At 37.6% G+C, this 72089-nt stretch overlaps 2 protein-coding genes, 2 long non-coding RNA genes and 1 pseudogene across 8 annotated transcripts; 2 read left to right on the forward strand and 3 right to left on the reverse strand.

Moving 5' to 3' along the window:
• Positions 1-10292: 10292 nt before the first annotated feature.
• On the reverse strand, positions 10293-11188 carry LOC137007602 (uncharacterized; annotated as a pseudogene).
• A 5659-nt stretch (positions 11189-16847) lies between these two features.
• On the forward strand, positions 16848-24957 carry LOC137006814 (gastrula zinc finger protein XlCGF57.1-like). 2 transcript variants are annotated; one of them, XM_067367892.1, is made up of 4 exons: positions 16848-16884; positions 17305-17415; positions 21055-21247; positions 23665-24957. In XM_067367892.1, exons 2-4 carry the CDS (start codon positions 17398-17400, stop codon positions 24681-24683), a joined length of 1230 nt encoding a protein of 409 aa, XP_067223993.1. In that variant the 5' UTR covers positions 16848-16884; positions 17305-17397; the 3' UTR covers positions 24684-24957. The 2 variants fall into 2 exon arrangements, with proteins under 2 accessions (XP_067223993.1, XP_067224002.1); XM_067367901.1 differs by lacking the exon at positions 17305-17415.
• A 14-nt stretch (positions 24958-24971) lies between these two features.
• On the forward strand, positions 24972-36067 carry LOC137007796 (uncharacterized). 2 transcript variants are annotated; one of them, XR_010892664.1, is made up of 8 exons: positions 24972-25846; positions 33335-33524; positions 33611-33767; positions 33966-34067; positions 34342-34493; positions 34604-34810; positions 34937-35151; positions 35301-36067. It is a non-coding gene; the product is annotated as an uncharacterized lncRNA (long non-coding RNA). The 2 variants fall into 2 exon arrangements; XR_010892665.1 differs by having other exon boundaries at positions 34937-35090.
• LOC137007336 (gastrula zinc finger protein XlCGF7.1-like) lies at positions 32979-46847 on the reverse strand. 3 transcript variants are annotated; one of them, XR_010892600.1, is made up of 4 exons: positions 46789-46847; positions 46071-46263; positions 40592-42389; positions 32979-33058 (listed from the first exon to the last, which is right to left on the reverse strand). XR_010892600.1 is itself a non-coding variant. In XM_067368680.1 (3 exons), exons 2-3 carry the CDS (start codon positions 46261-46263, stop codon positions 41797-41799), a joined length of 786 nt encoding a protein of 261 aa, XP_067224781.1. In that variant the 5' UTR covers positions 46789-46847; the 3' UTR covers positions 40418-41796. The 3 variants fall into 3 exon arrangements, 2 of the variants coding, with proteins under 2 accessions (XP_067224781.1, XP_067224795.1); XM_067368680.1 differs by lacking the exon at positions 32979-33058 and having other exon boundaries at positions 40418-42389; XM_067368694.1 differs by lacking the exons at positions 32979-33058; positions 46789-46847 and having other exon boundaries at positions 40418-42389; positions 46071-46369.
• A 15884-nt stretch (positions 46848-62731) lies between these two features.
• Positions 62732-63990, reverse strand: LOC137007783 (uncharacterized). The gene is made up of 3 exons (XR_010892661.1): positions 63955-63990; positions 63746-63886; positions 62732-63668 (listed from the first exon to the last, which is right to left on the reverse strand). It is a non-coding gene; the product is annotated as an uncharacterized lncRNA (long non-coding RNA).
• Positions 63991-72089: the final 8099 nt, after the last annotated feature.

Raw genomic sequence — 72089 nt, forward strand, 5'->3', positions numbered from 1 at the left:
CCAATAAGAAAATTATTTACATATGGGTACATCGATAGTTTTATTTCAGCCATTGTTTAAGGGTTTTTTAAAGGTTAAGTAATTGTCACAATTCCTAACTTGAGCTGGTAATGTATTTCATGACTGTGTGCCTCTGATAGACACCACCATTTGGCTAAATTTAGTTCTGCGCCATTGTACATTAAGTGAGTCGCCAAAAACCCTTGAGGGGTTTTAAGATGCTCTCAGTTGTATGAGACCAGGTTGTATAACAGTAAGTTATGTGAGTAAATATCATTGCATGCATATAAGCCTTTGCTGACTCAACAGTAAGAAAAGGCCTTATACGTTGGAAATTTGACAAGTTAAATTTTATAATATTTGTGATTTTTTTTACATGTTGCTTAAATGTCAGATGTAAATCAAAGACCACACCAAGATACTTAAATTGTTCTAACACATCTAGTCTATCTCCACTGACAAAGACAGATGGCTCTGGCCCCTCTGCTGGCTGTTGTGAGAAGAACATGCAGACAGTTTTTGTAGTATTCAGAGATAAACATGAGTTTCGGACACAATGGGACACTGGTATCATGGCCCCAGAAAGTATTGCAGCAGCTTCTTGTTTTGTTTTTGCATGAGTATACAATACTGTATCATCAGCGTATAATTGCATTTTTATATTTGAACAGACATTTGATAAGTTATTAACATGAAATCGGTCCCAGTATTGAGCCTTGTGGGACTCCAGCAGAACAAGTAAGATAAGATGACTGTGAATTTCCTATTTGTACAGCTTGTTTTCTGTCTGACAAATATGATTGCATCCAACAATGTGCTCTTTCAGAGAAATTAAAATAAGTCAATTTAGCAAGAAACACATTATGATTAATGGTATCAAAGGCTCGCTTCAAGTTCAGAAAAACAGCCCCTACAAAGCCGCCCTGGTCTAACAGGCTTTTTTAAATTCTCAAGAAAATAACAAGTGGCTGTTTCTGTAGAGTGATGTTTGCGAAATCCAAACTGAATTGGATGGAAAGGGGTATCACTACTGTTTAGGTGTTCAATTAACTGTGAGGCAACCCATTTTTCAGCTATTTTGAAATTATTGGTAGAATGCTTATTGGGCGAAAATTCTCTGGTTTTGACTTACCACCAGCCTTAAAGACTGGGATAACCCTAGCAGTCTTCCATGTTTAGGGCACTATTCCCTGTTTTATAGATAGATTTATCAGGTGTGCAATTGGGCTTGCAAGAGCCTCTTTATGGAGTTTTAAAAGATCATTAGTGAAACCAAAAGTATCTCTGGCTTTTGAACTTTTTAGAGATGAAATTATTTTTATAACGTCAGGAACAGATATATCCTGTATACTAAATATTGGTTTATTAGCATCTAGAGCAGGGATGGACAACTCCTGTCCTGGAGGGCCAGTGTCCTGCAGAGTTTATTTCCATCCCTGATAAAAACTCACTTGCCTATAACTTTCTACTAATCCTAAAGACCTTGATTAGCTGGTTCAGGTGTGTTTGATTAGGGTTGGAGCTAAACTCTGCTGAACACTGGCCCTCCAGGACCGGAGTTGTCCATCCCTGGTGTAGAGGCTTGTATGGGATGTCTGGGCATTTAAAATGCATCGTCAAATCCTCAACTGAGCTAATAAAGAATCTGTTAAAGATTATTATTGACGATAATGTCCAAATTATCAGTTAGCATACCTTTAAAGAAGAACTCAGTAAGATTTGCGAAACTCCCCCTACAGTTTCCTTCAGTGAATGACACTGTCATAAATACTCCAAGCGCAGCTCTGGACTACAACGACTACGACACTCGCCAGCGCAGTAGTTTTGCAAATATAGTACAAGAAAGAGGAGGTGGGTAATTTGCAAATACAGTACACTCGATGGAGGTGGGTAATTTTCAAAATTGTCTTATAAAGTCATAATATATGCATTATTTTTGAATTACCGTAAAGCATTTTGTCACTCTCGCGTGAACGTGAACATGAGGCGAGATTGTTTCGGGTCGGTGCAGCTCAAGTTGCAAGTGCTGTATTCTGGCGTAGACGTGCCAGAGGGGGTTAGTGCTCGCCTCAAACACACCACTACAAGTCAATTAACCATCGTAAGGACTTAGAAAACTATTTATGAAGGTAAAAAAAGTTACTTAGTTCTGCTTTAACTTGAAGTTGCAGATCTTTGAAATTTACATCTTTATTTCATCCTAACAGATCATTTAAATTTTCCCATATTAATTTTCCATTTCCATTTGTCTCTTTAATTATCTCAATAAAGAAATTTGCTTTAGCTTTACGGATCTGATTTACAACTTTATTTCTAAGTGATGTAAAAATCTGATGGTCACTTGTAATTAATTATATGATGCTGTTATGGTGCTTCCTTTCTGGGCATGTGACTTACCCAGAGGTGAACAACCTCACTCTATGCACCAATGACACATGACAAGACGTCATGGCCCATCCTCTGTGCCATTCACCTGTCACCCATCAGTGTCTTCCCTGTAACACTGACAATTGGTCCCACCAAACCAGGATTTTACAGAAGAAGCCATAAAAGACATTCAGGAACTTCTTGAAAATGGTTTGGATGGAAAAGACATAAAAATCAGATGTGTTGTGTGTGACGCACCTGCAAGAGCCATGGTAAAAAAAGTCTACGGACCAATGCCACATACTGTGCTGAAATGACAAGACGTCAGGAGAACGAAAACATTCCAATGTCTCCATTTTTGAACCTCCCACTGGACATGGTAGAGCAATTTCCAATCGACTACATGCACCAAGCCTGCCTGGGTGTAATGAAAAAGCTCATCACAGAGTGGGTTAGAGGAGACAGAAAGGTGACAATGTCTTCTGGGCAAATAAATGAAGTGACTCAAAGGCTGCTGTCACTTAGGGAGGTCATTCCAAGCTGTTTTGCCCGAAACCAAGGAATCTAGAAGACATCGACAGGTGGAAGGCAACAGAACTGCGTCAGTTTGCTGTATACACTGGCAAGATCGTGCTGAAGGGAATTCTGGCAGACCAGTTGTATGAACATTTCATGGTGTTCAGTGTTGCCTTGGGTCTTCTGCTCTGCCCTACTCTGGCAGTGGACCACAACAGCTACTGTAAAGAGCTGATGACATACTTTGTTGGAGAAACAAAAGAACTCTATGGAAGTCACTTCATGGTGTACAATATACATTCAATGGTACATCTACCGGAACAGGCAATGGCTTTTGGCAGTCTTGATGCATGCAGCACATTTGAGAACTATCTTGGGAAACTAAAAACATCTCGTAAGATCAGGAAAGCAGCCACTTACTGAAGTGGTCAAACGGCTGGGGGAAATGTCAAATTCCCCACTGTCTGTGGAGGCTTCTATGTCCAAAATCAAAAGGCCTAACAATGCCTTCATTCTTGCTGAAGGACATTGTTGCGAGGCCATCGAAGAGAGAGAAGAATTGGATGATTCAGGTTCCCAGATGCTGTTGTGCAAACTTTTTGAAAAAACTGAACCACTTTTCAGAGATCCGTGTGACTCAAGAATACTTGGCTGTTTCAAAGTGCAATCAAGACATTCAGTTATGAAGCTCATTCCAGAATGGCAGCTGACAAGAAATGCCATAATGGTAGAAAAGAGACAAGAGATGATTTTCTTAGCAATCCTGCATGAGCACTTTTCACACACTCTCTCTCTCGCTGTTGCATGCTGGGAGCGGAAGTGTGGTGTAGGGTGTGAGAGCGGCACGCTTGAATTGGTTTTCAAGGGTAATTTTTCTTTTTCTTTTTTTTCTCTGTTTGTTCTTTTTTTGGGAGAGTGTAATTATCACTTTTTGGTTTATTTATTTACTTTAAGAAAAACACCAGAGTGATTCCGTGGTAAGGGGAAAGCCATGGCGTCTCTCTCAGGTGAGGGAACGCCAGGTTTCTCTATTAAGAATGGATGCAAAGTGTTTTCGGATCAAGTGTTTACAGTTGAAGACGTGCTTTTAGCAATGGGTGAGATTGTTGGGCATGAAAATATAACATCGGCCTCTAGAATGACTAAGGCAGTGGTGGTGTTTCTTAAGGATGAAAAACTCGTAAATAGCCTTCTTGAAAATGGAATTGTTGTTTCCGATACCTTGGTGCAAGTAATGCCTTTGCGCGCACCTGCTACTAAGGTTACCATTTCAAACGCGCCTCCATTCATTTCTAATGAGCAAATTGTAAAGGAATTGAGTCGCTTTGGTAAGTTTGCTGGATCCATTAAAATGGTTCCGCTCGGCTGTAAAAACGCCGTTTTAAAACGTTCTGTTTTTTCGAAGACAAGTGTTCATGTTTTTAAATGCGCAATCTCAGTCTTTAGATATCTCGTTTCGCATTCAACATGGTGACAGTTTCTATATGATTTTTGCAACGACAGATAGTTTGCGTTGTTTTGAATGCGGTGATTTGGGACATAAGAAGCTCACATGTCCACATTAGAAACGTTCAGAAAATGAAAAGAACGATGGGAATAATGATGAGCAAATCGATCAAAGAAAAAAAGACGAAAATCCAGATAAAGAAAAACGGCCCATCGCTGTAAAGGAGGTAGTGATTCCAGAAAAACAAAACAAAAGACAAACGGGGTTAGCGAGAAGGATTCGGAGGTTTCAGTTTCGGCAGTTGAACCCAACGTTATTCCTCGGAACGGTTCTCCAGCTGAGCAGAGTGCTACTGATCCAGTTTCAAAGTCAGAGGTGAGGGAGTTTATTTCACTTATGTGAGCTGGTGATAATGTTGTAGGCCCGAATGTTTTAAAGGAGGATGTTGCTGTTAAGGATATTGATTGTGCTTATGGTGATGAGGTTTTGAGTGTTAGCGGCCAGTCTAGTACAATTGTGGAGAATGAAAATAGTGATGGAGAACTGATGGAGGATTGTGATGATTGTTCGGAGGTTTCGGAGATTGATTGCAGTCAGTCTTTGGATGACGTATTCTGTCGATGAATTAAACGAGTTTCTGGATTTAACTAAAGGGAAAAAGGTGGATGTTGTAAAATATTTCCCTGATGTTAATAAGTTTATTAAATCAGTGGTCAAAGCTCAGAAGACGGTTGGCTATGATGTTATTTCAAAACAAAAAAGATTTCGGCTGAAAAAGTTTCTTGCTACTGTACGTAAAGCTCAAAAAGATAACGTGCGATTGTCAAAGGTAAAAAAATAAAGCACATGGGTGTGGGATCTATCTTTATTTTTGTTTTGCTTTTCTGGCATGTTTTGTTTTTTTATCTCTCTACATGTAATGCAGATTCTTAGATTAGGATCTTTAAACATGAATGGTATGAGGGTTGGGGGGAAAAGAGCTTTACTCAATGAATTTCTTAGGCTTAAAGAAGCTGAAGTAAAAATTTTTACAAGAAACTTTACAAGCGGCATAAAAAATGAATCTGAGTTAAACCTGTGGTGGAGAGGAAAAATCTGTTTTAGCCATGGCACAAATGTCAGTGTAGGTGTAGCGATTTTGTTTTCAGCTCACCTTGATGTTAATATTTTATCAGAAATGGAAATAGAGAAAGGACGTATTATGATGGTGAACGCTATGATTAAAAATCAGTTATTTGTATTTATAAATATTTATGCTCCAAACAAAGGGTCAGATAGAATTATAATATTTAGAAAATTAGGAGAGTTTTTAAAAAGTTATACTTTGGATGGTGTATTAATCATTGGAGGGGACTGGAATTGTACTTTTAATTTTCTTTTAGATAGGAATAATGAGGAACCACATCCTGTATCAGCTTCTTTCTTAAAAAGTATTACAATTCAGAATGATTTGGTAGATGTATGGAGAGATAGGAATAAAGAGATTAAACAATATACATGGACAAAGGTTTCACAAGGAATGATAAGTGTAGCAAGACTTGACAGGTTTTATGTCAAACGTACACTGTAAAAAATTACCGTGATTTTAACAGTAAAAGACTGTAAAAATGCTGTGGTGAAAAACTGTTAATTGGTTTACAGAAAGTTTCCCTACTATATACGGTGAATAACTGTAATAGATCTAACGGTACATTTAATGTAATTTTACGGTAAAATACCGTTAAATTCACAGTTTTTGAAAGTGAAAAATAACAATTCATTGTAAAATTTACAGTGAAAAAACGTAAATTGACATTCCCACAATTCCCTGCGTGACACTTCACATTTGATATATTTTTGTTGAAATAACTCTGTTTCTTCTTGGTTTTTCTCATTTTTTCCTAATCAGTTATGTACATTAGGGTTTTATGTTACATCTTATATTGTTAAATTAATGTATATTGCATTTTTATAATTTCATGCATGTTACCATGATGGTGTTTAGTGTGTGTGTGAATGACACTGTGTGCTCCTTCTATATGTTAGTATTATCCTTCTCAGCTTGTGGAAAAGCTGCTTGCGATGAACTTTGATTCATCATGTGACTCTTATCACCACTGTGTTTGGTGACTGCCAGTGTATTATAAAGATACAAAACAGATATTAGTACTTCATTAGGTTGGTAAATTAACATTATATCAGTTAATGAAATATGTTATTTTACCATAAATTTTACTGGGATTATTTTTACAGTGTACTGAAATCCAATGTTAAATATACATATTTAAAATGTAAAATTCACATGTAACTTCATAAGTATGTTTACGGTTTGATGTCATTTTTACAGTATTGTTCTGGTAACCACAGCTGCCGGTATTTTTCCGTAGAAACAACAGGATTTTTTTTTACAGTGTACTGAAAATAATAGAATAATGGGGTATAATATTTTTCCATGTTGTTTATCAGATCATCATTTTATTAAAATAAATATAGTTTTGACACAATCTAAATTTAAAAGTCCTTATTTGAAATTTAATATTGCATTGTTGAAAGAAAAAGATTTTTATGAGAAATTTGAATTGTTTTGGAATGAATGGGGTTCTAAGAAAAATGAATTTGATAATTTGATACAGTGGTGGGAAATAGGAAAGACACAAATAAAAAAAAATTGTCAGCAGTATACATGTTTTGCAACAAGAAAAATAAAACAAAACATTTCTGAAATAGAACAAGAGATTTTACACATTACATCTGGTATGATTCAGAATTCTAAATCATCTTCAGCTGGCATTTTATGTGAAAAGAAGCAAGATCTAGAATATTTATTGCAAGTGCGGGCTAAAGGTGCCCTAATAAGATCTCGTTTTATGTCTGCACATGAGATGGATGCTCCCACTGCTTATTTTTTTAATTTAGAAAAAGTGTCAAAACAACAAAATGAAATGTATTGTTTAACAACACCTGATGGACATAAGACTTCTGATGTAAGACAAATGAGGAAGATTGCAGTGGACTTTTATTCAGATTTGTATAGAAAAGAAGAAACTGATACTGAATGTGCTTCACAGCTGTTGCAACAGCTGCCTACTCGTACTGAAACACAGAGTAAGAATTTGGACCGTTCTTTTTCATTTGAGGAGTTAACTGATGCTGTTAAACAGATGAAACCGGGTAGAGCCCCTGGAATTGATGGACTATCAGTGGACTTTTATAAAGCTGTGTGGAAATACATTGGAAAAGACTTTTATGAGGTGGTCCAAGAGTGTTTTAAAGAAAAATGCCTTCCCACAAGTTGCCAAAGGGCAGTTTTAACACTATTACCAAAAAAGGGTGACTTGAGTGTTCTTAAAAATTGGAGGCCTGTGTCAATTTTGACAACTGATCATAAGATAATAGCTAAAGTTTTGGCAAACAGGCTGAAAACTGTACTGGGCTGCGTTTCCCAAAAGCATCGTAAGCTTAAGTTGATCGTAGCTCCATTGAAACCAATGGAGCTAAGATCAACTTAGGCTTACGATGCTTTTGAGAAACGCTGCCCTGGGAGTTTTAATACATCATGACCAATCATACTGCATTCCAGATAGAACATTATATGATAATATTTTTATGATTAGAGATATTGTGGATTACTCTAAATTACATGAAGTTAATTTTGGTTTTCTGTTCCTGGATCAGGAAAAAACATTTGACCACGGTTTTCTGTTTGAAACAATGAGTGCTTTTGGGTTTGGAGATGTTTTTATTTCTTGGATCAAACTTTTATACATGAATGCCTCTTGTATTCTAAAAATAGGTGGTGGGTTAAGCAAACCAATAAGACTATGTAAAGGAGTATGTAAAATTTGTCATCTTAGGTCAATGGACCGATGGATTTCTGCAGAAAATCTGGCCATGAAGATTGGTATCCATTCTGTTCGGACTGTTGAAAAATTATTATCTGACATTCAGGAGTTTTTTCCTGCAATACCATTGCAAACAGAGATAAGAATGCATTCCCCAGCATCAGTGTGGATGTAAATGTAGGAGATTGGCAGGAGGTTGATGGAAGACTGCTTTCGTTTAGGACACCTGAACTTGGTCTCTTTGGTACTATATCTAAGAAGTCACTTTATCTGCCTCTTGTATTCTAAAAATAGGTGGTGGGTTAAGCAAACCAATAAGACTACTTAAAGGTATACGACAAGGATGCCCACTGTCTGGTCAGTTATATGCTTTAGCAGTGGAGCCACTCCTGTGTTTATTAAGAAAAGATCTGTCTGGTATAAAAATTGATGGTAATTGTAATGTTTTAAGTTAACAGCATATGCAGATGATATCACTGTAATTGTGAAAGATCAAAGAGATATTGATATTGTTAATTACAGTATTTCTTCATATGAGAGAGCGTCATCTGCAAAACTGAACTGGAGTAAAACAGAAGCTTTTTGGTGCAATGGTAAAAGAAAATACCTTTACCTGTTATACCTGAAAATGTAAAGTGGGAAAAAGATGGGTTTAAGTTTTTAGGAATTTTTTTAGGTTCAGAGGTGTATCAAATGAAAAACTGGGATAGTGTTAAAGATAAAATTTGCAATAGATTATCAAAATGGAACTGGATTTTACCTCAACTATCTTATAGAGGAAGAGTGCTGGTCATAAATAATCTTGCCGCTTCTGTCCTATGGCATAAATTAATTGTGTTGAACCCACCGGATGATTTTATTTTTCAAAAAGTGTTTGTTAATTTTTTGGGGATGAACAACATTGGCTAAGAGAGTCAGTATTGTATCTGCAGTTAAGTGAAGGAGGCCAAGGCCTTATGAACATTAAGTCCAAAGTAGCTGCTTTTAGACTGCAGACTGCACAAAGTTGCACAAAGCTGCACATTATTGAATAAAGTGGGGCGGATGAATTTGGATAGACACCTTTTTTTGATGAATTTGAAGGAAGTAGATTTGAATGGACTTTCTTCTTTTTATGCATCAGTATTAAATGCATGGCAAATATTTATTGTTAAACGAGAACAGTCTGAGATAACTCATGAGTGGGTTCTTGAAGAACCTTTACTTTTTAATCCACTTCTATCTAGTGTGATTTTAAATTCTAGAGGTGTCTGCACAAGCACGGTGAGAGCTGGAGTATGTAAAATTTGTCATCTTAGGTCAATGGACCGATGGATTTCTGCAGAAAATCTTGCCATGAAGATTGGTATCCATTCTGTTCGGACTGTTGAAAAATTATTATCTGAGATTCAGGAGTTTTTTCCTGCAATACCATTGCAAACAGAGATAGTTAAGAATGTATTCCCCAGCATCAGTGTGGATGTCAAGTCAAGTCAAGTCAAATTTATTTATATAGCGCTTTTACAATTGGTAATTGTTTCAAAGCAGCTTTACATATTAGAAGCACAGAAAAAAGGGAAGTGGTTAAAATAAGCTGTACAAACAAGCGTGGTAATATGTAACATATACAAGATGGTGCTACATTAAGCCAATGTTGGCTGACTTCCAGGGGTGGAAAAAAACACCTAGGAGAAAAACCCAGCGTGCTAGCACTGGGAAAAAAAGTCCTAGGAGGGAAAAAACCCTTGGAAGATATATATATAATATATGTAAATGGATATGGAGATCAAAATCTGAATTATACATTTTAATTATAGAGATTAAAAATAGATTATATATAAATATATGTAAGTGGATACGGGGATTAAAAATCTGAATTATAGATGCAGCCAGAACTGGATCTGTGGGCCCATTGTCTCCTGGGCTACATTGTAGTCAGGTCCAGACACTGGTTCTCCATCTGATCTGGATACGGCCTGGATCCAGCACCCGGCAAACCTCAGGATAAGCAGAGAGACAGATATTAGCGGAGATGCCATTCTTATTCTGATGTACAGGTATATCTAGTGCTATAGGAAATGTTCTCGGTTCCGGCCGACCTAATTATTGCAGCGTAACAATCCTTTAACGGATTTGAAAAATGTTAATGTATTGATAATGTGTTATGTGTATGCAAGAGCAAAGAGATGTGTTTTTAGTCTAGATTTAAACTGACAGAGTGTGTCTGCTTCCCGAACAATACTAGGAAGATTGTTCCAGAGTTTAGGTGCTAAATAGGAAAAGGATCTGCCGCCTTCAGTTGATTTTGATATTCTGGGTATTATCAACTGGCCTAAATTCTGAGATCGCAATAAACGTGAAGGACTATAATGCATAAAGAGCTCACTTAGGTACTTGGGAGCTAAACCATTTAGAGCTTTATAAGTAAGCAGCAAGATTTTATAATCTATACGATGTTTAATAGGGAGCCAATGTAATTTTGACAGAACTGGGCTAATATGGTCATACTTTCTGGTTCTAGTAAGAACTCTAGCTGCCGCATTTTGGACCAACTGTAGTCTGTTTAAAAGCCGAGCAGAACAACCACCCAGTAGAGCGTTACAATAATCTAGTCTTGAGGTCATGAATGCATGAACCAACTGTTCCGCATTTGTCATTGAGAGCATATGTCGTAATTTAGATATATTTTTTAGATGGAAGAAGGCGGTTTTACAGATACTAGAAACATGACTTTCAAATGAAAGATTGGTATCAAAGAGCACACCCAGGTTCCTAACTGAGGACGAAGGTTTAATGGAGACCCGTCAAGTGTTAGAGAGTATTCAAGGTTTTTTCGTGAGGAAGTTTTTGGTCCAAAGATTAGGATATCAGTTTTTTCTGAATTTAATAATAAGAAATTTCTTGTCATCCAGTTTTTAATGTCAGCTATGCATTCTGTTAGTTTTGTGAATTTGTAGGTTTCGTCAGGGCGCGTGGAAATATAGAGCTGAGTATCGTCAGCGTAGCAGTGAAAACTAACACCATGCTTCCTAATTATCTCTCCTAAGGGCAGCATGTACAGAGTGAAAAGCAACGGTCCTAGTACTGAGCCTTGTGGTACTCCATATTTAACCTGTGATCGATACGACATCTCTTCATTAACTACTACAGACTGATAACGGTCAGATAAGTACGATTTGAACCATGCCAAAGCAGTTCCACTAATGCCAATATAGTTTTCAAGTCTTTTTAAAAGAATGTTGTGATCGATAGTGTCAAAAGCAGCACTGAGATCTAATAACACTAATAGAGAAATACAGCCACGATCGGATGATAAGGGTAGATCGTTTGTAACTCTAACGAGAGCAGTCTCAGTACTATGGTATGGTCTAAATCCTGACTGGAAATCCTCACAGATTCCATTTCTTTCTAAAAAGGAACATAGTTGTGTTGGAACTGCCTTTTCTAGTATCTTTGACAGAAAAGGTAGATTCGAGATTGGCCTGTAATTTACTAAATCTCTCGGATCTAGTTGAGGTTTTTTAATAAGAGGTTTAATAATAGCCTGCTTAAAGGTTTTTGGCACGTGTCCTAATGTTAAAGATGAATTAATTATATCAAGAAGTGGACCTACGACCTCTGGAAGCATTTCTTTCAGTAGTTTAGTTGGCATTGGGTCTAACATACATGTCGTTGATTTTGATGATTTGATAAGTTTAGATAATTCTTCCTCTCCTATAGCGGCGAATGATTCTAGTTTTACCTCATGGACACTACAGTGCACTGTCTGAAGTGAAACTGTAGACGGTTACATGTTTTTAATTTTCTCTCTAATATTATCAATCTTGCAAGTAAAGAAGTTCATAAAGTCATTACTGCTGTGCTCTATGGAAACGTCAGCAGTTGAATCTCTGTTTCTAGTTAATTTAGCCACTGTGTCAAATAAATACCTAGGATTATGTTTGTTTTCTATTAAGAGATTTGAAAAATAAGTAGATCTAGCATTTCTTATAGCCGTTCTGTACTCAATCATTTTTTCTTTCCACGAAAGGCGAAAAACTTCTAGTTTTGTTTTCTTCCAACTACGTTCAGCTTTTCTAACAGCTTGTTTTAGAGCCCGAGTGTGCTCATCATACCACGGCGCTGGATTCGTTTCCTTAATCTTCTTTAGACGTAAAGGAGCGACTGCATCTAATGTGCTGGAAAAGAGAGAGCCAATAGTTTCTGTTGCAGCATCGAGTTCTTCTAAGTTGTCAGGTATACTAAGGCGATGAAACTGCTCGGGGAGATTATTTATAAAGCAATCTTTAGTGGTAGACGTGATGGTTCTACAATATTTATGGCTGGGTGGTGGTTTTGTAGCCTTGGCTAATTGTATTATACACGAGACTAAATAATGATCTGATATATCATCGCTCTGCTGTAGAATTTCAACAGCATCAATATCTATTCCATGCGACAGTATTAGATCTAGGGTATGATTACGACAATGAGTGGGTCCTGACACGTGTTGTCTAACTCCAATAGAGTTTAAAATGTCTGCAAATGCCAATCCAAATGCATCTTTATTATTATCTACATGGATATTAAAATCACCAACAACAAGGACTTTGTCCGCAGTCAGTACTAACTCTGATAGAAACGCAGCAAATTCTTTGATAAAGTCAGTGTGGTGCCCTGGTGGCCTGTATACAGTAGCCAGCACAAATGTCAACTTACATAATGTTACATAAAGCACCATCACTTCAAAGGAATTATATTTGAAATTCTTTTGAATGATTCTGAATATATTACTATAAATTACAGCAACACCTCCCCCTTTGCCTTTCTGTCGAGGATTGTGTCGATAATCATAACCTTGAGGACTAGATTCATTTAAAGTAATGTAATCGTCTGGTTTTAGCCAGGTTTCTGTCAAACACAGCAAGTCTAGTTTATTGTCTGTGATAATTTCATTTACAATAAGTGCTTTTGAAGAAATAGATCTAATATTCAGTAACCCAAGCTTTATCATTTGTTTATCTGATTTATCTGTGATTTTCATTTTTTGAACATCAATTAAATTTTTACCCTTAAAAGGTTTCGGAAGTTTTTTGTATTTACTAGTTCGAGGTACAGACACAGTCTCTATGTGATAATATCTAGGTGAAAGAGTTTCTATGTGCTGTGAATTATCTGAGTTCTGTGACGTGAGGCGGCTAGCAGACGGTCGGTTTAGCCAGTTTGTCTGTGTCCTGATCTGGGCCCTGGTTTGTCATGTTTCAGCTCTAAGACTATTTGCCAAATTTCTAGATAGAAGAGCAGCACCATCCCGGGAGGGATGAATACCATCTCTTTTCAACAGATCAGGTCTGCCCCAAAAGCTTTTCCAATTGTCTATGAAACCTATATTATTCTGCGCACACCACTTAGACAGCCAGCCATTGAGTGATGATAACTATCTCATCACTCCGACGAACAGGAAGAGGGCCAGAACAAATTACTTTTGCTGACATTGAATTTGCGAGTTCACACACCTCTTTAATGTTAATTTTAGTGATCTCCGACTGGCGAAGTCGAACATCATTTGTGCCGACGTGGATAATGATTTTAGAATATTTATGTTTAGCATTAGCCAGCACTTTTAAATTTGCTTTGATGTCAGGTGTAAATGTAGGAGATTGGCAGGAGGTTGATGGAAGACTGCTTTCGTTTAGGACACCTGAACTTGGTCTCTTTGTATCTCTTTGTATCTTTATATCTAAGAAGTCACTTTATCTGGTTTGTGTTAAATTTCTAAATTTAAGAGCATTGAAAGACCTTCCAGAGACCAAATGGTTGGAATTCTTGCTCTGTTAAAAGACTTGAGTCATAATTTTGGATTTATTTTCACAAATAGCTTTTTTATTTTTGGACCAAAATATAGTGCCTTAAATAAAAGCAAAATTGTTTTGATTAATGTTTTATTCAGTATGGCAAAAATGGCGATTTGGTTGACAAGAAAAAGAAAATTACTGTTTAACAGTGATGATACTGATCCTTTGAACATGTTTAGAGCTCTAGTAAAAAGTAGGCTGGTAATGGAGTATAAGTATTATGAATTGGTGAATGATACTGAAGCTTTCTTCTTGTTATGGGGTGTTGGAAATATTTTATGTCAACCCAATGAAGAGGGAGGTTGTGATATATTGTTGTAAAAGAAGTTTATTTATTTATTTTTTTAAAATATATGTATTTGTAAGAATATGTATTTTATGAAGTAATGTGGTGTTTTAAGGGTGTATGTTTTTGTGCTAATGGATTGTAATTAAAGAGATGTTAAAAGTCAAAAGTCTCTCACACTCACTCTCTCACTCTCTCACACACACACACAGTAACTTATTAATTATGAATTAATATATGAAATAGTGATCTGAAACAACATTACCTGAGGTGGAGAATTGTCAAATGTAAACAAAAATAGACTCAAACTAGTATACTAAAGTTTACTGATGCAAGTGGGTTTTTAAACTTTAACCCATCAATTATAGGTATAAATCTTTTAAAACGGCACATTTATTACATGTTTATTAGCCAAATTTATTTTTTACTCAAATCTAAGTAACGCTAATGACACTAGAGCTAACTTGGCCACAGTCATTTTTAAAAACATCAAACAAATTAGAATGATTTGATATGATTCGCAATGATATTACGCAGCGTCTCTCACAAACGTCTCCATGGTTGCAAGGCACGTTCCCTGTGCAAGCAGGGGCTCACAGGCGTGATATCATTGCACTGCTGCAGCTATGGTACGGCAGCAAAGTTCCTTGATTATTACGCCTGAATGAGAGTATAGTTCCTAGCCATATCAGCCTAGAAAATCGCAACTTTTCATTTTCCGCCGGTCTTAGTACACGATTTAACTACAGAAGAGTCAAGTTTTAAATAGGAAAAATATCAAAACTCTTTGGTCATTTTTAAGCGCAATGCTAACGGTCTAATCAGATTCAATGAACTATGCTAAGCTATGCTAAAAGTGGTACCGCCAGAACCGGAGATCGGCTGAATGGATTCAAAAACGCTAAAACTCAACTGTTTAACTCTAGGGGAGTTGGAAAATTAGCCTATTTTCAAAAAAAGTGGAGTGTTCCTTTAAGCTTGAGTGAAGAGGCAATATTCCTCTTGTGTTTGTGAGTTATGCTCTGTACACAGGGATTGGGGATCTGAATTTTAATCTTTTTATAACTCTGAGAAGAATCTGCTGAAACAGTGAATGTTAAGTACTGTACATTTAGATAAATAGGCATGCAGCGGTGGTTTGTGTGGAAATGGGAGGCTGATATGTAAATTAGTAATGATCAAAACAAAATTTATAACTTGATCATTTATGTTTCATTGACCAACCGAGTGCAGATCTGATGACACACTGAAGTGATAGTGAGAGCTGATTGACCTTAAAGGGTTAGTTCACCCAAAAATTCTGTCATTAATTACTCATTCTCATGTCGTTTCACACCCGAAATACCTTCGTAATTTTTCAGAACACAAATTAAGATATTTAGGTTGAAATCCAATGGCTCCATGAGGCCTTCATAAGGAGCAATGACATTTCCTGAAGCAGTGTTTTGAAATCGGCCATCACTAAATAAGTCGTTTTTTTGGTGCTCCAAAAATATTCTATGATGCACTTCTAGGGTTTTTGGCTTTCTGCAAGACAATCAATTACACAGGTTGTGTTTGAAAAGTGTCCTTTAAATGCTTGGGGCGACATCACTTTGATTGTTTCACGACCAAATATCATGCAGCCACATAACAAGATCCTTGGTGAGTTCAAGACATTATTATTCCAACAGTCCTGCTGACCTGACCTGATGTTTTAAATTGTCGTGCTAAATCAGCCATGACAAAGTTTTGCCTTAGTTGGTCCACAACCGACATGAATGGTGAAGTAGGGGCAAATACTTGCGAGCGGGATACAAGGGGTTTAAACTCAATGAGTGGAATCCCTGTAAACAAGAGAGAGTCTCCATCACTCTTCAAAACACTTTCCTCAACAGGGCCTGATAATGCTGGCAGTGGTGGAGCACTCATTCTGCAGGTGATGGAAGGCCCTCTTGAATAGGTGTGGTCCTCTATCTCTGGGTCTGACCACTGTGTTTGGACATCACAGAGCACGGCTCCTCATCCCAATCCATCTAGTCAAGCTCATCTGAGAGTACAAATACAGTTCACAATTATTAGGGCATTAGAGACATTATCACTTTACTTTTTTCGGGTGGTCTTTCATAGCCCAACCACAAAGTAGGATGCAGGTTTTCCTTTGTTAGATTTTTAGTTTTTTGTCGACAAAATTAAATGAGCACATGACAGTGTTTTGGGTGGTCTCTTCAAGTTTAGGTTTTTCAGCCACATTCTTCCGTATTCCTCGTCTGTTGGTAGGCGAAGGAACCTGTACCGTTTGTCATAAGAACAATCCCTCAAGGTTAAATCAGAAGATTTTTTGTAAAAATATTTCTGTAACAGCTGCCAAAAAATAGCTATATAGCTCCACTGTAGTTTTAAACAAATTTAAAAAAAAAAAAAAAAAAAAAACATCCCTTCTTCTGTTTTTTTCACAAATCACACCCTGTACATTGTTTGTACCATATTTGTCTCTATTTTAATTTTAATACATAAAAATTATCTGGTAAAGTAGTTGGATTTCTATGCACTTCTGTGATTGTAGACAAAGCATGACTTTTATTTTGGAGTGGCGACATGACGTCATAAGACTGCGCCGCGCTCCTGCATCTGTTGTGATTCTGCTGAATAAAGGTTTGTTTTAAGAATTTAAGCTGTTTTAATCGACAGAAACAGTTTTGTAGTTTTAATAGTTTTACCAGCGATGTTAAATGAGTTTATTTACTATTAAATGTAACATTGTGATCTAACTGTAATGAAGAATATTTGTGTGAGTAAAACTCATATCCACTGACGAGAAACAGTAAACCTGCGTCTCATTTCTCTCTCTCTATATATATCATAAATCAGTTTATCATCACAGTGGTGTAGTCTACGAGCGCGAGGATACGTAACCATGCAATAAATCACAAAATATGATTTGTGGTTTGTTGCTTTTGACATGAAACAAAGTCTCATATTTCTCAAAGTCTCAAGTTTCATATTTTGAGCATTTTACTTCGGAATAATAATAAAAAAACATATACAGTTTTGGCGCTCTTTAATGTGTAACAGATCGCAGTATCAGTTCAAGAAAAGCGGCAGCCTGACGCGCCCGTGAACTGATCCTCTCCTCTGCTTTAATACCAGTTACAGCGCGAAATAAACATGAAGGAACATCTGAAGGTAAGATAAAAAAATACAGTTCAACTTAACGAAATCCATATCATGAGATATAATCGCTTAATCAGTGTTTAAACTGCGGAAAGACGTTAATAACAGCTTGTAAACAATGTCACCCCACATGGAAAGAACCTATATGTGGATATATATGCGTACATATATGTACATATAATATAGGAAAACGGCCAATTTTATATATGTCACATATATTAAAAACCTATATCAAAACCTATATTGAAACATATATGTTTATATAGGTTTTTTCCATGTGGGACATAACATCACATTTACTTTAGAAAAACATATTCAGTGACCATAAACTCGTTAGTCAGCTAGAAAAATGAACTCTAGAAAGGAGCATTTAGCTAAATATATACACCATATTACCTATTAATTATAATTTTTTAATGTTCTTCAATAGCCTATATTATGCATGTTTGAATAAATCCGTCAAGTTGACAGCCACCATTTAAATGTATATTTCAAAACACGAACTGGAGTAGAAATAAATTTAAAGTTATTAGGCCTCAAATAACCTTATTAATATAAAAAATTCCTTAAGTGTAATTTAAGTTTGTAAACAAATCAGTTCATTTTAACCTTCAATATTAATGTAGTACCAACTGATTCCCGTTATACAGCATCAGATTTTTTTTCTTGAGAAAATTTGCCATGTACTGGACCTGATATACAGTATATCCAAAATAACTGATATCGAATTCAATTGCAAGTTAGTGAATTGAAATGCATAACTATGATGACAGACTGACATGGTGCAAAACAGAAAAAGTCCAAACAGGGTGATATTGTGACATACTGATAAGCCTCATCTTTCCATTATTGTTACACTCTAAAAATGCTGGGTTAAAGTTGGGTTGAAAATGGACAAACCTAGCGATTGGGTTGTTTTAACCCAGCAGTTGGGTTAAATGTTTGCCCAACCTGCTTGGTAGCTTTATTTAACTCAACTATTGCTTAAAAATGACTATATGGCTGGCTTAAAATGAACCCATAGGGTGGAAATTGAAAATCAGACACATAAGTACTAGAGGCAACAATAATAATCAAAAGGTGATAATTTATTAATAAACAATATTATGCATGTTTATTGCTTAACTATTATATTTAATATTAATAAATGTTAATTTCCAACATATTTTGGGTTCATTTTAAGCAAGCAATACAGCAATTTTTACACAATAGTTGAGTTAAATAAAACTCCCCAGGAGTTTGGGCAAACATTTAACCAAATGGCTGGGTTAAAACAACCCAATTGCTGGGTTTGTCCATTTTCAACCCATTTGGGTTGTTTTTAACCAAACAATTTTTAGAGAGTAATAACAGTTGCAACTTGCAGCCTTAAATGTGCATTGAAATTTTCTAGCTGATAAAACTTATGCTACAGGGACCTTATTCATATAACATCTAAGGCCATCTTAACTGGCTGAGTTAGATGGTGATTGATACTAAACAGTAGAAAATCAGTCCAGAGGCTCTTCAGCTGTAAATGTCACTGGCTGTTAAAGTCTTATGTTGATTATAATAAATTGACATGTAAATAACACACACATAAGCCGTCTTTCAGAATGCTCTCATGTAGCCTTGATCAGATGCATACTATATGCATTAGTGAGTGTGGCGGTGCTTATGGGGTGTCGCTCTGGGACGGGTAAGTATGAGGCCGGGAGGGAAAAATCACAGTATACTCACTACAAAAAACTAGACTACACCACTGGTTTATCATGAGCACGAGTTCAGTCTCTGGAGAGTAATGATGGAGAAACTGAACTTTTCAACTCCGAGTCAATTGAATCAAACACTTTGAGAAATGATTCAGTGAATCACGACTCGTGCTGCTCAAACAGTGAACATGAACGAGAACAACAAATACTAACAAACAAACTAATCATGTTTTCATCAAAGATTAATCAAATATAATATATAACTCATTAAATAGCAAATGTAGATAATAAATGCCTGAAATATTAAGTTTATTAATTTAAGCATTAATTTTGAGCAGGCACGTGCACACATAGACAAAAAAGGGGCTTGAGCCCCTGCACTTTTTCTTCCTCGAGAGAAAGTACCCTTTTTTCTGGGGTGCTTTTTTTTTTCTTTTTTTTATAAATCATATATATTCATGTTTACGCACAGCTTCGCTGTCAAAAATATATTTACTGAATAAAAAATGCTATAGGCTATATAAGGTCGGCTTTGTCGAGTTCAGCTGCCCTCCCTCCGCGACACACCATTCATTTCCGCATCTTCGCCCCGCCCCACCTCATGTTTGCTGCTGGCTGAAAACTTGTGACAACTATTCCCGGGAAAACACAACTGCTGTCTGGCGATGAGAAGCGAAAAAGAAAAAAGCCCTAGATGGATCCATCCCGTGCATTTCTTTTAGGTAGCCTATGTATGTTCACAAACATGTGAAATTTGTGAAACTATTTAGGGTGAGATTATTTATACGTTTAACGCCGCGTTAATAGTTTGACCACCAGCAATGCGTCTGCCTGATTTGATACTAATGTAGGCCTAATTTATGTCATATTATAATTTCAATTATTTTAATGCGTTGCGTTTTGAACCATTGTAAAGATATCTGTAGCGCTGTCAATACCAGAAGAGGAGAATCCATGAACCGCATTATTAGACAGTTTTCTAATGATGCACGATTTATTATAACTATTTAAAAATCATAATACAGCATTACATAATGCTATTCTTAAATCTACACTTACACAGGATAATACAAGTTTAAACCCTCTGTCTTTGCCTGTTTGATGTCCATATATTCTTGTTGAAGAAATTACAGTGGCTGTAGCATTTCTATCTTGCCTTGCCAGGCAAGTGCTGTGCTATACTGTGTAACAACAAAAATCAGCAGGCTTTTGGCGCCCTCTGCAGGCATTTGTTATAATATATAATGAATTTATAACATTTCAGTGGAAAAACTCTTGATGTGTTTAAATATGCAGATTAGCTTGTTTTGGTTAATTAGAAGAAATCTACAGATGCAAATAGACGGATGGTTGTAGGCTTAAAATAAACACCATCTAAATGTGTAGGGTTAGGGTTAAGTTTTCTTTCCATTAGAGTAAAAGACATGGAAGCAAAAATAGACCAAAATCTTAAAATTGTCCACTACAAGAAATAAGTCTTGCAATAACCAAAAGAATTAAAACAATTTATTGATTTGTGCAAAATAAACAAATTATTTGTGAAACTATGTCCCTCTCTTTGGTGCAGTCATTTATTCTAAATATATATAACTACTTGAAAATAGTAATGTGGAAAACATGCACATTGTGGCATAGTTTCCTTTGCTGTTGCCTTCTCTTGTGATAAACCTAGTGAACACTAAAGAAGACCATAGTCTCTGTGTGAACTGATTATTTTGTAGACATCTGTGGAGTATGAAACAATTGTGTCAGTGTGAGGGAATTAAAATAATTTGATAAGGAAGTCAGAGTTGTCTTAATATATTTAAGGGTTTATTATTTTTTAAATAAATAATTATGAGAAGTGTCCTTTTTTCACTTGAGCCCCTGCACCCAAAATGTCTGTGCACGTCTTTAGTTTTGAATGTTTTTTTGTTGTCTAAACAGGTCATTAACTTTGTTAATTATTCCCTTCTTAAAGATGGCGTTAATTAAAGAGGAGGAGAGTGAAGACATGAAGATGGAGTTTATTAAAGAAGAAAGTGAAGATATGAAGATAATTATTAAAGAGGAGTCTGAAGACATGAAGGTTGAGTTTATTAAAGAGGAAAGTGAAGACATGAAGATTGAAGAAACATTCAGTGTGAAACATGAAGATACTGAGGAACAAACAGGTTGGTTTTATTCTCACAGCTGAACTCGGTTATTTGATCATTATTAAAAAATAATGATCAAATATCATTTGAAATCATCTCTGTCTCTCTCCCGCTCTCTCTCTCGACGCACTGATCACATGTTGTATTTCCGCACAGGCACATTTTAGTACGTACACATTGTTTTCACACACATTCAGGATAATGTTTGGATTTGTCCTGTGTATGTTTCTGTGTACTTCAGTATATATGCAGGTCAAGGCAGTTGATTTAGGGTTTGTGTTATCTCCATGTGGTTCTGTTCAGTATCGTAACTGGACTGGTCTAAAGTGTAAACAAGCTCTTTTCTGTTGCCACACTTCACACTGTGAATCCTCAAACTAGTTGTGCTGTGTTTATTGTGTGTGTGCTTTAGTGTACATAAATGTATGAATTATTTGGACTCATAGCATTTGGTGATTTGGTGTCCTTTTGGACTTGGATAAAGTTGTTTTTATATTCGCACATTCGGACATCTGTATTCAATAGCCTTGTTAATCACACTACATTGGACATTCAGTGGACATTCACAAGTAAATTTGCCATTAAAACAATACTTGCCTATTTTGATCGACTGTGAAAAATGTTGTAAGTTGACAATCGTTGGTTGTCAATATCATGCCGCTGCTAAAAATTCGCAAACATTCATTTACTGCACATTTATTGGAAAGTTTGAATTTATCAGAAGTCCGAATGTGCGAATATAAAACCAACTTTACCCAAGTGTCCTTTTGGAGTCCGCAAGTGTCCTCTTTTTGAAAAGACACCTAAATTTACCTTAAAAACCTGGAAAATACAGTTTTGTGAGAATCACACTTCAATCTGATGTATGCTTAATTTTACGATAAGTGTGAGATTAATCGTGATTAATTGCGATTAAAATTTAATCTATTGACAGCTATAATTTTGATGTTAAATTCACTATTGTATTATATATAATTGTTCTAAACACAGTATTTAGTTCAATTACATCAGAAGTAACTGTAATTAAATTACAGAAAAAATAGGAGTAATGGATAATTTGACATGGTTTAGTGTAACTTTTACCAGGTTTGGTTAGTGGTGTCTAAAATGCATCTTTACGCACAACTACCAGCCTGCATGGAGAGTTTCTTGAGACTCCAGAGGCACCAGCAGCTTCAAATACCTGTTTGCTGCTCAACACTGGCTTTTTTATAGCTGCCCTTTTAATACAATTAATTTTTTAATTTTCGGTCTTTATCTGACCGAGTTCTGCTGTGCTCTAAATCACTCACAAATCTTATGATAATTCGATAATCTCCATTCAGTTTTCACACAATATTAGTTGTTTTCATGCCTTTTGCACAACATTGCACCATTTCATGCTTTTCATCTTCAGAAAGATCTTTCTTCCTCCCCATATTGCATGAAAACTGTGACTTGCTTAATAATGTGGAACAACCTCTAAGTAGGGTTTCCATAGACCTGGCAAATTATTTTGTCTGAGATTGATACCAGTTATCTAAAAAGACTTGGATAAATAAACAAACACACATTTTCTTAGAAAAACTCAAATCTGAATGTTTATTGTACTGAAATCTTACTGATATGTCATTTGCATAATAATTTGGAACGCAGTGTATGTACATTTGCCGACTCCATTTATTTATTTTTTCAAATAAATGACGGCTGTTAACAGCGACGCAAAGAATTGTGGGCTATCTGCAGCAGCGAAGGATACACCTCATGCATCCTCCGAATTCCTGTGAAAGAAGGACGCATTCCAAGGTCACGTTCGGAGAGTCCTACTTACTTTTCTGAAATGATACTGCCTCAATGACGTATGCGACCTTCAAATGCGACCTCTGGAGGATGCACAGCTTCTCTCTCAGCCACTTCCTTTTTCCTGGTGGCTTTATCTGGTCTCCCCATGTCAATTACTGCAATGAGACACGGGTGTTTATCATTTGCACTTGACCTGCACCGCTCGTCTCCTGCGTCTCTCCCGCTGCTGAACCACGCCCCCCCCTTGCCACACACTCGCACTTCTCCTATTGCTCCACACCAATCTTTTGACCCGAGGGAGGGGCTCTAACAGACCAATCACAGCGCTTGCGGTCTGTGTACGATTGATGCGTTACATTACATGCGTCACAGAGATGTTGCACATCAGGCTACATGTGGTACTCACAGCCTATGCCATGCCTACAGCGTACACGTGACGCAGAAATAAATCGGCCTTAAGTCTTCAGGAATGCTTGAAAATTACAGGCAGGTGTATTTGATTAGGGATAAAAAAAGACAGTGGTCCTCCACTACCAAACCTGCCCATTCCTGATCCATAGGATTGGATAGGATAGGATAGGGTATAGAACATACATGTTGTTGGTTTTGATGCTTTAAATGTCTAAATTGTTTTGTGTCTATTTTTGTCCTAGACCTAATGGCACTGAAAGAAGAGAGTCATGAACCTAATGAAAGGGAAGAAGAGAAAGAACATTATGATAAACATCATGATTTCATGAATGGGGAAAGATCAACACAGGTTTCCTCACAAAAAGGAGTTCAAAAGACAGGACCTAAGAGTTTCACACACAAAAAACACAAAGTCCACATGAGAATTCACACTGGAGAGAAACCTTTCACCTGTCAACAGTGTGGAAAGAGATTCAGTGAGAAAGGAAACCTTAAAGCCCACATGAGAATTCACACTGGAGAAAAGCCTTACACCTGCCAACAGTGTGGACAGAGTTTCAGTGAGAAAGGAGGCCTTAAAATCCACATGAGAATTCACACTGGAGAAAAGCCTTACACCTGCCAACAGTGTGGAAAGCGTTTCAATGAGAAAGGAAGCCTTAAAGTCCACATGAGAATTCACACTGGAGAAAAGCCTCACACCTGCCAACAGTGTGGACAGAGTTTCAGTGAGAAAGGAAACCTTACAGTCCACATGAGAACTCACACTGGAGAAAAGCCTTACACCTGTCAACAGTGTGGAAAGAGTTTCAGTCGAAAAGGAAGCCTTATAGACCACATGAGCACTCACACTGGAGAAAAGCCTTACACCTGCCAAGAGTGTGGAAAGAGTTTCAGTGAGAAAGGAAACCTTACAGTCCACATGAGAATTCACACTGGCGAAAAGCCTTACACCTGCCAACAGTGTGGAAAGAGTTTCAGTGAGAAAGGAAACCTTACAGCACACATGAGAATTCACACTGGCGAAAAGCCTTACACCTGCCAACAGTGTGGAAAGAGTTTCAGTCGAAAAGGACATCTTATAGCCCACATAAGCACTCACACTGGAGAAAAGCCTCACACCTGCAGTCTGTGCGGGAATGGCTTCAGACGGGAACGAAGCCTTAGAGAACACATGAGAATTCACACTGAAGAGATGCCATTACATGTGATGAGTGTGGAAAGAGTTTCATATATAAAGATAACCTTAAGGTCCACATGAGGATTCACTTGAAAGAGAACTGAACTGAACTCTTTGAAGTCGTTGCTGTGGAAAGAGCAGAGGTGTAAAGAGTACCTGAAAACAATTCTTGAATAAAAGTACAGATACCATTACAATGAAAATTACTCCATTACAAGTCACCATTTCTAAGACAACTTGAGTAAAAGTCTTGGAGTATCTGAGACTTTAACAGTACTTAAGTGTTTTACTCATGCTGAATTTAGGCTCAAAGATGTACTAGTCCTCGACATTAGTCCAGAAATGCCACTGAAAAAATAAGAAAAAAAAATTTGATTGATGGAAATCATGTTTATTTTCTAAAATCTAAATAAAACGGAACTGCTCAATATTGCAATAAATCAAGGTTGACACAACATCCTCTTAAATGTTAAAAGTGTGGGGGGTTCTAAGATGGCGGCCAGGGAGTAACAGCGATTTTCACTAGCTCCCGCACCACTCGGCTAATTACCTGTATTTTATAAGTTAATTCAGACACAACTCGGTGGCTTTGGTTATGTCAGTGTTGTAGTATGTCTTTGGAATCTTTTTGGCCACAATCTTTTTTGAAAATGCCTCGTTCTACCAAAAAAACAGAGAAAAAGTAATCTTCCTCGGCCGCGTTGGATATTTCGCTGGAACAAGGTGATGGTGAAGAGAACGACGAGTTTGAGCTAAGCCCAGCCATGGCCAAGGCGTTTCAACACATGATGGAGACTATTTCCAAGACAATAGACGTCAAACTTGATCCCTTAGTGGAGATTATACATACTCATTCCCAGGAATTGGAAAACTGCAAATCTCGACTGGATGAAGCCGAGCGAAGAATCGTTTCGGCGGAGGAATTAGCTGATAGCATGAAGGCTCGTGTTTCGACTTTGGAAAATCGAGTTGCGTCGCTTACTGAGCACGTTGATGATCTACAAAACAGAGGATGGCGCAAAAATATTCGTATTGTCGGCTTACCAGAAGGGGCAGAGGGCTCAAATGCGGTGGCTTTCATCCAAAAATGGATCCAAGAATTTCTTCAGCTGCAGACCGAGGGAGCTTACATCAAGATCAAAAGGGCTCATCGTACTCTAGCTCCCAGACCAGGTGCCAAGGAGAGACCTAGGCCACTAGTGTTGCGTATGCACCACTTCGGAGACAGACAGAGGATTCTTGAGGCAAGTAGAAAGTTTTCTATGGATGGAAACTTGCAGTTTGAGAACTGCAAAATCTCCTTTTTTCAAGATTTCTCCGCCGCATTGCTATGAAAGCATAGAGAGTTTGATTCGGTTAAACGCCACTTGCAGGAGATCGGTCCCTGCTATGCAATGTTATATCCAGCTAAACTGCGAGTAACCATTGGGAATACCACTTACATCCTCGGCTCGCCGACAGCAGTCTCTGGGTTTATTGCGGAGATTGGTCAGGATGTTCGACCTGAGGCAGCTGACAGTCCACCTGTGATGGACGAATGACTGACCTGATTACGTTTCTTTTTCCTCTTTTTTTTTTCCTTTTTTTTTTTTTCTCTGTGTTGCGTTTGGTATCCACTGCTGTTATTGTGGGATGGTGCGGACGATGTGATTACGCAAGTTTACTTCTTGAGTAAGTTTGGTGAAAGTTTTTTGTTTCGGACTGAACAGTAGGGATGTTCTCTTGTGTATTGAGTTCCCTTTTTGAGAAGGGAAAACGCCTCCTTTTTCTTATTTTATTGTTTTGTTTCTTTTTGTTTTTCGAGTTCTATCGAATGTTCCATTGCCCAGAAACGGCTGTACTTTTGTTATTATGTTTGTGTCTTTTCGTTGTATGCACAACTTATGTACAGGAGACTGTATAAAGGTAAAGTTTCAGCTTGTTTATTTTATTTTTCTATTTGATATATTTACGATATTAAAACGTATTATGTATAGATGGTAATCAATAATTTAAGAATTTCTACATCTAATGTAAGGGGTCTACATGGTAAAATTAAAATTCAAAAGGTTTTTGATTGGTTAAATAAGGAGCATGTTGATCTGGCAATGTTGCAGGAGACCCACTTGAATGATAAAGAACACGCTGGCCTCAGACATAGGTGGATTGGGCAAATTAATTTTTCTTCATTTACAACGAGTAGCAAGGGGGGTAGCTATTGTTGTTAACAGAAATTTGCCCCTTAAGATTTAATGAATAAATAAATAAATAAATTCCTTGCTACGAGCACGTTACTGTCATAACTGACTTACGTACTGTTGTTCTCATGTTGTTTCGATTGATTCTACTATTCTCATTTGTAAGTCGTTTTGGATAACAGCGTCTGCTAAATGACTAAATGTAAATGACTAAATGTAAGTTTTTATATATATCCATATATATATATATATATATCCATATTCCTATACTTCAACCATTTTGACCAATACTTGTAAAATGTATCCATGTTTAATCTTAGAGAGAAGGTGAGTTTCTTCATATCATACATATCTTTTACAATCATTATCCATTCTTCTTTTGTTGGTGGATTCTCATGCAACCAATAATAGTTTAAGTATGTACTTATCTTGAGTATTACAATCAGTTGGTATGTTTCCTAAATATATAGTACCAAAGCTGTTTGATTAAATTGCTGGACATTTCCAAAATATGTGAAAGTAATCAGCCATAGAATTATTACATTGTCTCCAACAGAGTGCAGTTTCCAGATTACCATCCTGTAAATATTTTCTTTTTGGAGTAATAAAAAATTGTATTATATTCTTCCACGAGAATTCTCTCCACTGACATGAGCTGGAGGTAGTATACTGTGTTTTACAAATGTTTAGCCATTCTTCATCAGATAAATTTATGTTTGCTTCATTCTCCCATTTATCTTTCACATATAATGTAGAGTGATTTTTAGAAGATTGTATACTTGAATATATTCTTGATATCATTCTTTTGAGTCCCACTCTTATACGCATCAATAAAAACATTGATGATATTCATTTCAATTTTTTCATTATTTTTAATATTTTTGTTATAATGGTTCCTAAGTTGTAAATATCTAAAGAAATCTTGTTTTTCTAATATATAGGTGTCAGTAAGATGTTGGAAGCTCTTTAAACCTGTATTGGATGAGATTGTACAATATGATGTAATGCCTTTCAACGTCCATTGTTTAAACCTTGAGTCCAACTGAGCAGGTTTAAAATCTTTGTCATAGGCCACCCATCTTAACAACCATGTTTGTTTCTTGAGCTTAAAATTTTTACATTCCTTGAACCAAATATTGAGAGGAACCATCGTCCAATGGCTCAGTTTATTAGAGTACTTAATCTTAATGGTTTTATCCCCTAATAAGGAGGGGAGGGGAATTGTCCAGCTGGCTGAATTCTAATTCTTTCCATCTTGCATCATACTCATTAGTACACCAACAAACTAAATATTTCAATTGTGCTGCTTTATAATAATCTTCCAAACAGGGAAGGGACAGTCCTCCTCTTTCCTTTGATAATTGTAGTGTTTTAAGTCTGACCCTATGCTTCTGATTTTTCCATATGAATCGTATGAACCATATGAAAACGTTCATTCTAATAATTTCAATTTGATTATACAAACCAAGGGTTAAGGGCATCCACCTGTCCAAATCTACTTTTAATTCTTTTGTTATGGATTCATAATTTATATTATATGTTTTTGTCACATTCTTTGGTATGATAACTCCTAAATATTTAATATTATTAGTTTTCCACTTAAAATTATATTTAATACGCATGTTCTCCTGTGGTGAATAATTAAATGAGAGTGTCTGAGTTTTGTCTAAATTTAACCTGTATCCTGAGTACCACCCAAACTGTTCAAGGCATGACATAAGTTTAAGTAAACTGGAGTCCGGATCAGTGATTGTCATAAGAATATCATCCGCATATAAACATATTTTGTGTTAATTTCCTTTAAATTGGAATCCTGATATATCTACATCTTCCCTAATCGCTTGAGCAAGTGGCTCTATGAACAGTGCAAAAAGTGTGGGACTTAAGGGGCATCCCTGGCGACATCCCCGTTCCAATGTAATTGATCTAGAAACATTATCATTTATTTTAACCTGGGCTGTCGGTAAATGATATAGTGGTTTAAGACATCCTATAACCTCTTTATTGAAACCAAAACGTTGCAATACTAGATACAAAAACTCCCATCGCACAGAGTCAAAAGCCTTTTCAGCATCGAGGCTAATTACCAAAGATTTAGAATTATTTTTGCTCATGCTATCAATCAGAAATAATGTTTGTCTTACATTATCTTGTGTCTGTCTGGTCAGTATCAATCAATTCAGGAATTATATTTTCAAATGTTTTTGCAATTATGGAAGCATATAATCTATATTTAAAACAGAAATGGGTCTATATGACCCACACTCTGTCTTATCTTTTCCAGCTTTTGGTATTACCGATATGACAGCTTGTTTCCAAGATATTGGGGTTTCTCCCCCCTTAAGAACATGGTTAAAACATTTTAAGAGCATAGGTTTTAATAATTCCCTAAATGTTTTGTACCACTCTGCTGGATACCCATCCCCTGTAGGGGGGGATTTTAATTGTTTGTTGAATCCTTTACTGGATAGACTACTTTCAAGGAACTGCCCTCCATCTAAACAATCTAAAACGTTATCAGCTTTATATAAGGAGTTAGGTTATTCTGATGTTTGGCGTGCCCTTAACCCTCTGCGCACAGAATTTACCTTTTATTCCCCTCCCCATAAGTGTTATTCTAGAATTTATAATTAATACTGTTGTTTACGATCATGCTATGGTGCTATTGGATTTGTTAGTGGAAGGTGCTCCAAAACGTACTAAGCACTGGAGATTTAATACGTTATTGCTTAAAGACAACAAGTTTATTTCATACTTTAATTCTGAATTTAAGATTTTTTTGGTGGATCAATTCAGAGTCTATTGATGATCCATCTCTGTTATGGGAGACTTACAAAGCCTATATAAGGGGTCTAGCTATATCTTATTCCATTTCTAAAAAAGGAAACAAGTAGAGAAGCAGGAATGCTTAGAGCTAGAATTTGAAAGGGCTACCGAAGATCATGTGAATGATGCTTCATCTGCTTATTTGGAGAAGTTGACCATAATACGTGCTTTCCTGCTTTGTTGTCGCAACAGGCCAAAGTTAAAATACTTTTTTCAAAGCAAAGACTGTATGAGCATGGCAATAAACCTAATAAGTATTCGTCTTATTTATTGAAAAACAAATCAGGCCCACAATTTATCACCTCTATTATGGATTCTTATGGTAAGCAATCATTTGATTCTGGGGTAATAAATGCTACATTTAAGCAGTTTTATTCTGACCTATATCATACTGAATATTCAACAGATTTCTTTGATCACTTAACGCTTCCTAGTATATCTGATGAACAGAGAATAGCTTTGAATGCCCCCATCTCAAGGGAGGAAGCCTTATTGGCTCTACGTAGTCTACAGCCAGGCAAATTCCCAGGCCCGGACGGTCTGGTGTGTGAAATATATATCAAAGAATTTGAGCATCTGCTCATAGATCCCCTGTTATCTATGTATGATCATTCATTTATGACAAATAGATTGCCATAATCGCTTAGAGAGGCCAACATTTCCCTCATTTAAAAAAAAAAGAAAAAGATCCAGAGCTCTGTGGGTCATATAGGCCGATATCTCTTCTAAACGTGGATTTTAAATTGCTTTCGAAGATCCTTGCATTACGGTTGGAGAAAATACTTCCTTCTTTCATTGATAAAGACCAAACTGGTTTCATTAAGGGCAGAAATTCAAGTAACAATATTAGAAGGCTTCTAAATGTCATTGAGCTTTCTCACAAAAGTAACATTGACACCCTTAATTTATCATTAGATGCGGAGAAGTCCTTTGACCATGTGGAGTGGCCTTATTTATTTTATACCTTGGAGAGGTTTGGTCTCTGTGATAATTTTATCAGATGGGTGCACATACTTTATTCTGCTCCACTTGCGGCAGTTGTCACTAGCAGTCATAGGTCGGACAACTTTCCTCTGTCACGTGGCACTAGACAGGGCTGTCCCCTCTCCCCGTTGCTCTTCACGATAGCAATAGAACCATTAGCTCAGGCGATTAGGGAGGGGGCGGCCGTCTCTGGTGTTTCGGTTGGTCTTAAACAACACAAGAAATCCCTCTACGCAGATGATATCTTGCTCTTTTTGTCTAACCTTGATTCATCTGTGCCTGCTTTAATAGATATTAATTCATTTGGGAAGTTATCAGGGTATAAAATAAATTTTTCCAAATCTGTTGCTTTGTTACCCTAGTGCTTTATGATAATTCGATAATGTCCATTCAGTTTCACACAATATTAGTTGTTTTCATGCCTTTTGCACAACATTGCACCATTTCATGCTTTTCATCTTCAGAAAGATCTTTCTTCCTCCCCATATTGCATGAGAACTGTGACTTGCTTAATAATGTGGAACAACCTCTAAGTAGGGTTTCCATAGACCTGGCAAATTATTTTGTCTGAGATTGATACCAGTTATCTAAAAAGAAATGGATAAATAAACAAACAAACATTTTCTTAGAAATTCTAAAATCTGAATGTTTATTGTACTGAAATCTTACTGATATGTCAATTGCATAATAATTTGGAACGCAGTGTAATCTGTTTAAACATAAACACATACTTTAATCTGATTATGGAAGACCAAACATGAACTGTGTTCCTTGTGAACAGGATTGGTTCAGTATAATTATAGTCTAAACAGACTATTTAATCATTTCATAGCCACGTTGAATAAAAAAAAAAAAAACATGAAACAGGAGGGCAGTTAAGAACAGGAAATAACACAGTCATATTACATACCCCAAACAACTAGAATCTAATCTGATACACGGACGAATTGTCTTACTTAAACTTTTTGTTCAACAATTGCTTAAAAAATGAAACACCACAAACATGTCATTGATACCAAATCTTCCACAAAACAGACAAAAACTCATCAAACTTCCATCCTCTCATCCATCATGGGCGATACTTTATTCCAGACAGAGACATCAAGCATCATATGCCTCTTGGTGACTGGTTTTGGCTCTGGCACAAGCCCCAGGAAATCTTCATGACTGTACCACAGGATGTCGTCTTTCAGAGGCCAAAAAAAACACTGTTAACTCCAATGATAGACATTGTTTTCACCTGGACAAACTCTTCATCGACATCCTGAACAACACCTGGGTATGCCTCCCCATCATAACAGACCACACACCATTCTCCCACCAAAGACATGGTTATTTCAGGCATTGTATTGAGCATCCCTTGGCATGGCTCTGTCTTCATAGTGGTTTTCTGTGCTTTGTTGAGGACCACAGACTCAGGTTCCTTGGATTTGCTCCTTTACTGTTAAGTGAGCAGTGAATGTCACCTTATCACCACCTTTCTTTTTCTCCCTGATTTCAGTTTTGCTCCGCCATTCCATCCACTCTAGGAATGACAGCAAGCATGAAGTAATTAGAGGCTAGTGTATTGTTTAGGTTCCATTAAACACTAAATCATACTTTCTCTTCCGCTGATGCAACTCTGACTCTGTTTCAGTGCTGGAGCCCTTTTCAGCCCAAATCAGGCATTCGTTGGCCTTGTCCTATGTATCTGAAAACATCACAAAAACAGATTTTCAGTTCATTGGCTTACATTTACAAATTATACATCTAGTATATTGATATTCATTTAAAACCCTCACCTTTGGTCCTCAGTAAATCAAATGTGTGTATCTCCCATGTGTCTCTGTTTGGCTTTTCATGCAGCATCACTGCCCTCTTGATCCTCTCATGGATCTTATATGGAGGCCAACAGCATCCCTCCTTGCTGCACCAGATTTCAGAGATGACAGCTAAACTGTCCTCTTCATTTGGGAAATTGACCACAGCAAACATTGAACAAAAAGATGAAGTGGTTCACTCAATTTTCACAATCTCGATTTCAATGTATCTTATAACATACAAACCATTTTTTACAGATAACTGTAGGAGTTAAACTTTTTTTTTTTTACTTAATTTTTTTTTTACAGGAGCCTCACATCCTACAAATGGAGTGATGGCATGCCAGCAAAGTATTCTTTGCATGGTAGTAGCACTAACTTCCGTTGCACATTTGTGGCTTGGGTAAAAAGAAGTTCATCCTTCAATCCAGGGAGATGGGTAATGTCTAGCTGTGATGATGGCAAGGGATAGTCTTGTTCCTAAATCTTCCGAAATCTGTTCCTCGACCACCAGGTTTTGCACAACAACATCATTGTTCTTCACCTGGACACAGTTATTTCCAGTGCACATCTGAACAGAGAAGTGAGCAAACTGCATTTTTGCATACTGCTCTTTCACATTTAGACCATTTGGGACTGGGCCGTTGTCATGTGGTCTTTGTAGTGTCTTCTGTAACCAAGGTTACCAGATTAATATAGAAATAATGTTATCAATATTATAACATACTAATTTATAAACAAAATTATTGAGAACTACTTAAAATAAGTGCAATTATAAAAGAAAATATTAATTTTATTACACACATATATTTTTACTTGTTTATTAATGTGACCAATAGCAAGTAGTTTTGAACTTAGCTTGAGCCAATAAGAGCGCAGAATGTGACGCAGCGGAGAAATAGTTTTCCGGGTTTTGCACGAGGTTTGCATAGACATATATACGTAGACGCCTCATGATGTGCTGGAGCGTGATCCAGCGTCGCCGCCATATTGGTTGGGTCTCTCCACTCAACGCTAGAACCAGAGTCAATCGGAGTCAACGGATAGCGAGCAATTATGCCCGTATTTTGTGCAGCTTACAGTTGCAATAACCGACGCAGTATTGATACCAGATCGCATGGGATTACATTTCATAAGTAAGATTGAACAATGATTTAGGTTATTTTACCATTTAAAAAATTATGTCATCTCTTGCTGTTTTTTTTCTCTTCACACTTTGAAGGTTTCCCAGTGATACAGGCTTGAGGAGGCAATGGGAAGTTGCTATAAGACGGGAGGGTTTTGTTGTGACTAAGTTGTCAAAGCTCTGTAGTGAGCACTTGAAGCCTGATGATTTTGACAAGACATCTGTCTTCAACTTCCCATGTCATCTCCAAAGAGTAGGTGTATTTTACTCTACATGCTAACAGAGATGTCTATGATTCATATGTAAAACAAAAACGGTAAAACCGTTAGATATTTCTGCATGTATAGGAATTAGTGATGTATTGTGTATTAAAATACACTGTGGGATACTAAAACCTTTTCAAGTGTTTTTAATGAAGTTGTTTTTAAGTATTATGTTTATTATATTTTAGCCTGTAGTGACAAGGAACACAAAAACTTCAAGGAAAGCTGAAGAGAGCATATCAGTGGACCTTTCTCAGCATTTTCCTGAAAGTAAGCCTCAGCCCAATGATGTGAGTATTTGTAGGCTATTTGATATGTCCCATACAGCTATGAGCATCATGACTGTGGTCATATCGAAATCTCTCCCTTGCTTTCTGCAACTCTTTTCAGAAATACTCATACACTTATATGTGTATGAGTATATGTTATAAATAAATACACACCTTCTTTCACTGACATTTGTTGTGTGAAGCTAGATATGACATTTGTTTTATGAAGCTAGATAGCAATAATACAATGGAGGGCGAGTGCACTTACAACTCAACTTTTTACTTTTTTTATCAGGGAGGTCTACAGCATCACACAGCGCCATCTAAAGCATAAAACAACGATTGCAGGATAACCCAGTTTCTAAGACTAAATACATAACAACATTCTCTCATACATGCACCCTTTCTCTCTTTCCCATACTCATGGTGCTGGCAGTGATATTACGGGTAAGAAATTAAGAATGTGTGCCTACACATATGCAGTGCTATGCACCAAACAACTGTGAGTGGTATGATATAAACATCACTGAAAATATTTTCATCCTTCTTTCTACTAGGACTTTGCCCATTGCCCAATTCTCCTACTCATCTAAAGGCCAGACTCAGTGAAGCTTTGGCTAGAGTGGAGAGTCTATAGCGGGAGAAGCAAAATGCAAAGACCCGGGCATGGAGAGCAAAGAAAACCGTAAAGAGTCTTCTGGAAGATCTGAAGGAAAAGAACCTTATAAATGAAGAGTTGAATGAAAGGCTTGGCTTCCACTCTGGTAAAAATAAATTAATAATACAACCTTGAATTGTATGTTGTTTGCACTCTTTGTCAGACTTTATAAAGGTATTATTTCAAGGGAACTTTCTAAATAGTTTGTCTAACTAGTTTAACTGAATTTCAGATCTTCAAGTAGACCTCTTTTCAAAGCGGGGCCATGAATACACCAAGGACCAGAGAGAGTTTGCCCTCACACTGCACCTCCAAGGTCCGAAAGCCTACAGTTACCTGAGGGATTCTCTGCATCTTCCCCTGCCACATCCACATACATTGCAACGGTGTAGTACATCCCTACATAATGTACAACAAACAGGGAACTGATGTAGAAGTTTTGAGCATGTATGTGCTATTTTCACTATTTTTTTCTTGGAAAATGCCTTCCAAAGTATTGGAAAAAAGAACAATCATAGAAAAAAATGAAAAAGTGCCCAAAATAGGGATCCAAGGGTTGAAGCACTCAAATAGCTATTTATTTTCTTTTTGTAAAGGTGGATGCAATCAGTGGACACCAGGCCTGGGCTCAACACAATGATGTTGGACATGTTGAAGATGTGAAGAAGACCCTGCTAAATATGGCTCTGTGGCCCTCATGTTGGATGCCATGGCCATCAAAAAACATGCCCAGTACAATCCCCATACCCAGAAAATGTCTGGATATGTGGATATGGGGAATGGCATGGATGAGACTGATTTAGCCACCGAGGTGCTTGTTTTTATGGTGGTAGGAATACAGGGTCATTGGAAAGCTCCAATTGCCTACTACCTCACAAAGTATCTGTCTCCAGACACAAAGAAGGTCCTGGTTGTCCATGCTCTGGAGGAATTGCATGCACGTGGCATAAAAGTGGTCTGCATGACAATGGATGGACATGCCTCCAATGTCAACATGTGCAACCAGCTCGGGTGTCAGCTAAAGGGAAACCCCCATGAGCCGTTAAAAACCTTCTTTGAACATCCAGTGAATGCTGACAGGGTGTTTGTGGATATGCATGCGGCCCACAAGATAACAAACAAGCATGTTCAATTTGATGGCCAGAAGATGAAAGTGTCCTTGGCTGCTCAAACATTGAGTCACTCTGTAGTGGTAGCACTGCGCACACTGAGGGACCTTGGTTATTCACAGTTTAAAAACTGTGAATTTAAAAATTCATTGAGGTTGTTATATAACACTGCATATTCTGCATGAAAGCCATCTCTGTTTATACTTACCTGTAGAGGGAAATCCAAGCAGAGCTGTGTACTAGGGCTGGGCGATATATCGAATGCTTTTGTCAAGCGCATTTCGTCAGTAAAGCCGGTTCCCTGATTACCGCTAAATCGGCTTAAGCGGCAATCAGGGAACCGGCTTTACTGGCGAAATGCGCGTGACAAAAGCATTCGATATATCGCCCAGCCCTACTGTGTACTAAATAAAAGATTATAATTTGATTTCCATGATACGATACTACTGTTATGGGTGATATATCAGTTAACAGAGGCTTATGCTTTTTTTTAAGATGATTGACAGGTTGTTGGACCTGAACAGCCGCAATCCCCGTGCCAAGGGATACAAAGCTCCTCTGGGTGCTTTGAATTGGACAGAGAGAGTAGAGCTCTTGTTGAGAGGCAGGGAATACTTGCTCAGTTTGGTGATGAAAGATGGCACACCCCTCCACCAAACAAAGGTTTTTTTTTTTAAATATCGTATGGTTTCCACGAAAAGTTCACAACATCACAAGTTAATATGATGCTCTGTTCTCTTGTTACGCATCGAGTTCATAAGATGCTCTTTCTCTGGTTTGGATCGTTTTGCTGTCTGCAGTTTTGTTTCTGTTGACTCTTCTGTTCAGTATTTTTCAGGTCATCCAGGAAAGGTCTCAAATATGGTATGTATGTTAATATGATGTTGCTGTTTGCAAAACCAGAGGCAGGAGGTGATGTGAGTCCCTCCTGCTTTAAGGAGCATATCTTGTATTGCACTTTTTCTTCTTGTTTATGATTTTTGTCTCTGCATTTTAGAATCTTCTTGTGTTCAGTGTTTTTCAGGTTATAGAGGTGTCAAATGGTATGTATGACATGTTCTTGTTTTTAATCTATCCTTGTTCAGTTTTAATATAGTTCCTAGTTGTTCCTGACACGGACTTATACTCTCAAGAAGCACCCAGTAATTTTGCACCCAGTAGATTTGTACTGCACTTAAATCATTTACCATTCAGGGACTTTATTGGAGCAAAACATGTATTGCTGCCGCTATCTCTGTCACCATGTGTTGAGTTACATGTTATGAATATTTGTAGAAAAGTAAATTAATGTCTTTCAATAACTGCAATTACAAGGTGCTCTTGAGGTGTCTTGTTTTGCCATGATCTTACTGATGAGACGTTTTCTTTTGAAGGTATCTGTCAGTCATTGGCTTTGTCATCAACGTGGACACATTGTTGATGATGATTCCTGACCTGCTCCAAGTTCAGCGTTATGTCTGCACGTACCGCTTCAGTCAGGATCACTTGGAGCTTTTGTTCAATTCTGTCAGGGCTTCAGGTATAATTTTCATATTTATAATTAGTTTTTTTAGTCCATTGGCCAGACCGGATATTGGTACCTTCTGGGTGGGCAAATTGATTTATATATATATATATTAGTACCTATACATCCCTAGTTTACAGTATGTTTTGATGTGATAGATCTCTCAGGCTGGTCACTTATTGGTGGCTATCACTTCATGAAGTAATCCACCCCCTAAAGTAAACGGCACATCAGACACCAGTGTGTATTTTTTTTATAGCCTACCTTTGGAAGAAACATGGTTATACAGTTATTACCTTACTTACCTTTTATAGCCTACCTGTGGGCAAAAAATGGTTATACAGTTTCCTTACTTAACCTCAGAAAATATATCTATTATGACTCTGACTGTCCTCATTAAACATCTCTGTAATCTAAGGTAAAGGTTTGTAAAGGTAATCTAATGTAAAGGTTTTTTTTTTTTTTTTTTTAGGAGGCTGGAATAACAATCCAACTGCAGGGCACTTCCAAGGTATTTTCCGTCTGATGGTCCGTTGTGGTGTCTCACCAAGTGGGTCAGGCAACGTGGCAGCACAAGATGAAACCGTGTCCCTATCAGCTGCAGACATGCACTGTTTTAATGGCAGAGGAAGAGCTTCTGTCCCCATTTGCAAACATTCCTGCAGTCATATGTGACCACAGTTACCTGCCCACCCGCTTTGGTGGTCTTGTGGACAATGCCCTTGTCTACATTTCAGGGTTTGTTGTCAGAAAAATTCTGAAAAAACTGTCCTGTGAGGTGTGCCGTGCAAGCCTCGTCACAACTGCTGTACCCTCATCTTTTGACCAGAGCTACCACCTGCTTGAACTTAAAAACAATGGTGGGCTGATGATCCCCTCAGAGGGAACAGTGAAGGTGGTCAGAGCAGCAGAGCGTGTGATTCGACAAAACTCAAAGGAACAAGGTGTCCATGTGTCCTTTGTCAACCGTTTCATTCGGGCGGAGATTGGGTCAGAGGATGTGTTCTTACTCAGGGAGCACATTGCAGACACCCAATTCGGAATTGAGAACCATCATTTCATGCTTGTGTCATTTGTGGTGTCTGTATTTCACAAAGTAAGGCTGCACCACATCGCAAAATTAACTACCCTGGAGTTACAGAGTGCAAGTATACGAAAGAAGCTGTGCAAAACAGTTCTTTTTATAGGATTTTAGCTCCCCAGTCCCAGTTGCAAGCCTGACAGGGTAATGTAAGATGTTGGAATGACCTGGAATTATAACGTTTACTTTTCCAGGCCTTTTAAAAAAATTCTAAGCTGGTACAGTATATATGGGAGCTTGTGTGAGTGTGTGTGTTTGTTTTGTCTTCGCAAAGTTCAGTTTGATATCAAGTTGTAATTTTAAATTACTCTTTTGGAGTATAATTTGATTGTCTTGTTGATTGTGTTGAAATAAAAGTATTTCTAATGTAAATTTGTGCAAGTAATTGACTGAAATCATATATGATTTGTATATGCAGAGATATTGTAATATTGACTGAAATCATATAAGATAATTATATGTAGAGATACGAGGAATTAGGTGGAAACATAAAGTGTGAAGAACAGACACAATTTACCTATTAAAAACATATAATCTGTATAAAATTCATATGAGCAAATGATGCAAAATTTAAATGAATCCTATGTGACTTGCATATGATTCAATCAAGAATTTTAAATGATTTGTATAGGAAATTTACTGATATTCATACACATTTTCTACTAAAATCATATACTATTGCATACTGTTGTCGTAAAACTCGTATAAGAATTTTGCAGTATTCATATATGACCTAAAAATCCCATATAAGTTTTATGTGTGCTTTTTAGTTAGCCTGGTAATACCAGACTCTGCTACTTCACTTTGCTTCGTAGACAGAGTCTGGAATGGCATAATAGAGAAGTGTTTACTCTCTCGCTAGGGGGCGATTGTCTGAAGTTTAAAATCATTGGTTACCCGTAAGCCAATCAGATACGTTTAGTTATGACGTATGGTATGCGCCTTTACAGCCTCATCGAAGCACAGGCATCATGCATCGAGCTCAAATCTATGATTGAACTTCCATTGTAAACCTGTTGTAAACACATGATGATGCGAGCGAAATACCGGAGTGAACATGGCTGTAAACGACTTTTGCAGATTATGCGAAGTTAATCTACGCATACACGGTACAATCACGGGCTCTAAACTTATTTTTGACAGAGTGAAACAAGAAAATATTTGTAGCCAACTCTCAAACTTAGGATTATATCTTTTAAACACAGCTGGCTTCAGTTTGAGTTGAATGTTCTCCATAACCGAGCGAACTGCATCCCGTGTCTCAGCCATTTCCGCGTTCGGTTTTCGATTTCTCTAACCTACAATGTAAGACTCGGCGCTTAACATCTACGTCACGGCTCTCAGCCCGCCCTCTGTTCGTTGATTGGCCCGGCTGTTTCCAGACCGGTGGTAAACAGAAAGCTCTGACGCTGTCTCAGACTGAGTACAGAAGCGAAATGAAATTGAGCGGAAGTAGGAAGTCTGACGTAGTCAGGCTACTTTTTAGTATGAAATTGGCCATAATTGGTCTGATTTTGTATATGACATGTATTGGACTTACATGAAACACATAAGGAAATTCTGGCTGATTTGAGTAAAGAATATATATGGTTGCTGTATATGAAACATACAGGTTTTTTTCATATGGGTGATCACGTGTAGCGATCAGTTATTAATCAATTTATGGGTGAAATATGAATATAATAATTCATAATCTTTATGAATAATTATTATGAACATACCGACGCAAGGGGGGATTAAACATATATGGTGAATTAACTACAACGAATTATAATCAATCACATATATGATTAGTTCTGCTTTAATAATTATGTAGAGAAATTATCCGTTTGTCCAGCAAACCAGTAAGTTTTCCACAGACTATTATAACAGAAGTTATCCTCTGGCCACGAGGATAAATTCCTATGATAGCATCAAATATAGAGTGATTGTATTAGAATCGAAACGTTAAAGTGACCTGGTTTTTGTTGAATGAGCAAGAGAACAATCGAGTATGAATAATGTGTTTAATATATGAAAACTACCGAGGTTATACGTCTAAATATATACAGAAGATATACACATAAGTTACACAAGAGTGAAAATGAAGACAGGAAAAGAAAGATGATCAAAGAATGGCAAATTACAACAGTTAAACCTTTTGAAAGCCAGCACAGAAATCAGTTTAAACGAATTTCAAAGAAATCATAATACTTGCATATTGGTTCAAGTCAGTGTGCAGTAGAGTTTTAGTGCGCTTGGCTTGGTTGGTCCTTTCCGAGAGGGTTTCTCCGGCGGGGTTTTCAAACAAGGTTTACTGAAGAGTAACTCAACCGAAGAGAGAGAGAGTCCAAAGAAGTGGTGTTCCCGAAAGAGGAGCACGATGGAGGCGCGTGGTCACCGGAGAAGTCCGGGAGAGACGTGCACGAGGTGCTCGAGAGACAATCGGGAGAAACTGTGCGTCTTTGCTTTTATGGAAAACGAAACTAACCCACCTCCCGAGTTGGGTGGCCAATAGATGCAATGCAATCTTTGGCGGGCAAGGATTCCTTTGTCTTCTCTTGCGAACTCATTTGCATAATTTACGAGGTTGGATCAGTGTTCGTTTTTCTTCGAAGTACTATTAAAAATAGAACAATGCATTCTACAGGGATGTGAGATACATTATGGAATAAGAGAGATAAAGAGCTTTAAAAAGAATCTAAACTCATCACATCTAACACACCTACAATTATTTAACCTAAACACTGGGAAACATACATGCACGTGTATATATGATGGGTACTTTTGGCACAGTCATATTTTGAGAATAACTGTACATGCCATCTCTAGGCATGTCTATGTGTGTGATCTGGTACTGAGTCTCTGGGCCCACAACAGGGGGTTGGTCCTTTGAAGTCCCAAGAGCTGGCAGTATAGCCGCCTGGTCAGCTTCGGCCAGGTGGTAAAGTTGTCAAAAGGGCTGGTCTTTTGCAGACCGGCCGGAACCGAGGGGAGATTTTACTGAACAGTCCAGCCTGCTAAAAGCGCTCTGAACAATCCAAAGTTTATTGACTACGAACAGATCCATCCAGACGCTACACACCAAATTATCATTCAATGGGATAAATATCTTCTCTTCACTGCAAACGATACCATGAAGAATGTTAACATTTAGTTAAAAACAAATAAAGTAAGCTGGTTCCATATTCATTTTAATACCAGCAGACACAAAATGCTATAAAAGGTGACAACTTTTAAAGTTAAAAAAAAGATACAAGTTATGTAAATGATAAAAGCTCATTCTGGTTTCTCGGTTTGATTGATTTGATCAACCGTAAACAATGCAAAAAATAGGAATTTTGAGTTTGTGATAGTAGCGTAAGCTTTGTGAACTGTTGTGTCAACCTCGATTTATTGCAATATTGAGCTGTTCAATTTTATTTTGATATTACAAAATAATGAATCAAAGTTACAGGCTTTACTCCAGTGTGAGTTGACATGTGGACTTTAAGGTTTCCTTTTTGACTGAAACTCTGTCCACATTGTTGGCAGGTGTAAGGCTTTTCTCCAGTGTGAATTCTCATGTGTCTTTCAAGGCTTCCTTTGTCACTGAAACTCTTTCCACACTGTTGGCAGGTGAATGGGCTCTGTCCAGTGTGAATTCTCATGTGTTGCCTGAGGCTATGCTCCCGTTTGAAGACATTCCCGCACAGAGTGCAGGTGTGAGGCTTTTCTCTAGTGTGACTCATCATGTGGACTTTAAGGTTTCCTTTTCTTCTGAAACTCTGTCCACACTGTTGGCAGGTGAAAGGTTTCTCTCCAGTGTGAATGCTCATGTGGTCTATAAGGTGTTTTTTATGTTTGAAACTCTTTCCACACTGTTGGCAAGTGAAACAACTTTTAGTTCCTGTCTTTTGAACTCCTTTTTGTAAGGAAAACTCTGATTTTTCTTCACTCATTAAATTATAATGTTCTTTCTCTTCTTCCCTTTCATTAAGTTCATGACTTGCCTCTCTCAGTGCCATCAGGTCTAGGACAAAAAATAGACAAAACAAAAAACAATTCAGACATTTAAAGCATCAAAATCAACAACATGTATGATCTATACCCTATCCAATCGTATGGATCAGAAATAGGCAGCTTTGGTACTGGAGGACCACTGTTTTGCAGACTTAAGTTTCATCCCTAATCAAATACACCTGCCCTTAATTTTCAAGCATTCCTGAAGACTTAAGGCTGATTTATATTTTTGCGTCGTGTGTACCCTGTAGGTAAGCCTATCTATTCTAAAGTATTGTTTTGTGTAAAACATGCTGAACTCATGCTGAAGATTGGCAAACAGGCTATCCATTAATTAAAGGATTAACTATTTCCCCACAAAAGCTGTTTAATCAGCATAGTGAAGCCTCTCATCCATTCGAAAAACAGCCTCTGGTTTCATTCTCTGTGTACCGTTAGCATAGCATTAGTCGTTACGCTTTTTTGGCTAAAAGTTGCAGGCTTGCCTTCCAGTGGCTTTGGATCTACATTTCCTGCAGAGTTCAGCTCCAACCCTGATCAAACACACCTGAAGCAGTGAACTAAGATCTTCAGGGGCAGGTGTGTTCGATCAGGGTTGGATCTGAACTCTGCATGTATGTAGATCTCCAGGAACAGGATTGGACATTCCTGCTCTAGGTTACTGATTCTCTGATCTGAGACTGATGGATATTTCAAATAAATCTACAAAGTGTCCCATTGAGGTACTCCAGGGCTGTACTCAAGTTCAGATTTTTATGCCCTTCCCTTGCTAACTTCCCTCCATCTTAAGGACTCAGATGTACATCATTGTTTACTCTGAACTAACAGAATCTGTCTACTACTTTAACCCTTGTGTGGTCTTCGTTTGGAAAGTACACCCAGGGTCTTCGGGGTCTCCACAGACCCCAGGCAACAAAATGTAATTTTGTAACAATTTTTTGTTGTTGTTGTTTAAAAAAAAACAAACAAAAAACAAATGTAATTTTACTCTGTTTATATATTTTTTTATTCAACATTTGTGCAGTTTCTTGAGGATAGTGAAGCTCTGCAGCATCTACTGATTAAGGTGATCATTTTTTACTTTTAAAACTGCACTTTCCAAAAGATGGGCAAAAATCTTACACTAAACCATGTCAAATTATCCATGTGATCCCCATGAATGACATTTAGAAATTTGGGTCTTTTAGAAAGTGAATTGCACATAAAAAGCTGTTTTTGTATAAAAACCTACTCAAAAAAAATTTATTTATTTATTTAAAGATTTATTTATTTAAATAAATGTAAAAGAAATGATAAATCCTTTATAAAACTGCACAAATATGAAGTCAATACATTAATAAACAGAGTAAAATTACGTTTGTTTTTTAAAAAAACAATTATTTTGTTACAAAATTAGATACTCAATTTTTTTTTTTTTTTTTTTTTTTGTAGATCTAGAAAGTGTTAACCACTGTACAAAGTTTCATGTCATTTGGACAAAGACTAAAAAGACCCCAAAGACCCTATAAGGGTTAAATGTACCTCTCTAAGCTCTTGATTGCTTGGAATTTGCCATGGAGCTGATTTGTAGATGCACTTATGTTCCAGAAAATACTGTAACAATAAAAGGACTATTTTAAAAGGCTTGACTATGTGCCACACTTACTGCTGCCAGCTGGTGGTCCAATAACCATGAACAACAATTGATCAGCTCCCATGACCAAACATACAACCACAACATGAAATGTGATTTATACAAATCCATTTCCAGCTACATTCATATGTGGTCTGAAATCCTATTCAAAAATTGTATTTCTGGAAGTCTGTTTCAGTCCGAGCGCTCTGATCAGATTTAGCGTGGTTTATTTGACTTGCTCACGCCTCGTCAAACATAAACGTCAGACATTGTTTTCTCCTCGTCCGGCACCAACACAACCTTGTTTCTGCAGTGACTTTAAACATGTTTCCTATAACAGATATTTTGAAACCAGCGGAGATGATAGCACAGAATAAAGCTAGAACAAAAAATTATATATGATTCCACCAAATTAGCTTTTCTTTTTAATATGGCAAAGCTCTTAACATCAATCAATCAAGTATTATGTAATTAATAATATAACTTTATCAACAAGAATTAAAACTTGGTAACCATGAATGCATATTTGTCATTTTAACTAAGCAGAACTGGTGGTGGTGCTTAAGATACTGTTTCTCATTCAGTGTTTGTAAAAAAAAAAAAAAAATATTGATAATGGTAATTATTATTACAAGAAAATTATACTACTACTACTTCAGTCATTAGTATGAGCAAAGAATATACTCTTTAGTATGAGGTGACAGCTCTGTTTATCATATTAGATACATTTGAGAGTGTTGAAAATGATGTTATAACGTTACTCTGAGCGTTCGCTCGGCGGCTGCTGTGAGACACTGTTACACACTGCAGTAAGATAGATCGATTTTACAATATCATATTAAATGCTGGATGGCTTGTGTTGATAAATGACATGCGATTCATTTTAAAACATATTGTATGATGGAGAAAATGCTGTATTACTGTTACTAAAAATAATGCTGCATCTGATTATGTTATGTTAGCTACTTCACAAAATAGTGTTTTTCTCTGAGGCATGGTAAAACATGGTAATTGCAAGAAAATTAGATTTAAACAAGACTAAACGTGTTAAACTATATAACGATAATTTGTTTTCTGCCTATGAAAAAAAAAAGTTGTTCCCTTAAAACATGTGATTTATTAAAGCGTCTTTGGTGTTTCCATGGTTTCTACAAAATAAAACCGGTAACTGAGGGTAAAGCGGGTATGACGTGATTGACAGGCGACTCCTCACTCGTCCTGGAGCCTTGGTTAAGATTGCGATTTTCTCACGATTTACAAATTGTTGGAAACATTTGGGATATTGTAAGTTCTGAAGTGAACAACATTTTTTTGGTTTTTGGATATTTAACTGCAAAAAATATTACATATTGTACCTTTAACCCTTCACAGATTCGACATGTGACCATAAATGTCTGAGTAGCCTATTTTAGATTTGTTTCCACTTTTATAAGAAAATTCAAGTGATCGCGCCAGCGCCTCGCGTACGCACAACATATATCAGTTTTAGTAACTTGACATCGCAGCCTGTTAATTGTAAAAATAACATACATTCAACCAAATATACAAAAAGTTATAGTAGTCTGTGTACAATAAAAGTGTTTAAATAATATAGTTTAGCCTCCAAATCGTGAATATTAAAACATTTGGAATTATGCCAAATTATAGGTTATAACGCCGGTTTCTGTTTCAGTTTAGCTTTAAATGAATTTGTTTTGGCTTAATGTTTATATATTATTTTTTTCATAATTAAAATAGTAGTGGTGCCCACCAAATATACAAATATACCCGTGAGACTTAAGACTGATTTTGTGGTCCAGGATCAGATTTAATGGAAACACTGTACTTTAAAGTGATGTACACATTACAACATTTACTCACTATAGTAATGAGTTAATAATCCTTACTTACAAGTAGCCAAACCCTAACTCTAGCTCTACAGTAAGTGCACTTGAGTGAATGAACTGACTGAGTGAATTATGACACTTTCTGTAAGATTATACTTCAGTATATTCTCTATTTCTGTAGAGCTGGACATTTTAATAATGATCAAGTATAGATATTAATAATGAGTTCAGCTGTGAGAATAAAACCAACCTGTTTGTTCCTCAGTTTCTTCATGTTTCACACTGAATGTTTCTTCAATCTTCATGTCTTCAGTCTCATCCTTAATAAACTCAATCTTTATGTCTTCAGTCTCCTCTTTAATAATTATCTTCATGTTGTCAGTCTCGTCTTTAATAAACACCATCTTTATATCTTCATTTTCCTCCTCTTTTTTAAACTCCATCTTTAAGAAGAGAATAATTAACAGAGTTAATGGTCTTAAATGACCATGTTAGACAAAACAAATCTCTAAAAAATAAAACTGCAAATGAATAAACGTCATATTTAAGCATTTATGACTGATGAAAACACGATCAGTTAGTTTGTTAGTGTTTGTCGTTCATGTTCACTGTTTGAGCAGCACGTGTCGTGATTCACTGAATCATTTCTCAAAATGTTTAATTCAATTGACTCGGAGTTGAAAAGTTCAGTATCTCCATCATGACTCTCCAGAGACTGAACTCGTGTTCATGATAAACTGATTTATGATTTATATAGAGAGAAATGAGACGCAGGTTTACTGTTTCTCATCAGTGGATATGAGCTTTACTCACACAAATATCCTTCATTACAGTTAGATAAAGAATCACAATGTCACATTAAATAGTAAATAAACTCATTTCACATCGCTTGTTTAAAACAAAACACACAACTATAAATCATTGAACTGTTTCTATCGATTTAAACAGCTTAAATTCTTAAAACAAACCTTTCTTCAGCAGAATCAGATGCAGGAGCTCGGCGCAGTCTTATGACGTCATGTCGTCACTCCAAAATAAAAGTCCTGCTCAGACGCTGCATTGTCTACAATCACTTCTTCTTCTTCTTCTTCTTCTTGTTCTTCTTCTTCTTTTTTAACGGCTTTTGGCATCCAGCTTAATGGTGCATTAACGCCACCTTCTGTTCCGGAGTGTGGATCAGTCAGTAGGTTTACAGTATAATCTATAATATCCAGAAAAAAAAAAAGAAAAAAAAAAGAAAGGGGGGAAACCCTTTATATCCTATAATAAAGCCCAGCATCCTTTAAAAAAACCAACAATCCCTTCACCTGTGCTCTGTCATTCATACTAAGTACTGTTTTTAAAGTGAGTTTCTGCACCCCTTGTTCTTTAAATCTGTTATCCATTATCCCCCTCTCCCTCTGATATTTCCTACAATGTAGAATTACATGTTCCACCGATTCCTCTTCCTGACATTGCTCACACATACCCGTCTGATGTTTCCCCACCATTCTTAATGTTTTATTTAGAGCACAGTGTCCCAGCCTTAAGTACCGTTTCCTCTTTTCTATCTCCACCTCCTACCTTATTTAGTTTAATACTCTTTTGGATATAGTATAAATGTCTCCCTTTCTCCTCACTATCCCACATTTCTTGCCATTTTTGGTTAATTTTTTCCCAGATTATACATTTTACTTCTGCTTTACTGATTCTTATTTGCATTTCTACATGTTCCTTCTTTAATGCCTTCTTTGCAACCTTGTCCACTTTTTCATTGCCCTCCACTACTATGTGCGCCGGAACCCAAAAAAAAAAATAACCAGTCCACCTTGGTGTGTTATTCTTGTAACTGAATAGAGAATTTCAAATAAAATATCCTGTCGACTTGAATGGAACGATATTAAACTAACTAGAGCTGAAGCTGAGTTTGAACATATTATGACTTTGTTAATTTTTGCTTTTTCCACCCAACGTAAAGCAACTAAAATTGCCACCATCTCCACTGTACATACTGCTAAATGATTAGATGTTCTTCTATTGATTTCAATTCCTCTTGCTGGAACCACCACACCCATTCCTGTTACCCCTGTTTCAGGGTTCTTAGTGCCATCTGTATATATTTGAGTAAAGTTTTTATATACTTCAGTAGTATAATCATTAAACACCCCAACCAGATCAGCACTTTCTTCTTTCCTTTTCACCTCTAACAAATACCAATCTACCTCTGGACATCTCATCTTCCATGGGGCTATGACTGGATGTACTATTGAAGAGCTGATTTTCATATCAGATACCCCAAGCTCTTTTGCTGTTTTGTTCCCCAAATAACCAAAGTTGTCCTTTTTACTTCCCTCTTTCCTCCAGCATTCCTTCAACACTTCTTTTGTGGGGTGCGAGTCATTATGCCCTTGCAAGTTAACCCAGTAGTTTGCTATTATATGCCGTCTCCTCAGTTCCAATGGCATCTCTCTTACCTCTACCTGAATAGCTGAGACAGGCGATGTGTTAAAAGCTCCACTACACAATCTCAACGCCTGAGCCTGGATCACATCCAAATGTTTCAAATGGAATCGTCAACAATCACAGAAGTGCATAGACTGTTTTACCAGATAATATTTGTATTAAAATTAAAACAGTGAGAAATATGATACAAACAAACACGTTGTATGAGTTTATTCATGTGTCCGAATTGAAACACATTAAAGGTCAAAGTATATATATATATATATATATATAAATATATTATATGAACGTTAATTAGTTAATTTTAGTCTAAAAATGGGTATAAAATGTGTAAAAAGTTATCTTTCAAGTCTTTAAAGGGGCTGATTATGCAAAATTCAAAACTATACCTGTTCTGTCTCCATGCAGTATATATTCTCAGTTTCTGACATTACAGAGAATACGAATTGGACGTCATTTATTCGAAACGCCCACAGCGGTTAAATAATACTTATGGGTTGCGCGGGTTTGTTTTCACAGATAAATATTTATAATCTGTAAAAATGATGGAAATCAAATAGTATCACTTTATGCTGAAGTTCATGAACATTTTATTATGGAACATACAATACATAATGCACATATATATATATATATATCACTACAGTTATGTGTAACCCGTCCGTTATTGCTGTGGAGGAATCACGCTTTTTCATGACCTGTTGAAAGTACCTTCTTGATGCTTTTACACTCTTAAAGCTGCAGTAGGGAGTTTTTAGAAAACGATGACTTAGCCTGAAAATTTGAACAAGCACAACTCACAGGTCACTCCCCCTTGCTCTCTGCTGCGCTACAGCCCTCCCTCCACAGCTCCTCCCCCATCACAACGGAGCCTGCCGTGAACGCGCAGGCTAGTAAGGCGGATAAACAGTTATGGCACATTCACTGGTATGGACGAAACATCAACAATATGATTCACATTGACTATGGCCTGCCCATACTTTGACTTCAAACTTGGTCCTCAAAACATTACGTATTTTGCAGTACATGTAATGTAACTATATGACGTATATGCACTATTTCTATAAGTAATAAATAGCTAGTATGATAATATAACGATAATATGCAAGCAATTATTCTATCGATATGTAATGCTAAATAAGGTTTGCTAGTACATTATTTCAGCAACATGACAAGACAGTGAATTTGTTGGTTTCAATAGTTGCTTTGCACCGCGCGTGACATTTTATCTGTATGTTATGCGGCTAGAGTTTTGACACCGAGTCAATGGGTTCCGACGAGGAATTCACACCCACAGCGACTTCGAGGAGTCAACGGGCGGGGAGAAGAGGAAGCCGTGGTGTGCGCGGAGCATCAGGCAGGGGACGGGGGAGACGGGGCAGAGGTCGCCGAGTGGGTCCAACTCCCGAGCACCTCAGCAGAGAGGACATGGCGCGTGTGGAGAATTTGCGATTAGAGAGGATTGCTTATGAACGTGTAAGTTAGCTCAGTTATAAATGTTTTCCCTTTGCACATCATAATGAATAATATTGTAAATTTAAATTTTGTTTATATAATGTAGGCATATGTAGTGTAATGTTAGCCGTTTATCTGTGGATAATGTGATATTTTTCTGTCATCACTAGGAGCAAATTCAACAATTGAATTTACAACAGACACAACAAGTGTTGGAACAATGTTTGGCACGGGATCCAAGCCTAATCTTTGATGTCCTCAGCCATTTGGGACCTTCTGCTCCTCCATCATTACCTCCTGTCCCTGGGCAACTATCATGGTGCATCTGCCAGAGCTGCAGAGAAATGCCCACTGTGGTGGAGAGGAAGTGCTGCCTCCAACAGCCACCTCTTTGCATTTCAACTCTACTACACATGGATGCATACATTCTGCAGGCGGGAGTCTTGCGTCTGGCCAGGAGGATCTGGAATGACCTGCGTGCTGTAGTTGACCTTCCAGATGAAGGTGACGACAACAGGCAATTTCGACATGCTGCATATAGACAGTTTGTGGCTTGGCAGTGTGGGACTCTGGGTCCTGGTCACAGAGTGGTTATCCCAAGCTGCTGTGTCTGGGCAATCCAGGACTGCTTTCCAGATCCTCATGGACAATACAGGGGATTTATTCCGAGGAGGGTATAGCTGCTGTGCAGTGTTCTTTTAAAAATTTGAATGCTTTCTTGTTGTGTTTAAAAATTTTGCTTATTTAAAATAATATTTCTATTAAAAGTTTGTAAATATTTTTCAATAAAGGGTTTAAAATTGAATTATGTAATTGCTCATTTGTGATAACAAAAGCACCACTTTACCATAGTACCTTACTGAATTACTAAGCCAAGGAATAACAACATCTTCGAAATATTATCTTTTATTTTGCATATTGGTAAAATAAATTGGCTTTTTTTGCAAAGTACTCCTGCACAAGAAAATACGTGAACAGTTTGATTTGTGCTGAAAGATGATTTCTTCACGTGCCTCTATTTCTGGGGCAATGTCTGACCTGTTGAAGGAGCATAAAGAATTTGATGTGTCAGACATTTTGATTCACAAATTAATACATCCAGAGGCGGAAGAAAACACATGCATGTTTAAAAATAATCATAATAAAAAAAAGAAAGGTACTTCTTACCCTGGCCCCTGCTGACTTGGGTTTCCAATAGCTCCTGTGTGGTAGGAGCTGGTACACCGGACAGCACACCATGCTGACGTGGGTCATTTGGTCTCATGGTTGAAAGTCGAGGGAGTCCACGTCCTGATGACACCCGTTTCCTTACAATTTTCCTCTGAATTTCTGGGATGTAATGGTAGTCCTTTTCCTCTTTTATGGCATACAAACTCCACTTTCTGGACTTCTTATTATAGAGTTTGCGATATCTGAAATTAGATATTTGACAGACAATGAAAACAAATGAAAATATTTATATTCTATGTCTTTTTTTTTTTTTTTATATATATGTTAAAGTAATAAGCACAATAAATATTAACTTGACATCCCACGCCTCACTTTGCTGTAGTGATGTGAGTCTATTAGTATTCCAAAATACAAATGCTAATCAATAGAAATAGGCTATAATTCTGTTTAGGCTAGTAACTGCAGATTATGTTCTGACATTACACAGAGATTGCAATGCAGAGGTCTGTAATACAATGCACTTTTCAATGGGCAAATAATCACATTTACTACCTAACACTCCTGATAAGACATTATGCATAGTACATACTCTATCGACCCATCAGGCCTTCTCTTGGGTGGTCTGTGAACATGGTTGTTGTAATCCAGGCCATCCAGTAAGATTCGGGCTTCATATACAGTAGGGCTGAAACTGAAGCGCTTGCTGGCATACATCAAGATATGATTATGAAAAGACTCCAGCTCAGCGGTTGACCTACAAATTCAGTGAGAACTGTAATATTATATACATTTTTTCATAACAGTAATATATGTATAAACAATGAACAGTGTTTTACAGGTGACATGACAGGAAAATTAATAAGGATAATCTTACCTAAAGTGCAAGTACTTGTGTACGTCCTTCAGCTAGCGTTCATTGAGAATGATTTCTGATAAAGCCTGATGGGCCACAGAACCCTTCTCTATCCACCCCTTGTCTCTGTGCTCCTCCAAAGGACCATGCTGACAGGCATCCAGTGACCACTCGTGCTCTCCCGTGACATGGTGAAGAAGGCCAATCCACATGTTCTAACAGTTTAAAATTACTTTTAGAATAATTAAACATACAATTTGTATAGTAGTTGCATTTCTTTCCCGTAATGCTTCACTGATGCCTTGATAACTAATACATTTCCCATGCAGTAATGAACAATACCAAGTTCTACAAAAACCTGCTGTTTTTACCCCACATGTCAACAACACCTGGGTGCTGAAGTATTAAAGAAACTTTCATCTAGTATGTTTGGGTGAGTAATAGTATTACTCACAAAAGTCATCATAGTTTTCAGCCATCTTGCAGCAGAACCAGAAATGATTGCAGACATCCTTGTTCCACTGCAGAAGAATGGAACAACCCCTTTGCTGCCCTGCCTAAGTGTACATAAAATAAAAAATACAAAAATACAAATATAGGAGTAAAATATACAAGTTTGACAATAGTGAAGTACATTTTTTAATCATAAAAACTTACAGCATGTATCTTCTTGCCCAAGTTTTTTGGAACCATGCCACATGTCTAGAGTATGCAGCACTCCGCTATCCTTGTATTTTCCTTTGACTGGGTCTTTGGAATAAGAGGGCAACAGAAATATAATTAGATATACTGTTTCATTGTCAGATTAAATCCTTAGAGGTCAAGCAAACACTTACTATTAGTATTAGAAAACCCAGGACTGTCCATACGCCCATCACCTATAAAAAAATAACATATGCACAAGAAACAAAAAAAACCTTGTCAAACCTGGGGACAACAGTGTCAGCAGAGATGCATGTGAACATTGCCTGAGGTGCTATAATTATACTCACCAAGTACTACAACATTGTCCTTTGACTGCAGCCTGGAAACTACTTCTGCTCTGTTGTTGTTCCAAAAGTCTTTGGTATCAACACAGTAGGTGTCCTGTATTTTGAAGAAGGTTGACCGCTCCACTATTCCCATATTCATAAACTTGAAGAGCAATGCAACTTTGACATAATTGTTGCCAGACAGTAATATATTTGATGCCAAAAGGAAGTCCCCAGCTTGCATCCCATACTTGAATGTAGGCTGGGAGTTCCATTGCCACACACAATGATTTTGGACAGATCTGGAAAATATATTTATAAACACATTTAACATTACATTGTAACTCTTACAATAATTAAGTTACAAACGGATAAAACAACACACAAATTAACATACCCATTGCATGATGACAGCTGTTCCTCTGGACTTGGTCTCGATCTGGAATGGTCCAGGGGCCCGGCGTTCCACCAATGTCAGTGGGTCTTTCACTGTACAGATTGAGATTGGCAGCAACAAATACTCTGCGAGTTGTTTCAAACAAACATGATAAGTGATGGCTGCAGGATGATCAATGATGTCATCCTCACTCTGGACTTTACTTATTTCTGGCACTGGTTGGGATTCTATTACTTCTGGGTCTAGAGTGTCGTGAACAGTGTCCTCCAAGCTGATGGCCTGAAGAGCATCCAGACATAATGTGTTGAATGGCACCACCAGTGCTGATGGAATAAAAAAAAAGCATTGGGAAAAAAAAGTTGTCTTTAATGAAAATTATTTTCATTTAGGAACTTACCGAACACATAAAGGTGGGATGTAATCCTCATCATCACTGTCATCATAGTCACTGGCCTCCTCTATGGTTTCCTCTTCCTCTGATGTTGAAACATCTCTTGTGTCCTCATGTGGAGCCCATGTCCTGTCCTCAGCCCAGTCAATACTATGTAGAGTGCTTAAAATATTAATCAATGACACTCAACACGTCAAATCTCAGATCAAATATGTATAAAAACTACTACTTACACAGAGTTTTGAATGTGACTGAAGTCACTTTCATCGATGTCATCATTAATGTCCAGCGATGACATACTAACAATAAGAACATGTAGAAATAAAAATGTATAAGATAAAATTGTTGCAGATACACATAACAAAGTATTGTTATCCATCTGAATTTTCTCACTACCTTTAATCACTTTCAGAAGTTCAGTGTTTTTTCTTCCAACACTATATCCTTATATTTTGTCAAAAATATTTTTTATGCCTGACTACAGAGCCAATACTGAGGAAACGTCTACATTACATAAAGAAATCTCCCAAACTTTGCTTCATGTTTCTCTCTACTATAGTTTATGTCAGTTTTAAATCTGTTGCATTGAATAAATTTAATAAACAAACAACCTACCAACATCAATCCTTTTCTATTGACCTACAAAGAAGATTAACATCAGAGCTACAAAAGTTCTATATTTTAAGCCAGAATTCATCCTGACATAAGTAAAGAATCTTGCATGACTTACCTTGTTTCTAAAACCTGAATAGGAGTCTCCCCAACTTCACTGCAGCCCAGACCCTCCCCAAAATCATCATCACTGTAGAAAAGCAAATAATGGAGGTCAAACCATAATCAGATTTTTCAAACATTTATCACACATTGAAATTTACTTTATATGCTGCGTCTCTACCAACTTGCCTCTAATTTTCAATTGTCTTTATGTTTGTACAATGAATCATACATCATAATCCTTCAGACCAAACATCTAATAACACACCATGAATACTGCTGAGGCTGAACCAACATAGTGAACTTAGTAATATAGGCTTTCACAATAATTTTCGTACCGATCTGAGGATGAGTCGCCAACAATACTGGAAAGGGCAGGGATAGGATGCGTGGTCATCTGATGTTTGGATGGTGTTGATGTTATATGCAAAGGACCACTCTGAAATCTACAAGAAACCATGCCATACATAATTTGACAGGCCTGTTTTGAAAATATTTTAGTTGTGTAGTTCGTAAAAAATGAAACAAATCAAGCAGGGATACTTACTTGTCAAGCAGAAATGTGGCTAACTCTGCATCTGTCTTTATTCCTTTCAGGACACGTAGCTCCCTCCACCTCTGAAAAGCCGCTCCGATATTCACCCTCGTTTTATTTCGGGCTCTGTCTAATTCTTTCTTTTTCTCTTTTTTAACATCTTCATCTATCTTTTTCCGTTTACCTGTCTTTATTTTATGAGCAGGTGCCACTCGAGGAATTGGCAGTTTAGACTGTTTTTCCGCCATAAGCAAAGCTGCACACCAGTAATCGTGAATTCGAACTTCTGTACGCGCTGGCACTGTGCATGAAAGAAGTGTGATCAGCGCGCACACAAGATTGATTGACACTGCTAAGACACTCCTCCTGGCTCTGATTGGTTGTTTCTTACCGGGAGCGGTGTATTTCTGCAAATGGCCATAGGACCAATGGGAGGAGCCAGAGGAGCTTGATTTTTTCACAGATTATCTGTCTCATATTCTACTGTCAGTACATAATGACAGGTTTAACAAATATGTAAAAAAATACATTTTTACAAAAGTTACCTACTGCAGCTTTAAAGATAAACAATCTGATCTACCCACAATCGATACCCATAATTAAAGAACTTGTTGACAAAGTCTTGCAAAAAGGTTATATAAACAAAAAACAAGCCACATATTTGATAGGAGAAGGAACCCCTAGGCCGAGACGCTTTTATATTCTACCAAAGATACACAAAAACAAATCCACATGGCATTTTCCAGACATTCCTCCAGGTAGACCAATTGTATCAGACTGCAACAGCGAAAGCTACAGAATAGCAGAGTACATTGACTACCACCTTAATCCTCTCTCTATTAAACACGACAGTTATCTCAAAGATACCTATGACTTTATAGAAAAAATCAAAAACATTAAAATTCGATCCACTTCTAAACTCTTCTCCATAGATATTAACAACCTATATACCAACATAGAAACAGAAATGGGTTTAAAGGCGATCCAAAAGTATTTTACAAAATACCCAGATAAAACAAGACCAGATAAAATCGTACTTAAAATTGCTAGAAATAGAATTCAACAATGAATGGTACCTACAAATAAAAGGAACAGCGATGGGAAAGAAATTCGCCCCAGCCTACGCCAACATATAAATGGCAGATTGGGAAACCACAGGAACCAACCCAATATCTTAGATTCTTGGATGACATCTGGGGAATTTGGGACCACTCAGATGATGACTTCAAAGAATTCATTGAGATTTTAAACAACCATCACAGTATCAAATTAAAATATGAACTACATGATCAATCCATTGACTTCCCAGACACAACTTACAAAAGGCCCAAATCTCCAAGAAAGAGGAACACTGAACGTTAAAGTATTTTTCAAACCAACGGATACCCATGCACTCCTACATACAAGAAGCCATCACCCCAAACATACCTTCAGAGGAATTATTAAGTCACAACTACTCAGATTTCTAAGGATCTGTACACAACAAACAGAAGTAAAGAAGGCAACACAAACATTATTTAAATCCTTAAAGGGGTTCAATGCGATTACATCCACTATCAGTCGCCACTTAAGCTAGATTAATCATTCTCGCGTTTTGGTTGTTATTGACATTTTAATCAAGCTACTTATCTGGTCAGGGAAGTAAAATTCTCTTTCACTTCAAAAAATCCACTTGTCCCGCAGTCAACGTCAAGCGTATGTCGAGCCCTCGTAAAGCCTATGTGCCGGGGCTCAGCCCCGGACGGCCCCGGCCCAATTTAACCCCTGATTATAGGGCCCATTGTCTTTTAAAGTTATGGGAGTTTAATGCCTACAAAAATGCCCGGTTTGGACTACAACAAGCTTCTTCCCGGGTTGGTGACATCATAAACCCTTGCTATTAACATAAACACGCCCCCGGGAACACGCAACAAAGTGGGCGAGTCCATGTGGCGCAGCAAAATGAACGTGGAAGAGTTGTGTACACCGGACGCGAGTGGTGCGCCGCGTCAAAAGATAATATAACCCATTATAATCTGTGATATTTTCTACACTGGATGCGGCGCTGAAGACAGATTCCAGAATCTACACGAGTTCAATGCTGGATTTACACAAAGGCTTTTACTGAAAGGTGAAGCAGTTCCCACTTTAAAAGCAGAAGCTGCTGTTTATCGGCCCCAAACTGTAAGTGCGTTTTATTGTTTTTACATTACTTTTAAACGTAATAGTTCTGTTGTTTGTTTTAATGCATCTAGGACGTATACAAAGAGCAACTCCTTTCTGCTAGCCAGTTAGCTAAATTCTAGTGCAACAAACACCAACAAACTTCTATGTTCATAGACAAACAGTTGTTCATGCTATAAATTAAACGCTACCTTTACAAAAATGCGACTACTCAGTCATGTATTCGGCTACAGTAAAGCTTTAATCAGGATAAAACTGTATATTGAAAGCTCACAAACAGCAGTGACAGCATATCTAAACACTTTGACACAAATACTAAATGAAATACCATTCATAAAACTCCTTTAAAAGCTGTGATTGCAGCTTTACCCTCTTCATCTGGGTCTGATTTGGCTCAATTTGATACAGCAATATAGACGGCATTATTTACGTTTCCTCTCAAGCGCTAACTATGAATGATAAGGGGCGTGGCGTTTCCGGACGCTTTAGCGAATCACGATACACTGGGCCAGCTACTGATGGAGTATTTTATCCATCCTATAGAAAACAATTGTAGAATTAGTTTGCTTACTATAAAAGCTAGAAGTGTTGTGAGGCATCTTGGCCTTTGTAACTGTAAGGGTCAAGCAAGTTTACTTGGCCACTGAAAATATTTTGTTGTTCATTTCACAGCCACCTGTTGTCTGGTGGAAAATTACCAAGACCATTATTAAGGGTGTCACGTGAAGGCTTCTTGCCTCCGGGGAGGATTGACTGTTTTGATACAATGTTTCATTTGGCCAATGGGAAAAGAGTTGACCATCAATTGGCAGAAGGCCATGAGAGATTAAGGTAAAAGATGTACAGTAGTTGGCAGTCGGCCACCCTTACTAAGAAAATTGTCCCTTACATAAGCAACACCTGAAGTTTTAATTGGTGAAATGACTATGGCGGAAAGGTCAGGGAGTACATGGGAAGGAGGTGTGGGAGAAGAGCCCCCGTAGATGATATCATGGAAAATAACTGTTAGGGTGAATAATACCAGCCAATGATATTACTTTGGTGTATTTTAAGAGATAAGAAATAGCCAATGATATTAATTTGGTGTATTTCTTCAAGACCAGATCTGAAGGGACAAAAAGACATCGAATCTGCCACGACACTACCAACCTGCTAACCAATCTGAGCACACTGCGTATTTCGGAGGGAGTGGCTTCATAGAAGCAGGAAGTCAAATGAGCAGTTCATATGACAGTGGAAACAGAGGTGTAGAATAAAACTAAAATATATGAAAAATACAGCGTTTTCAAAAAAACGAAGCATTAAGACATGCTAAACTGTGCCCCAAAACGCAATCAAGCCTAGAAAAAAAACACTGAACCACCCCTTTAAGGACAAGGGGATACTCCAGATCCTTCCTCCGTTCCATCCAAAAGACCATGCTTAACACAAAAAATAGTGATGAAAATCCACAGGAAGAGAAGATTTTACCTTTAATTCTAAATTCTTCAAATAATACTAGATTTGCTAAAGCGATACAAAGGAACTTCCAATTGTATAAATCATCTACAATACAATGCAAAATGTTGTTAGCATACACCAGACACAAAAACTTGCAAGATTTATTGGTCCATAGTCAACTTAAGAAAACTCAGGCAAAACACAAGGAAAGACCACTGGGAAAACGTTTTGTCAAGAACACCAAAACAGACAAGGCCTTTCAGATTCCAGGAATATCCAGATCTACAAAAAACTGTAAAATGCTTTTCACAATCATGGTGACTAAAACTAAACTTTCATTAAAACATTAACATCTAAACATCTGTTGATTCTCAGTAAGAACTTTTGTTGATGTATGACAGAAATAAAATCAAAGTGGTTAATAATAAGTAATAATGTTTAATGGCTGGAAGTCAGTTGTAGATGTTGGCTGCGTCCGAAAACCTAGTGTCACAAACTCGGCCTCTGTGGCTCCCTCCGATCGCCACCTGAGGGCGCCCTCACCTGAGTATTAACTGCTCCTGTACTACATTTCCCATAACCCCGTACCTGGCCTGATTACACCCCACCTGATCCACATATCCGGGACTATAAAAGACTTTCATACCCCACCATGCTTTGCGAAGTCTTGTTTGCCACGGCTACATTTCTGAGCGTTATTTCCTGTGTATTATCCCCTGTGTTTGACCTTGGACTGCCTATTACCCCTGTTGTCTGCCTACTGATATCTCTGCCTGTTTTCTGGTTATCCTGCTTTGTCTGCCGCCTGTCTCGACTATCCGCCTGGTTTTTTTACCCTGATCTGCCCTGCCTCTGACACTGTCTTTGCTGGTATTTGACCCTCGCCTGTACAACTCTGATATTCTTAATAAAGCTGCAAAATGGATCTCCCCGAGTCTGCCCCGTTACACCTAGGTAGCTGTCTTGCTGCCTCGCTGTCTTATAAGAGAATGACTTGTACGGCAGCATTTGTGCATGAAGGTACCTCACGAAATTGATTTCGGACAGACTTCTGAGGCAGCGTAACAGTTTAATGATCTACAGCAATATAGCGTGATATGGTGAGAACTAAACAAATATTTAATTATTACAGTAGTAATTTCTCGATAGAAATGATATCAAAATTGAAATATGTTGATCAAAATCGTACATTTATAAACAAACTGAGCAGCAAACGCAACTTTCGGACGCCATCTTTATTTTTCTAGCTCAACTGTCACAGAATGGAAAGCACAGGATTGTGGGATATCAAAGGCAGCTAAGGATACATCTATGCTTCCTTCAAAAATCGATCAGATGAAGGTATCTCAGCAAACAGGATTTGGATTCGGACGTGCCTTGATGCCTTACTACCTTGAAATGTGTCCTCAGAAGGCAGCATTTTCCAGTTTTCGGACGCAGCCGTTGTGTCTCTCTCTTTTTCTCTTGTTGTTTCTTCAGCGATTCTGCTTATTAACATCAGGTGTCTCCACTAATTGTCAATCATCACTTAATCATCAATCAATTATGTCATTAACTTTAACACCGCTTCAGTGTTCATTTTTAACACCCGGCAAGATGGACTCATATGGAATGTTTAAAAATGTGTTTAAAATGAAATGTTGTAAAATGTGAAAATGAAAAGGATTTAATAAATTCTGATTTTAATTCAGTGTGTGTGTGTTTGTGTGTAAAAAATATATATCTCATTATAGTCAACGATTGTACGCTGTCAAAGCCAATTTTTTACCCTTTTTGAAGGGTCAATTTTTGTACTGTTAAATAAAGGTACAAAACTGGTCTCTTAAGGTACAAATCACAAGGGTACAAATTTGTACCTTTGTACCATTGTACCCCTAAAGGTACAATTAGGTGTGTTCGACATCAGTTGCGGCCGGATACAATCCGGAGCTGAAAACGGAGACATGAAGTTGGACACTTTCTGCTTCCCGTAGTGACGCTTGCGCTGCGCTTGCATACTTTATCACAGCTGAAGTGAAATAAATACAATATTTGACTAATACACTGATTCAGAGACATTTTCATTCAATACTTTATGTACTGCTTACAGCGTCTGTTTTTACAAGAATAAAGTTCAGCATAAGCATATATTATTTAAATACCAATGAAACTGCACTGGCTGCCTCAGGCGGCTGATCTCGAATCGCTCGTGGTACTCTGAAGCCATACGTCACAGTCACATGGTGTTGGCGCGGTCTCAAGTCGGACAAAATTTCTTACCGGCATGCACTGCTTCAAGTCAGCTGCCGATCGGTCTGTGCGGCGCTGCATAAGCTCGAGCACACCTAATGTGTACTTTTTTTTCTGAGTGTGAAAAAAAACCTTCAGCTGCCTATGGCCTTAGTAATCCTCAAGAGCTTGATTAGCTTGTTCAGGTGTGTTTAATTAAGGTTAGAGCTAAACTCAGCAGGACAGCAGCTCTTTAGGACAGAACTTGCCTATCCCTGTTTTAGGCAGTGCCCAGAGTATCATAAACTACAACAGAGAGGGATTAGAGGTTATTGAAAGGATCAAAATAAGTCTTTTTTTTTTTTTTAAATCTTTTCTGTCATTTGAATATTGCCAGGGATGCTGCATTCCGGATGAAGGCAGGAAGATCATTTTGTGCCTCTCTGTGATGGTACCACAAGCCTTCGCTCCTTTAATGAGTGTAGGCTTCTGGTAGGAGTGTAGACTCTTACGAGTGAGTGGAAGTAGGAGGATGCTGAGCCTGTGGTAGATCTGTAAGCATGTCAACGCCTTGAATTTGATGCGAGCAGCAAGTGGTAGCCAGTGTAGAGAGATGAAGAGAGGCGTGACGTGGGCTCTTTTGGGCTCGTTAAAGATGAGACGTGCTGCATAAGTAGTATCTAAATACATTATTTAAATACAGAGATAGTATATTAAAAGCACATTTTAGTTCATATTTAATGCTTTCTCAAAATAGAACAGTACACTTAGGTGTTCTTAAGAAGTACTCAATATGAATTTTTAGTATATTAAGTACAAAATGAGTGCACAAAAATACTAATACTAATGTACTTTAAGTACATTATAGAAATGTCCTTTTTTCACCTGGGATCTGGGACTGCTGCTATCATGGTAATGCTACGATCTGAACAATAACTTTATAATTTTCACCACAGACATGTTTATGTCCCTGGCTGGCCTCAGTGGACTGTTGAGTGGGTTCTTCATCCCTACTTCACGCCTCCGAGTCCTCACTGCTGCTTGGCTCCTGTTGAGGAGGATGGTAATCAACATCCTCTACAGAGTCATCAATATCAGACCTCTGAGTCGTCCCCACAAATTGACTCAAGTAGTAATTCAAGTGGAGGAAGATGAAATTCAGAGGAAGATGTTCTGGAAATAATATGAGAAAAATAAAAATCAATGTAAAGTTATTTATCACACATGCAATGTTCACTTACAATACTGTTGTAAGCTATTGTTAACTGATGTTTACTAACAAATTGTTCCAAAACTACTTTTCACAGTTACATTTTTGGCTCATATTTTTACATTTTCAACTAGTCCCATTGTCCACATATGTGGCCCCTAAGTGTAGCGGCATAGTAAATCTTTACTGTTATGAAAATTTGTCAAATTTGCATACCATATTATTCAAACAACACGATTATGCCTAACTTAACAAGAATCAACAATTAAATTTAATTGGATTTTTTTACCTTGAGGACGTTTTGGTCTAGTGACGCTTCCTGACTTTTCAGATGTTGTCTCTGCCATCTTGAAATATGTATGTAAAGTGTTTTTCTCTTCTGGCACCGCTAGACAGCAGCGCAAGTGTCCAAGTTTGTGTACAAACAGGTTCCAGTTAACTCAAACAGAATTAAGTATTATGGTGCACACAACCAAAAATGTGATGTCCACGTATGTGGACGCCAGGTCGTAGGAGGTTCAGAAGTGCATTGTCATTTTATATATTGTATTGCCATTTTGCCTGATAAATTTAAAATGATTTTTGCTACCCATATGCTTCCATAACTTTTGGCCTAAACGAACGTCCCACGTGGCGGGAAGCATTTATCGTTAGCCTAAAGTCATTAACAACCTTGTTTCAATTACAATGATTAAACACACCTGGAAAATCCTCAATTTTCTCGGCCCACATGTCCTCGAGTCTCAAAGACACTTTTATTCCCTTTTATCAGCACATGTGTCATATTTGCAAGTTAATGTTAATGTAAATGTGGCGGTTTGGTATTTCAACAAAACTCTCAATAAACTGACTACGCCACCCTGTCAACCAGGGAAAGATATTTATGAATTGGTCACCTTTAAATGGGCACACAAGAACGTGGTTTCAAATATGGAGGCCTGAGACGTGGATAACAAGATACAAAACTTTATTTCAACAATAATCAAGCACAAATCTTAAAACATTCCTGCAGGCTGGGCATATTTTATGTGGAGATGGATGAAAAAAAAGAAAAAAACAAAGAAAACAAACAACCAAAGGGGAACCGAGGCTTACCTAGGGCAGGTAACTAGTGTGATGAGCACACGGCTACAATATCGCAAAAGATCTTACCACCAGGTGCACAGGTCTCACTACACACACACACACACACACACACTCACGTCAAGCGTGAACACACAGCACTCCGTGACAGAGTCCCACCACCGCACACGAGGGCCAACCAGCGACCTGCCTGAAGCCTCGGTTCCTACAACAAGAAGCAAAAATTAACCCAAAACACAAGAAAAAAAGGATGATGATGATGATGATAATAATAATAATAATAATAATAATAATAAAAAGAAGAAGAAAAAAATGCTTTAATTGCAGTAATACAAACAGATAAGACTAAGTATGAGACCAGAAGATCAAGACCTACTGATGAAGGTTAGGAACAGTCTCAATGGGAGATGTTCGCTCCCAGTGCCATACTGGTATAAAGCAACAAACATGAGCAAAATACATATTAAAACAAAATGAAACAAAATACATACAAATGAATAACACAAATAATCAACAAAACAAACAAAGTAAACAAATGAATAACTGAAAAATAAACTTAAACAACAAAATACACAAAGAGCAATTACAACACATCCAAATAAACAAACCCAAAGAAAAAAAATAACACAAGTGAACCAAACACCAGAGCGCTGACCCAACGAGAAGGACCGATGAACAGCGCACTATCGCGCCGATGGTGACCTTGAATAGTCGGAGACAGATCACAGAAACAAACGTAAACAAAGCAGCAGCATCAAAGAATGTTGCCCCACAGGCTGCACGACGTGCAATGGGTCCTAAAATCAGCTATCCTTCCTAAAAAAAAAAAAGTGTAAACATTAAATTACTTACCACGTAAAAATAGCATAGACCTTAGTGATAGTTACACATACCTCCATATTGTCGCTATAGTCACGAGTCAGTCCGCACGCACACTCGGACATCAAACCCACAATAGGATATAATCACAGCAGGAACATGTTGAGTGAAAGGGCAGCCGCCAACCAAACACTATGAATGATTTTTGTCGGAAACTACAACCCAAATAAAACCAGTTACCTCAGACACGCATTCTAATGCTCACTAGTTAGCAAACACATACCTGAGAGACGGAAAGAGCCAAAAACCGGAATGGGCGGGCCTCGGACAGTGACGCACAGCGGTGAGCAAACACACAATAGTGCTTTAAAAGTCCCCTTTTATATAGCCGTGAAAGTATGTGATTGGACAATTCGTGACTTGTGGCCAATTTAAAGAACGCACACCGTTCATCCCACTACATAAAGATGCAATCAGATAAAGAAGATCGACAGCTATGACGAAGATGGCGATGGCGCGGTAGGGGTGGGCGGATGGATCTTAAAGAAGTAATTCATAGAGGAGTAGTGATTAACTTCTAGCCATTTTTGTGGGAAGTAGGGATGCTGAGGCTGCGGCGTTAAGTAAATTTAAATATTGCACCAAATAAAATTAATTTTGTTAATTAGTATGTTCATAAAAGTTCATTGAAAATGTTGCCTAACTATGAATCTATGAATAAAACGTTCTAAATTGGAAAAAGAAAAGAAAAAAACATTAACATCAAACAGAAGCGCATATCTGTAGTGGAGCATTATGCAATCGGTTTTATAAAATCTTTATCAATATACTGGTTTACATAGTCCAGTGTGGTCCAGCCTATTCTGTCCTGCTCAGTTTCCTCGTCTGTGGACCAGATGCATTTTGTTACTATAGCAACCCCTCTGTCACTTTAGCTTCTCAGGGAGGAGTGTGTAAAATTAATGACAAATGTAAGCTGCTGGTATAGGTTGTAAGCTTTAATTACAACTTTATTTCTTAATTAAAACCAGAAATCCGTTACATCAGTGAAATGATCATGCGCATTTAAACCATAGAGACATCATCGTGACGTCACCGCGCTACAGATTTGGCGGTAATTTTGTTTGTTTGTTTTTTTTTACTTTTCTGGTGTGCCATGGAGTCCATATTAGATCCATACGTAGGTATCATACGAAACATGATGCATAATGGATGCACGGACCAGCAAGTGTCAGAATTTCTGCAATTTAATTGTGACATTTCAAAGGACGCAAGGAAAGGAAACGAGGATGCACAAATAAGAATTGAGAAGCACCCTCATCTCGTGGACTTAAATTGCACGTGCTCGCAGAGTCTATGAGTCCGTAGGCCGTCCCATTCAGCATTTTAACTCTCTGAAGTGTGCATAGATGCAGGCTCCACACACTTTAACTACCCAGGAATCCTTGCAAAATGCCAATCAGACAACGGATGGGAGGAGATTTCGCTCAGGAGCAATTGATGACATGGCTGAGAAGAAAATATTTAAGTGTAGGTATCATTATGGTTTTTATGACCTAGGTGTACATTTTACCAGTTGTTACAAACATTATGGTCATCGACCAGTGGTTGATATCTCAAACATAATAATAGCGCATTGAATAATACGATCGCATTATGATTCATTAAATAAATAGGACCGAAGGTCAGGGCTTTACTGAGTCATATGTAAACCTAGTATTTATATTTAAACCTGAACGCTTCTGCTCAAGGGTTTGAGTAAGTGTGAATTGTGTTCATCACTTTTGAAATTGTATGGTATTGAACACAGTTTACACATATTTATTTTATATCTGTTAAGGAGATTATTAATGATATGGGACTGCAAGGCCAACTCAATCCCCAGCAAGCCAAAAAAAAAAAAAAAGGGAAAACCTTAAAAGAAAATATAAGGTATTTTCAATACATCCCCAACAAACACAACTATGTAATTGTTACAGATTTGAGGCCAAAATATACGAGTTTAAGCTGTAAAATTTACAGAGAATTTTTTTCTATAAACATATTTGTTAATATTAATATTAATACTGCTGTAGGATTTGTGCCTGCCCAAGACGGGATCTGGAACAGATGAAGGGGAGGTGACCGCAGCATCACTGCCTGTGACCACCTTTTCTTCTGGTCCCAGTGCACAACTTTCCCCATCAGATATGGCAGGTCCCTCAAGTGCTGTAGTTGCAGACTGCCTGCAGCCTCCCTCTACCCCATCTTATTCAGAACCAGCAGTGCAGGATGCAGAAAACCAGGATCATCAGGGGCTGAAGAAAGTGTAGGTCCAGTAGCAGAAGAGATTCCCCGACCATCTGCCAGGCCAAGTGGAGGAAAGGGTAAAAGCCCCACAAAAAGAAAGAGGCGAAGTGAGCTTACTTCACTTGAAGTTATAAAGGAAATCGCTGAGAAACAGGACCGCCGTCAGATGGAGTCAGACGCAAGAGAGGAAGAGCGGTTTGCGAGGGCAGAGAATAAGATGGACCAGATGTAGCAAAGCTCATGTAGCAAAAAAGTAAATAGGTTTAGCAACATTTCTGTTGTCACTGTTCTTAAATTGTTTGGTTATAGTATCATTTGAGTCCTATTGTTCATGCTTTAGAGTGTACTACAGTAAAATAAAGATAAAGTACAGATACTTGAACATTTTTTATTTAAGCACAGTAACAACGAAAAAAATACTGTCTAAAAAAAACTTCTAAGTTATTGTTCATGTTACTGGTGTACTGTTTTGTTGCCGGGACAGCCTTCAACCCACAGAAATTTCCACAGGTCACACCAAAAAAGGACGACCGGCCAGATAAACAGATGAATTAATCCATGTAGTCACTAACAAAAATACTTAAGGTTTGCATTCAAAGGTGACAACAACCAGAAAATGGTTCACTTCACCAATAAGGACCAGTGGGTGTGTGATCTCAGCGAAAATCTAGCAATGATCAGCGAAATGGTTGTAGAGTGTGACACCTGGGTCCGAGCACCAACCAGCCTCAACATTACACAGCATAAAGTGAGGGATCAAAGGTGCGTGCTGGTAACGCCCTCCCTCACCAACGAGGGAAAGCCCATTGCAACGGCTCGCAAAGAGTCACCCTGGTGAAGATGGGATGTCCATGGGGCGAACGAGATGACCCACACACCTGGAAGAAGATGTAGACCAACTAATAGTTTAGGTTTAACAGAAGAATCCATTTGTGTGATGATTTTATTTGATTCAATCAAACTAAAGGGCTGAGTATTGATATAAATCTCATGATTTGATCAGTTACTGATTCATTTAAGATACGTGTAAATCGGAAAGAGGAAATTCTTTTAATTAACGCTGTACACTATAGGTGTAACGAATGCGGACTCATGGTAAGATCCAAATGCAAGCTTTTATTTACAGTGAGCATGGTCGTACAGGCAGGGTCAATCAGGAGCGAACAGGAACAGGCAATGATCAGGACAGGCAGATATCACTCACAGGTCGGTATACAAAGCAAGGGTCAGGACAGGCAGCAACGGGTCAATAAACAGAGAACAGGCAGGAACGGTAACAATATACAGGCGGACAGGGAATAAATGACACCAGAGTAATCAAGACCTCGCGGTGAGGTGGTGTGTGTGAGAGTCCTTTACAGTCAGATAATGTGCTTCAGGTGTATGTGGCTGATGATGATTGGAGTGGAGTGTGAGCATGTGACTGGCAGGGAGGATGATGGGAAATGTAGTCCGGGAACTGACAGGATTTGTGACAATAGGGAAAATTATTGAAGAAATTTGAGAGTTTGAAAAAAAAAATTCAAATGCAGACATTAGATCTAATGAACTATATTATTAGTTACATGGCTAAATAGCATTTCTGACATACTGATAAAGATTTTATTGTTTTAATAAATCTCAGAACATGAATTTAGCATAAAGCTAAAACCTAGACCAAGAAAAATGTGATCAAAACATGTTAAACCAGAAAAATTAATGTGAACAGTTTAAACATCAAAACCAGCAAAAGAGAGCTATTCTTATGGCAAAATCTGGGTCATATACAGTAGAAGGTAATAAAAATAAATAAAAACTACATCATTTAACAATAGATTGAAATTATGACATTTTTATCTGGTTAGATCTTATTAAATAGCTTGTTAAATAAAGCATTGCCTGCTTGTATTAAAAGGTAACAAAATATGATTAGGAAAGTGGAGAAGATAAATGGAGCTGGACATGGATTACTGGGTTAATAACAAAGGCTGAATATATAGATATATATATAATATATAGATATATATATATATATAGATAGGTGTCATGATTGTATGTGTCATCCTGACAATATTGATATTGATGTGTTTGGCCTTTAGTATCTGGGTTATCAAATGATCAGACTGAACAACAATGATGAATGTTAGAGGAAATGTAAAAACTTTAAGGTGATTAAGAATAATCAAAAGGGAGGAGTATGTAGAGGAATTTTTATTGTTTGTCATTTATTTTCTTGATATATTAAATTATGCATTCATATTTGTTTTCTCTCTTTCTTCTATGACATTTAAAAACAGCTTGTTCAGTGGAAAATTACTGCTTATGCTGTTATATTTTAAGAAGCACTTCTAAAACTAACGAAGGAAGTGAGGCGAAGGTACAAATGTGTTTGTCTAGACAGGGCATCTGCTAAGTTTTAGACCCCTTTCCTCCTTTTTTTATTCTTCTGATCCGTATATGGTAACATGTGTTAAGATTGGTTTGGGGTAACGAGGAACAATAAGACAGCCACACTGTTCTTCTCTGTACAACTCTGTATCTGCACTGAACAACCTTCTTGCAAGAATAAAATCAACAAAGACATTTTCTGAGTGTTTGTTTCATTACATTCTTACCACTAAAGGAATAAAGAATTTTCCGACCCGGATTTGAATCCATGGGTGTACATATATCTGTTCCCAATGTCTCTCTGATCTCCAGATAAGTGAGCTTTACTGGTATACTAGGGGGTGTGTGTAAAATACCAGTAAAAGGCAAATTCCTAAGCTGTGCCATTATTTTTAAAGATCACTTTATTGTATTAGAAGCACACAATAATGAAGCCATTACAATTAATACAACCTGAACTTCAGCACTGCTTTTGGACAACTAAAATGCATTTAGTACAAAATGAGTTGATCCACTTGAACAGATTTACAGTGTGCCACAAATACATTTAGTTACACTAAATTACATTTGAATACACTGTGCTTAAGTGTACTATTTTTTCACTAAGGAAGGATTGATTAAAGCCAACTTCCAGGTAAGTACAAGGTGTGGCATTAAACTGTGTGACACTGAAGCTGTGTGAAATCCACTGTCCACAGTAATTCAGGAAAATGGCTGGGCTTGACACGACGCTTGTCTGAAACATGGTGGTCTGGCCTGGAAGAACGGAGTCCAAATGTAAGCCTCCAGCACTTCCTGTCAGGCTGCAAGGTGGGGCTCGCACCGCTATCAGTGGGACGCGATAATGTTCTGAGAGGGTTGGTGGCACACAAACAGTTCACAAGTAGAGGACAGTTGCCATCAGTGTCATCATGCAGGGGTGGAAGGGAGACGCTCCAGGGTTAAAGCGTGAACCGTCCCCGGGGTCCCAGTCTGATGACCCTTACAGCTGAACTATAGGCCCTGAGCTGCCAATGCAGGGGAACCTGCCAAATAATGAGAGCATGACATTAAGGTCAAGAGGTGCCAAGACGGCCTTAATCTGTCAAAACAAACATCTCTTTTCCATCTCTTTACACTCATCAAGGTTTGACACAAACAATTTTACTGTCACTCATGTCAGAGCTTTATATGTTTTTCAAGCAATGTCATTTCCATTTTGTACCTGTTGTTGGTCTCACCTTTGGACACACGTGGTCTTATCCACGCCCCAGGGTTAAAGCGTGGACCGTCCCCGGCTGATGACCCATACAGCTGAACTATAGGCCCTGAGCTGCCAATGCAGGGGAACCTGCCAAATAATGAGAGCATGATATTAATTATGGTCAAGAGGTGCCAAGGCGGTCTTAATCTGTCAAAAAAAAAAAATAAAAAAATCTCTTTTTCTTATGCTTACTTTTCTTATGCTTCAGTTTTTCTTTTAAACCAGTCATGCTTCAACATAGCCTGTAACGTCATCCGTGACTTTACATCATGAAGACGCTCAAGAAGATCCAGGCATTCTGTAAACGTTTTTATAAGAGATCTGATTGGTCATGTTTGATTGAGACATGTAGTTCATGTAAGGTAATGTTACCATGAAACACACTGCATTTGTTACTATGACTTTCTCTGGATGCCCACTGATAGTGTCACTGTCACTCATGTCAGGGCTTTATATGTTTTTCACACTAGTTATTGGTCTCACCTTTGTCGCGTGGTCTTATCCAAAAGCAACGAGTTATTCTCGGGACCAGCAGATCCAGCAGTACGCGTAAGTCCTCAGTTGTTGCCCATTCAGCGTATTTTCTGATTGCACTGATTAATAGAGGTTCATCTTCTCCTGTAAGAAACACATGCTCAGTGTTCAGTAAAACACCATCAGTGAACTGTAGTAAATAAGTCATCAGTGAACTGTGCTTAAAAAGCCGACTCACGTCTTTTTTCGACGAGCAGTGTGTCTCCAAAGTCCATCAGCTTTACTTGCAGGGTATTTGTGTGGACAAGGATGTTTTTCATATGCGTGTGACGATAAACACCTCGACTCATGCAGTGATGAAGAGCAACAATGAGGCCCCGAGTGATGAGTTTCACCTCGGTTTCTATCAGGCCACTTCTGTTTCGCTCGACATAATCAAACAGGTTGATGTAGGAACGTGGATACTCCATGATCAAGATGTCTTGATCTTCCATGACAAAGTGATCATATAATTGTACGACATGCTTGCTAGTTGGAGGCTTTTGCACCATCAACATTGCAGCTGCCTCTTGACTTAAAGGGTAGGAATACCCAGGCTAAAGAAAAGAGATTGACAAAAGCTTAGTTAACTCCTTACTGATCTCAAATCTCCTAAATAAAGGCCCGGTACACTTCATTTTCCACTCTAGGGCTGCCGAAGATGAAAGCAATGTACTTTACAACTGATGTTTCAATGATATCTTATACTTTCTACATACAAACTTTAATCAATTACCAAATTAGAATTTAATAAAACATTTTATGAAGAATAAAGTCTTTTCAACTTACCAATTCCACTAGTTTCTCAGACCGGTTCTTCTTAATAAATTTGATGAACACCTGAAAAATTAAGACATTTTTGTAAAGTGATTTATTCTTGTTTGTGTACATGGTAATCTAATCAAAACTGTAAACACTGATGTTTTCATCAGGACTGAAAGAGTAAAGACAGAAATATACAGAACATATGAATATATATGTGTATACAGAAAGGGAAACATACTAGTTTGTGATCGGAGTAGCGAAATCCTATATGATTACTGACACCAGGTCTCGACTTCAGTTTCTTTGCCACATAATAAAGAGATTCAAAGGATCCTGAAAAATGCACAACAACATGTTAATATACAGCATGAGAATGAACTCCAGCAGCATCTGCTTGTGACGAAATACACCTGTGCAGATCAGCAGAAGACGAGGAAAAATTAAAACCAAACCCAGAAGCATCAGGCTGACATAGACATGAATCAGAGTGGTAATATCTGGAGACTCACGGTCTGTTGGCTCAGACTCCAGCGGATTTGTGCCCGTCGGATCCACGCCGGATGTGTGTGGAAGCTCCTGCGATGGATCCTCAGGCACAAAAGCACACACTTGGGTTTCTTCCTGGGTTTGGAAGGATCCTTTTATCGACTTCCACGCTCTCCGGAGGCCAGCAAAGAGTTTCCTCCATTGTGTGCGCTTTTCTGCAAACAATCATAGTGAGAAAGAGCGGTAACAACTGTCATTAAGTGTCATTCGCTTAATTATGTCATTTTTAATGCAAAGATGACATTGTTTGAGATGTCCGAGTTATGACAACTTGACATAAACCAATACATCATATCCTGTCAGTGTCTTTGTCATGACAACTTGACATCATTTAGCTTTATGGGTTAACATTGCATTAAACTGTCATGTGGTTGGTTTTGACATTGGCTGTCATGAGGCCATTATAATAGGCCTATTTACTGTTTGTAAACATTCGGGATGCGCGCGCATCATGGTTGCAGAAAACCCGGGAGTGATAACCAGTACGACTAGAGAGTTACGACGAAGCGGTTCAAAGTAGTTAAGATTTAGAAACATTATAGAATATTTTGATTTGTTATTTTTTTTTTTAAAATGTTGTCGACATATCACAGCAGCTTCACCCAGCGATAAGCACTGTTATTAAAAAAAAAATTAACATTACCGAGTGGGATAACGTACAGCTTACGGATCCGTTTGCCATAGCACCTTGTCAG

This window comes from Chanodichthys erythropterus, chromosome 3, assembly GCF_024489055.1.
Source record: "Chanodichthys erythropterus isolate Z2021 chromosome 3, ASM2448905v1, whole genome shotgun sequence".
Taxonomy (NCBI): Eukaryota; Metazoa; Chordata; class Actinopteri; order Cypriniformes; family Xenocyprididae; genus Chanodichthys; species Chanodichthys erythropterus.

Coding starts and splice junctions, on each gene's coding strand:
- LOC137007336 (XM_067368680.1), bottom strand. CDS start 46,263: ATGGAGTTTAAAAAAGAGGAGGAAAATGAAGATATAAAGATGGTGTTT. Junction 42,390..46,070: donor AGAAACTGAGGAACAAACAG/GTTGGTTTTATT, acceptor TTTTTGTCCTAG/ACCTGATGGCACTGAGAGAG.
- LOC137006814 (XM_067367892.1), top strand. Junction 21,248..23,664: donor AGATACTGAGGAACAAACAG/GTTGGTTTTATT, acceptor TTTTTGTCCTAG/ACCTAATGGCACTGAAAGAA.